The sequence below is a fragment of the Thamnophis elegans genome, chromosome Z (assembly GCF_009769535.1).
Source record: "Thamnophis elegans isolate rThaEle1 chromosome Z, rThaEle1.pri, whole genome shotgun sequence".
NCBI lineage: Eukaryota > Metazoa > Chordata > Lepidosauria > Squamata > Colubridae > Thamnophis > Thamnophis elegans.
In genome coordinates, this window is record NC_045558.1 from 114,255,996 (window position 1) to 114,327,256 (window position 71,261).

Sequence of the window (71,261 nt, forward strand, 5' to 3'; positions counted from 1 at the left end):
TAAGGTAATTATTATCAGGAACAATAATAGCCTCTCATGAATATCCAAGGTCAGTAACTTTATTGTATGTCTCACAGTACAAGAATTTTACCAGATTGCTTGTCTTCTCTTTGAGAATCATCAGATAAGTCTTCATAGATCTTAGGAACAGTCAAGCTTATGCTACTTGTGGCTGCCCAATGACTCCAAGTTAGATTCTTGCTTGACCCCATCAGCAATAAAAACACATATAAATAGAATGCATAGATATACTATATGCATGTGAATCAGTGGAGGTTGCTCATCCCGTTCCAACTGGTATGGTTGGAACAGGGCTGGCAGCGTCCTCGTGCACGCGCGCAGTTCATGCATGCATCTTAGCACCTGCGTGATGCTCCAGCTGCTTGCGGAGAATCGTGCAGGCGCTGTATGTGCCATGCGCCTGCGTGGAAGCGCAAAAGCCTTCAAAGACGTGTTCCCGAAAGTTACTTACTTCCGGGTTCACCGACCAACTGGTCCACGCGGACTGCCTTGGACTGGTTGAAACCCACCCCTGATGTGAATCTGTAAACACACATACAACTCTGTTCCCCCTTTCTATTCCATAACCTTTAAAAAAATTGAATAATGGGTGTTTGTCAATTAGTTGGGAACTTTTCTTATACAAATGTGTTTTGTTTTATTGCTAGGTGTGATGAAAGTATTATTTAATGATAAAATGTTCCTCACAACACAGAAAGAAATTGGAATTTTAAAAATACATATATTATCTGACTGGTAATTATTTAAAAAGACTGTGATTAATTCTGCTCCCATAAAAACTCTCCTGGAAGCTTGGTAAACATGAGCAAATCTAAGAACTGAGGCAAGATAAAATGCACACATGTTTACAATTTCATTGGAAAGTGGATCACTAAATGAAAATAGTGAAAGTTTAAATCAGATTTGAGCCATAGTAGATAAACTTCAGAGAAAACTAGATCATCACACATAACTGGGAGCTTAAATAACAATGGGACAATGGTTGCTTTTAATCTTGTTCTTACCATGCACAGTATGTATGACTGAAACAGCAAAATGTACTAGCAGTGAACCACTTGCTATTGTGCATGATTACTTTCAAGCCAGTGATTTTATCATTGGTGGTATCACATCTCTTATCACCATCCCTACAGTTCCTCCTAACTTTGATGAAGATCCTCACTATTCATTTAGTGATGAATTTCTGTGAGCAATCTTCTTCCTTTACCCCTTCCTTCTTTTTCTATTAGTATACATGTGTGAGAGTACTCATATACAGCACCTGATTATATTTATCACAATTATTGAAAGTGATTCATATTGAAATTATGTACATAAACTAAACATTATTTTTTGTGCTGCCTATGATATTTGATGGATGAACTGACAGTCTAGTAAATTAGTCAATGATTTAAGTAGTAATCAGGTACTGATTAGCTGGGATTAAATGGTTGGGGTTAAAGCAATTTATATTGAGACTTGTGTTTAGCAAATAACTAAGTGAAGTTAAACATTACAATGGCTGTTTTTATTTGATTGCAACAAACCATGCTTAGGAGAAAAGATTTTAGAAAGAAAATGTACACCTACCATTAGCTTGCTAGGTAACTTTAAAAAATGCATATTTTTTAGTTTACTTATGAAATTAAAAATATTATGTTATCCTAATAATAATGTGATTCTGTACTAAATTTTATTTGATGCTATATTCTTTTTATCATAGGAGTACAAGATAAAAGTATAATACATTTTCTATTTTTAAAAGGAACAAAGCATTTCCATTTAACAGAAAACCAGTCATGGACTCAAAAGGATTTTTATAAATTGTTTTCAAGGCAAATGAGAATGAGAGAGCAGTCTATTAAAGCATAACTTTCAAAATATAGTTAAGATTCTAAAAACCTCATTGCTTTTATTTCACTGAGAAATAAAGGTTCTCGTAGTCCTCGATTTACAACAGTTCATTTAGTAATTGTTCAAATTTACAGTGGCCCTGAAAAAAGTGACTTATGACCATTTTCACAATTATAATCTTACAGTCTCATGATCATGTAATCAAAATTCAGATGCTTGGCAAACTGGTTTATACTTATGACCATTGCTGATTTGCAAGGTCATGTGATCACTTTTGCAACCTTTTATCAAGCAAATCGATGGGAAATCCAAATTCAATTAACAATCATGTTACAAACTTATCAACTGCAGTTATTAACTTAACTGTAGCAAGAAAGATCGTAAAATGAGGCAAAACTCACTTAAAAATTGTCTTATTTAACAACATAAATTTTGGATTCAATTGTGGGCATAAATTAAGGACTACCTGTAAAGAGAGTCTAAGAAAAGCAAAGGATAATCCCACTGAAAAATTATTCCAAGGGTATCCAACATACTCCTTATGTGCATCATTTAAAGAATGCATGAAATAGAACTCTGAAATAGTTTTGATTCCAATAAAATGACATAATATGGCAAAGCAAGTGTTCAATTCTAAGAATTTCAATGAAGCATAAAAATGTTAAACTGACTTTCTTAGATGCAGAATTTCCCTTAATGATTATTTAATTCTAATAGCAGAATTCTTACCAAGTACTATCAACATATCTTGGCTCTGATATTTGCTGTAAAGGAGATCAATGAAACCCCTGATATCTTACCGAACATCACTCTAGGATTCAAAATCTATGATAACTATGCTGGAACATATACGTCATATGTCACAATGAAACTTTTCTCCGGACAGAAGAAATTCATCCCCAATTATAAGTGTGAAATCCAGAACAAACTCATTTCAGTCATCGGAGCACTTTATTCTGGAATCTCTTTCAAGATGGCACGTATTTTGAGCATCTACAAAGTTCCACAGGTAGGAAATTAAAGAAACTTACAGGATTACCTGAGTTTTGTAAACCTTGATGATTTTTTTTGTCATGAAGCACAATGAATAATATCAAATTGTTACAATAACTAATATATAAAGAATTTCATCCCCAATTATAAGTGTGACATCCAGAACATACTTATTTCAGTCATTGGAGAACTTCATTCTGGAATCTCTTTCACTATGGCATTTATTTTGTGTATCTACAAAGTTCCAAAAGAACTATAGGTATGTCACAGAATTTGAAGACATACTGTGTTTAAACTTATTAAATAATATACGTATTTAGAGTTTAACATAGTGACCAGGAACCAATAACGTTTTCTATTTCTCTAACCTCCACCTCTGTCTGTAAATGCCTATGATCCCAAGGTATGCAATTTTTATTTTTATCTCAATTTTTCAACTTTTGTTTGAAAGCTCACATATGGTTCACCTCTACATAAGAATGATAGCTCTGAAGAACATTCTTTCTATCAGATGGCTCCAAATGAAGCCGACCAATACAAAGCGATTATCCAGCTCCTTATGCACTTCAGGTGGACATGGATTGGAATACTATTTAAAGATGAAGATGGAGAAAGGTTTGTTCGTACTATTTCCTCCATGTTCTCTCTTCACAGAATCTGTGTTGCTTTTTTGAAAAGACTTAAGCCATTTTATCTAGGTACCATTCTTGATGACCTGGATTGGCTAGTGGAAATGTACCTTTTCTTGATGCGAAACAATGCCATTGTTGTGATAATTTATGAAAGAAATATGATTGTTTTGAGAGTGTTACTTCATCTGCCACAAATGGAATTAGTGCCTAAGGAACCTAAAGGGAAAGTGTGGATCATGGTGGCTCAGAGTGATCTTGCATCATATTTCTATCAAAGGAAATGGGATATCCAAGTATTTTATGGTGCTCTGTCCTTCACTGTTCATTCAAAGGAGATTCCAGGTTTCCAACAGTTTCTTCAGACTGTGAACCCTTTATCAAGAGATGATGGTTTTATCAGAAATGTGTGGGCACATGCATTTGATTGTGTGTTTCCAAAACTGCCTCCAACAGAGAAAACCAGTGACTCCTGTAGTGGGCAGGAGAAGCTGGGGACACTTCCTGGAGCTTTTTTTGAAATGACTACGAGTAGTTATAGCTATGGTGTATATAATGCAGTCTATGCAGTAGCACATGCTACACAGGCCATGTGGTCACGTCATTTCAGAGAGAGAAAAATTGTAAATAGAGAAAAAGCATTTCTTCAAGATCTGCAGCCATGGAAGGTAATGTAGTATATTCTCAACTATTTTAAATCTTTCAAGACTCATAACTGTTTCATTGAAGTTTCTTGATTAAGATATCTTCAACTTTCTAGACAGTTTGCTCACTGTGTCCTCTACATAACCATATTTTTTTTAATTCTTTAATTTCTTACATTAGCATTATAACATTTAATGAAATCCCATGGAGAAACTGTTGTTTACTTTTCTGACATCCATCCTTATGATTTATCAAAGGTTTCCTATTTCTATTTTTGACTTTGTTATTGCAATGGGGACTTACCTACTGATTTGTCCATATGGGAAGTATTGAATAGCTCATTTAAAATGACTTACATTCAATAAAATTCGACAAACATGAGCATCATTGATCAGTGATGCTTATTTTACCAATTTCCTCTTTTAAATTAAAATAGGTCTTTTTTTATTGTGAAATATTCTGTAATCCACTTCAAACAAATGAGGAAAAACAGAAATAATACATAATGGTGATAAGATCTGGGATTTAAGAATTATCTTTGAAACATTTTTATAAACTTTCATGCTCCTCTTTGACTTACAGCTACACTCTTTCTTGAAAAAAATCATATTTAACAATAGTGCAGGTGATCAGATTACTTTTGATTCGAATGGAGAATTGGCAAGTGGATTTGATATTGTAAACTGGGTCACATTCCCAAACCAATCTATACATCATGTCAAAATTGGAAAGCTAATGCCTTGGATTTTTTCAAGCAAGATCTTTACCATCCAGGATGATGACCTTACTTGGCACAGCAGCTTTAACCAAGGGGTTAACATGTTTTTAAATAATTATTTTCTATAAATGTGTTTTATTTATCTCTCACACTTTTTGTTTGCATGATTTAAATTCCAGTGAATATAAATGAATTTAACATTTCTCAAACATTATGTATCTTCACTATTACAGATATTTTAAATAATCAAATACATGTTAATGGGATTTAAAAATCCAAGTAAAATTAAAATGACAGATTTATATATACCTGAAAAAAAATTCAATTAAGATTTGTACACTTATGTTTGTGATAAGTTTATCTTTGCAAGAAGAGAGTGAGAATCTATTTTTTGAAACTATTCATAAGGATGAGTAAACCTAAATGCAATAGTTTTTAGATATGATTTTTTTAAAATTTATTTTGATGAAGAGAATTTTTAATGTACATTTTGCAACAAGATCACAGAAGCTGGCAGTTATTATCTCATAGCAATTGTACCATATATTTAAAAATCCTGGTGCATTTGGAGTATTACTATTGGAAAAGAGCTGATTTGGCTCCCATCTTCAAAAAAAAGGGAGAGAGGAACAGATCCAGAAAACCATTCATCATAACATAAATACCTGGGAAAATCCTGGAGAAAATAATTTTAAAAAAGATATTCACGCTTCTAGAAACAAATAAAGTTATAACTGGAAGCCAGCAAGGGTTTGTTAAAAACAGATCATGGCAAACCATTATTTATTATTTGACAAAGTGACTAAATTAGTAGACCAGTGAAATGCTGTGGACTTAGTATACTTAGACTTCAGCAAAGCATTTAACATAGTAGACCACAACTTATCTTTTGGTAAATTAGAAAAATATGGGATAGATAGCATCACCACACTAGATGAATTTGTAACTGGCTGACAAATCGTGCCCAACAAGTAGTCCTTTATGATACTACATATATATGGAGGGAAGCAAGCAATGGGGTTCAACAAGGTTTTGTCTTAGGTCCAGTACTCTTCAATATCTTCATAAATGACTTAGATGAGGGAATAGAAAGAGAACTCATCAAATTTGCAAATGACTTTTTAAGATGCAGCTGCAGTTGTCAGGAATAGCCAACATCCCAGAAGACAAGCTCAGGAACATCTTGACAGACTTGAACAATAGGCTCTATCCAACGACATGCAATTTAATATGAAGAATAACAAAGTTTTACACCTAGATGGAAGAAATGAAATGTATAAGTACAGATTAGGTGAAACTTTGTTCAAAAGCAGTAACTGTGAGAGGGATCATGGAGTCCTAGTGGATAATCACTTAAACATGAGCCAGCCGCATCAGTCAAAAAAGTTAATACAATCCTCAGTTGTATAAACAGAGGCATAGAATCAAAATCACATGAAGTATTAGTACTGCTTTATAAATCCTTAGTAAAATAACTCCTGGTATACTCCATAGAGTTTTGGTCACCACATTACAAAAAAGCTGTTGAAACTTTGGAAAAAGTGCAAAGAAGAGGAACTAAGATGATTAAAAAAACTGGAGACACAAACACATGGAGAATGGTTACATGATTTACATGCAGATGCTTGACAAGTGACTCACATTTATGACAGTTGCAATGTCATAATTTAACAACATAAATGCTGAGCTCAATTGCGGTCATAAATTGAGGACTATCTCTATTTCTGAACCCTAAATGGCAGTGGTTAACTCTCCTTCCTGTTCATTTACTAGACTCTGCCCATTTCGACATGTACAAAGAGCTGTCTCCCTGGCTATTTCAAACAAAAGCAAGAAGGAAAGCAGTTTTGCTGCTATGATTGTTTCCTGTGTCCTGAAGGGAAAATTTCAAGCCAGAATGGTAAGAATTTTAGGGGTGAATGACTGATTCAACTCAAGGTACTCAAGAGAATGATTGAGAAACACTGAGCAAATAAAATTAGCATTTCATATCTCTGTGATTTCAAAGGAAGCCTAATGAATAGACTATATCAATGTGTGTGTGTATATATGTATGTTTGTGTGTGTGTGTGTGTGTGTGTGTGTGTGTGTGTGTTTTCGTAGATTTTCACGGGTGTAGGTGTGCTGGTCTTGTTGAAGGCTATCTTGATATTGTGTTTCTGGAGAATTTTGCTGATTTTATCTGTGGTGCATTTGATGTAAGGGAGGGGGGCGATGTCATTTGTCCTGTTCATTCATATACATACATACATACATACATACATACATACATACATACATACATACATACAATTTATATTTATATTATTTATATTTATATTTATATTTATATTTATATTATATTTATATTTATATTTATATTATATTTATATTTATATTATATTTATATTTATATTTATATTTATATTTATATTTATATTTATATTTATATTTATATTTATATTTATATTTATATTTATATTATATTTATATTTATATTTATATTTATATTATTTATATTTATATTTATATTTATATTTATATTTATATTTATATTTATATTTATATTATTTATATTTATATTTATATTTATATTATTTATATTATTTATATTATTTATATTTATATTTATATTTATATTTATATTTATATTTATATTTATATTAATATTAATATTTATATTTATATTTATATTTATATTTATATTTATATTTATATTTATATTTATATTTATATTTATATTTATATTATTTATATTATTTATATTATTTATATTATTTATATTATTTATATTATTTATATTTATATTTATATTTATATTTATATTTATATTTATATTTATATTTATATTTATATTTATATTTATATTTATATTTATATTTATATTATTTATATTTATATTTATATTTATATTTATATTTATATTTATATTTATATTTATATTTATATTTATATTTATATTTATATTTATATTTATATTTATATTTATATTTATATTTATATTTATATTATTTATATTTATATTTATATTATTTATATTTATATTTATATTTATATTTATATTTATATTTATATTTATATTTATATTTATATTTATATTTATATTTATATTTATATTTATATTTATATTTATATTTATATTTATATTTATATTTATATTTATATTTATATTTATATTTATATTTATATTTATATTTATATTTATATTTATATTTATATTTATATTTATATTTATATAATTTAGGAAACATGTATTCAATATTTGTTGTGGCCCAGCAGGAGCCGTTGGAACCGCTGATGGACTCCGATAGCTAGGGACCCTATAAGTTGGCTCTGGAAGATGTGGAGGACCCTGGGCAGGGTTCAGACTCCAAGCAGGGACCAGAGAGTCTGGTTGGTCATTAGGAGGCGCTTGAGGCATGGAGCAGTGGTGAAAATCAAAGGGAGTTTTATCCCTGACGTCAGGCACTGGAGCAGTGGTGAAGATCAAAGGGAGTTTGTCCCTGACGCCAGGCAAAGGAGGGTGGAGAAATGGAAGCAGCAGTTAAGACAGACTCATAAGAGATAATCAAGCCCAGGTGGTTGTGGCTGGGCTCCTCCCAAGAGAGTATATATGAAGAGACTTTGGGAGGAGATCTTTTGCAGGACACAACCATTCATACCAAGCTGGAGAAGCTCTTGTGTATACTGTACCTCTTATCTGTGGGAGTCTGGGTTGCTGCCAACATCTTGCCTGTGAGTAATTACTGTGAATAAAATGTGGATAACAGTAAGATTGTGTCAGCATTAATCACCGGACGGAGGGGGGTCAGAACAGATTGTGTCCTGCCTCAAACAAACAAAGCTTCATTAAGCCACAGTGGAGCAATTACATGCTGAGAACGCCCAGTTGGCACAGCAAGTGGCTCTGCTGGCTGGTCAGATAGCTCAGCTGTAGGGGCCTGCTATTCCCCCCCAGCTTTGAAGGAAATGTCCGGTGGCTGTGCCGGACAAGTTCGATGGCAGCCAAGCCATGTTTCCAGCTTTCTTGGGACAATGCCAGATGTTTATCAGCTTGAGAGCGGAGAACTTTCCTACTGACTGGGCTAAGGTGGGATTTATTATTAGCTTGTTCTCAGGCACAGCAGCTTATTGGGCTACTCCTTTGTTATCCCAGGCTAGCCCTCTGCTGGACTATTTCAGGGGATTTTGTAAGCACCTCAGACTGATGTACGAGGACCCCATTAAGGAGGAAACAGCTACCAGACTGCTCAAGACACTGCAGCAGGGCCATGGATCCTTGCAGGATTATCCCAGTGAATTCCGGCTTCTTAGTCAAGATTCGGCCTGGAATGAGGCACCCCTCATGGACATCTTTCAAGGTGGGCTGTCAGATGACCTGCAGGATGAGCTGGTGCAGATGGACAGGCCATCGACATTCAAGGCATTGATCCACTTGTGCCTCCAAATAGACGCCTGGTTGCAGAGGCGGGGCTCTCGCTGCACAACCCAGGAGACCAGTAGCTTCTTGGGAGGAGCCCATGGAGTTGGGTGCCATCAAACCCCGCTTGTCGCAAATGAAGATGGACAAACGGCACACAGGGGATTGTGTTTCTACTGCGGGGATCCTGGACACCTGGCCTTGGTTTGTCCCAAAAAGAGTAGGGGAGCTGCAAGGTCAGAAGCCTCCCCTCGGCTATGGAACAATGTGTTGGGAAACGGGCGGAGCCCAATCTGAGGGAAACTTTAGGTAGGGTGCATACCAAAACAGAGATGAATGGCCCTCCCCAGCACATGATCTTGGCAGCATGCATCCTTTTGTCAGGTAATCCACAGGGAATTCCGCCCCATGCCTTGGTCGATTCCAGGGCTACCACGAACTTTATGGATGTGGCATTTGCTGCCAAGTATGACATCCCTCTGTGTCCTCTGGACCCACCGATGCAGGTCGAGACCATTGATGGCCAGGTACTTCTGTCTGAGCCTATCAAGGCTGCCATGCAGCTCTTGCATCTGGTCCTCAGGGAGCCTGAGGAGGCCATCCAATTTTACGTTGCTTCGAATCTGCATTTCCCTGTGGTCCTGCGCTTGGCTTGGCTGCAGGTGCATGACTCTCAGATTCATTGGTCTCAGAACCTGGTCACGTTCCCATCCCTGCAATATGTCGACCACACCTGTCATGTCTGCGCAGGCCAGGTGCTCAGCTTGCCCAGGGTGGCCATGCCGCTGGATTTAGCAGAGTTCACTTACGTCTTCAGTGAACAGGAGTTGGACCAACTGCTGCCACACCGGCCTCATGACTGACCCATTGACTTGGTACCAGACACGAAGCTCCCTGTGGGTCACCTGTACTCCATGTCCAAGCCAGAGTTGGCTGCATTGCGGGACTTTCTGGACAAGAACCTCACATGGGGTTTTATCCAGTTTCGTCTTTGCCACTGTCTGCCTCAGTCTTGTTCGCCAAAAAGAATACCGGGGATCCGAGACTCTGTTGTGATTACCGTCACATGAATGCCATCATGGTGCACAACTGTTACTCACTGTCCCTGATTTCTGAGTTGTTGGAGTGGCTTCAGGAGGCGACGGTGTTCACAAAGCTGGACTTGCATGGCGCTTATAATCTGGTCCAAGTCCAGGTGAGGGATGAATGGAAGATGGCCTTCAGCCCCCGGTACAGACATTTTGAGTACACGGTCATGCCATTTGGGTTGACCAATGCCCCGGCAGTCTTCCAACACTTCATGAACGATATCTTCCAGGATCTTTTGGATCAGTTTGTTGTCATTTACCTGGATGACATCTTGATCTACTCAACATCTTGGAAGGATCATCAGCAACATCTATGCCTGGTCCTGCAACAACTCTGGGAGCATTGTTTGTTCACAAAACTGGAGAAGTGTCAGTTCTGGCAGATTGCCATTGAGTTTCTGGGGCACTGTATTCCCCCTGAAGGAATTGCGATGGAGCCGGGCAAGGTAGAGGTGCTGAGCAGTTGGCAACCTCCTTGGCGTGTGAAAGACTTTTTGCAGGACACAACCATTCATACCAAGCTGGAGAAGCTCTTGTATGTATTGTATCTCTTATCTGTGGGAATCTGGGTTGCTGCCAACGTCTTGCCTGTGAGTAATTACTGTGAATAAAGCGTGGCTAACAGTAAGCTTGTGTCAACATTAATCACCAGACGGAGGGGGGTCAGAACAGATATTTATGCATAGTAGAAGAGAACAGTGGTAATATATTGAGCATTCCCTATCCCCATCCCTTCTATCTCTATCATCTCCATTTCTCCATTTCTCTATATAATCTATATCTATTTATTAATTACATGAAGGGATTGTGTTGTTGATAATTGCTAATTAAACTGGAATAAAACCTGAGATGGAAATAATAACTGAATCAACTTTTTTTCACTTTTAGACATGGATGCCTGCTCTGAATGTCCACAAGATCAATATTCAAGCAAGAAACGTGACTCATGCATTAGGAAGACAATCACCTTCCTGTCCTATGAAAATTATTTGGGAACAAGCTTAGCTGCATTGACCATTTCCTTTTCTCTCTTCACTCTTATAGTACTAGTAACATTTGTAAAACATCACAACACTCCCATTGTCAAAGCCAACAACCGGGATCTCACCTACATGCTCCTTGTATCTCTATTGCTCTGCTTCCTCTGTACATTTCAGTTCCTCCTTCCACCTGGGAACATCATTTGTCTCTTCCGACAAATCAGCTTTGCCATTGTCTTCTCTATGGCTGTATCTTGTGTGCTGGCCAAAACCATCATTGTGCTTTTAGCATTCATGGCCACCAAACCAGGATCCAGGGTACGGAAGTGGGTGGGGAGGAAACTGGCTATTTCTATTGTCCTTTCTTGTTCCCTTATTCAGGCAGCCATTTGTACAATTTGGTTGGCAACATTTCCTCCCTTCCCAGAAATGGACTTACACTCAGAAACTACAGAAATTATATTACAATGCAATGAAGGCTCAGTGACTATGTTTTACTCTGTTCTGGGTTATATGGGCTTCCTGGCAATTTCCAGTTTTACAGTGGCCTTTCTTTCTAGGAATCTCCCCAGCAGTTTCAATGAAGCAAAATTTATCACTTTCAGCATGTTGATCTTTTGTAGTGTTTGGGTATCTTTTGTTCCAAGCTATTTGAGCACCAAGGGGAAGTACATGGTAGCTGTGGAAATATTTTCTATCTTGGCATCAAGTGCTGCACTATTGGGTTGCATCTTTTTCCCAAAATGTTTCTTAATTTTTCTGAGGCCACACTTAAATGTCAGGGAAGAGTTAATAAGAAAAAAACTTTGAAAGAAGATATATCTTATAGTCAGAATTTCCAAATTATATACCACTTGTAGTTATTTCTGGCTGGAATAGCCTATAAAATCAATCAATCAATATGTGTTTCTAAATATTTTGAACTTTGAATATAGTCTATTTGAGTTATTTTGAGCTGTAAATTTTGGAATCATTCAAATTTTAAGAATATAAAGCAATATATGAAACAATCTTTGGTTACTTTTGATTTTAGAATTTTTAGGCTAATGCTATGTATTATTTACCAACATTTTAAATTATAGTCTTAGTTGTCACTTATTGGTGGATTTTGTATCATCGAGCCCTTGTTGAATCTTGACAACTTCAAAGATAGCTTTTTTGACAAGCTGTGCCTAGCCTGGCTTTTCATATGTTCCTTGTGCATCAATTCTGCCATTCTCTAGATTAGGAGGCCCCATTTAATCAGTCAGTCATTATTTAATTTATGGTTGTCTATTTAAATGTTTGCAATGTGTGACTGGGAAGAATTCTTTGATGTGAATGATTATGAGAACATTGGATCAGGTAGCCCAAAAACTGATCATAGTTCAGGGAGAGATGTATTACAAAATCAAAAGAGTCCTAGACTGTAAACTGTACAAAGAGAGATTACAATACCTGGTGCAATGGAAGAGATACCCATTGTCTTAGATAACCTGAGTAAAAGTTGGGACTCAAAATCCAAAAGCACTTCTGGGGGGAGAGGAGGTGGTTGATTAAAGACTAATGTATTTTCTCTTTGAATTTTTCTATGAGCTTCTTTCAAGTTAAGAGGGGAGGTCCAACTGTCAATTCTGAAGCGAATCTGGCTGAAGCCATCTTTTGCTGCCTCATAGATGCTACAAACCCTGAGAGGGGGGAGGGAGATAGATTGGCTAACAGTCAAAACAAGAAGTTTTTCTTGTGTGAACCAAGGTCATCTGAACAGGTGGTAGTTGAAGGAGGAGAGGAAGTAACCAAGCAAACTGCCAATTACTTTCATTGGACAATTTGCTCTTTTAATTAGATGAAAACTGTGGGAACTTTTAGAGCTGGTTTTCACCAGCTGTGCCGATATGATATATCCAATAAACATGTTCTTTGAGAAATCTATCAGCTCAGAATTCTGCTTTTGGCAACTGCGTTAGTCAGAACACTGACACTAAGAGCTGGAGGTTGTGACAAAAAAATTTCAAAACATAGCAGCAGATGCTCATTTCAGTCTTATTTGATGAAAAATTTCCAAGCCTTTCAAAACTAAGAATAGAAGCCTTTATGGAAATTCATCTTTGATACTCAGTTTAGTCATACTGACCATCATATACATCCATTTTTGCAAACAAATTACCCCAGAGATTCTATTTTGCTACCACACTTGATGAATACAATTGCATGTCTTTGATGAATTTCTCTTCCACCGACAAGGTGAGGATAATATGTTCTACTGGATAAGAAGCACAGCACAAAAACTAATATTTAAGAAGAACATGATCCTTAGCACCAGATCCTTTAAAATTTCCAGAACTGATGAAACTTCTTGGATGAGAAGCAAAACATTGTCTTCTTTTTCTTCTTCTTCAGGGGAAAAACAGTTCAATTGCCTTTTGAAGAGGCACCTTTGAAATTCTTTAAAATCGTGTCCAAAATATTACAAAGTATAGTTTATAGTTTATAGTTATAGTTTATAGTTTATTTATTTGTATGCCGCCCTTTTCCCTGGGGGGACTCAGGGCGGCTCACAAGTTAGGGGAAGGGGAGGACAAAACAAGTTATGAACATAAAACAATACATTGTTAAAAGAGAACACAACAATCATACCATTCGGGTGGGGTTAGGGTCTTTAGCCCCAGGCCTGCTGGGACAGCCAGATTTTAAGGGCAGTGCGGAAGGTCTGGAGGGTGGTGAGGGTACGAATCTCCACGGGGAGTTCGTTCCAGAGGGTCGGAGCAGCCACCGAGAAGGCTCTCCTCCGGGTAGTTGCCAGATGACTCGTTGATGGAATTCGGAGGAGGCCTAATCTATGCGATCGGATCGGTCTAGTGGAGGTAATTGGCAGTAGGCGGTCTCCCAAGTACCCAGACCCAATACCATGAAGGGCTTTGTAGGTGACAAGTAGCACCTTGAAGCGCACCCGGAGAGCAACAGGTAGCCAGTGCAGCTCGCGGAGGATAGGTGTTACGTGGGTGAAGCGAGGTGTACCCACGATCACTTGCGCGGCCGCATTCTGGACCAGCTGAAGTCGCCGGATATTCTTCAAGGGCAGCCCCATGTAGAGCACATTGCAGTACTCCAGCCTAGAGGTCACAAGGGCACGAGTGACTGTTGTGAGGGCCTCCCGGTTCAGGTAGGGACGCAACTGGCGCACCAGATGAATCTGGGCAAATGCCCCCCTGGTCACAGCTAACACGTGATGTTCAAAAGTCAGCTGTGGATCCAGGAGGACTCCCAAGTTGCGGACCCTATCTGAGGGGTGTATAATTTGACCCCGCAGCCTGAGAGATGGAACACTGGGCCAATTAGTGGGAGGGAAGCACAACAGCTACTCGGTCTTATCTGGATTGAGTACAAGCTTGTTAACCCCCATCCAGTCTCTAATGGCCTCAAGACCCTGGCACATCATGTCCATCGCTTCATTGAGTTGGCACGGGGCAGACAGATACAACTGCGTATCGTTCGCATATTGGTGGTATTTTATCCCATGCCGTCGGATGATCTCGCCCAGCGGTTTCATGTAGATATTAAAAAGAAGGGGGGACAGGACCGAACCCTGCGGCACCCCATACGTTAGGGGTCGATCTCTGCGCTCCGACTAACACCGACTGCGACCTGCCCGAGAGGTAAGAGGAGAACCACCGTAAAACAGTGCCTCCTACCCCCACCTCCCGCAGTCGTCGCAGAAGGATACCATGGTCGATGGTATCGAAAGCCGCTGAGAGGTCAAGGAGTACCAGGATGGAGGCATGGCCTCTATCCCTGGCTCTCCAGAGATCATCGGTCAATGCGACCAAAGTAACCTAGACACTGACTGGCATTAATCATTATATATCAGAGCCTGGATGATGGTGGTGGATGACTTCTGCAGATTCATAAATGCTTTCACCATCAGGCACACTTTATGAGAAAGGTAGCTACTTATCACACTTTAGAGCAGAGGTATCAAATTCAAGGCTTGTAGGCCAGATCTGGCCCAGGATGTTAGGGTTAGATACGACCCTTGGAACTACCTTGGAAACAGTGAAGGACTGACCTACAGCGCCCCAGCCAGACAAGACCAGACCTACCGGATGCTGATCTACAACCTGGTAGAGGCCATCCGGGGTGGAATATGGTAAGCCTTAGATCTGCAAGGCTGGCCTGGAACCAGCAAGAGCCTAGCCTAGGCCTCCCTCCCCCCCACTTGTGCAGGAGGTGGTGAGTGCATGCAGGGCTGGCATCCCTGGGAACCATCTTGCCCCCATAGGCTGACTGTATTCTGAGTGCTTCCCTTTCACTCAGAATGCCAGCACTCACCACCTCCTGTGCACATTCCCAGGTGGTAAGGCCAAAGTGGTGGGGCGGTCTCTCGCTGGTTTCAGAGCAGTTGCATGGATCAGATACAAGGATGATCACATTCAGGCCCAGATGACCACACTCAGGCCCACATTCAGGCTGACACAAGTTATAGATCAGCAACCAATCTGCAGGTAGAGGAAAGGCTGCCAGAGCCACACCCCACACCCTGCATTCTGAGACAGTGCCCATAGACAGGGATTGGCCAGGGTCATCCACAGACAAGGCTGTGAGCCATTACCTCTGGAGGTACGAGCTGGAGGAGCTGTCCCCTCACCCAGTGATTGAGTAGGTAGATCTGAGTGAGGCATATGATGATGGACCTCTGGACATGTGCAGAGCACCCCTTGCTTGCTTCTTTTGGGGCGGGGTCTGCAGCCGAGAAACCCAGGGTTGTAGACTCTGGCTTTCCACCCAGATATGATTCAAGTGAAAGGAAAGCCTCACAGACTATGATGCCAGACCAACAAGCAGGCCATGGGGGTTCTGGTGTGGGCATGGTGCTGCTATACATATTCTACACCCTGGCAGCAGCCATCCAGGCCAGAACAAAATCAGCCTTTGATCTGACCCCTGGGCAAGCTTACAGAAGGCAGTGAATATGTGTGGGGTCTGGTGTCCTTGGGGACTGTCTTGCACCACAGGCTGACTGCACTCTGAGTCCTTCCCCTTTCATTCAGGATGCTAGCACTCTCTGCCTCTGTATGCATGCCCAGGGGATAGGCGGAAGGTGGTGGTGTGGTCTCTCACTGGCTTGCTGGCAGTCACATGGGTTGGATCTAAGACTGACCATGTTTTGGCCTGGATGATTGCACCAAGTTATAGATCAGCACCGTGTCTGCATAAGTGCCTCCATGCCCTGCTTGCCAGCCCTCTTTCACTGGAATCCCCCCACCACTTGGGAAAGCCATGCCGGTGGTAGCACTGTCAATCTCTTACTCTGCCTTCATCCCTTTCTGAGCATGAAGGAAGATCAGGGTGGCATAAAAAGTGTTTGAAAGCCAAGAAGACTTTGGGGCAGTGAAATATCTTGCTTCAAGCCTCCCATTGGCTTGTGAATGCCTTCTGCACAGTTGCAGTCTCAGTGCAAAGAACATTTGAACGCTGGCAGGACTTTGGGGCAAAGAAATCTCCTTGCTTGAAACCTCCAATTGTCTTGTAAATGCTCTCTGTGCTGGAACAAAGTGAAAGGCATTTTCAAGCTGATGGGAGACTTCAAGCAAGGCAATTTCACTGTCCCAAAATCTCATCACAGAAATGTTCACAGAGAACAGAGGCCTAAACTACTATAGTGAGAGATCATTAGCACAAGTTCTGACACTACTGATTTAGTGTCATCGCACACTAGAATACTGCACAAACTACAGGGCATCGGTGCTTGTGTAAAGCTGTGGAGGATGCCTGGAGGGTATGTGTGTGTCAAGCTGTACTGTATGGACTGCAATGGGGAGGAGCGATGAAAAGGGTAAGCCATTGAGGGCAATGGGCAGGCGGCAGTGGGCAGGGACTTCCTATTTTGACCTCTCCCCACTGCCATTGCCTCTGCACCTGGACTCCAGCCTAAAACCAAATGGGCAATTGGATTCCTCTCCGCCACTCCCCAGCACCGTTTTTCCCCTCTGGTATCCTCCCCAGTGGCACACAAGCACCAATGTACTGCTGTCCCTCCCAGACTTTTGTGCTCACCCTGGATCACCCCTTCCAGCCTTGTCTGGCCCATCTCAGGTGCCCCTTGATGTGAGTGAGGTCGAGCAGGCCAGGTCAAGTTGGCCATGCCCTCCCAGTCATTTGACCACCCAGCCACACCCACCTGGCCCTCTGAGGGTGACCATGATGCTGATTCAGCCCACAATGAAATTGTGTTTGACACCTCTGCTTTAGAGTATGACTGATTAGGAGGGAAGGGATGAAAGAATTTCTAATTGTACCACAGTAACTATGCCCAAATGATTTTCTCAGTGGCCAAATAGGGAACATTGAAATTAAGGTGGGGAAGGTTATAAAATGAGGGGAAACATCCTTACAAAATAAAGTTGTTTTTCAGGACAAGGATAGCATGGATAGATTTGCCTTTTTCCTAAGGCTGAGGGAATGATGAACTCAAGATCTTTATGCTTTATGCAGACTTTATGCTTAAGGAATTACTAGAATTTATAATCCCTAGTCGGATGCCTCAACCACCACATCAAAGTGACTCAACAGATTTATTGTCTCTATCACCCTCCACAAAGTATACATCATAAAAAGTTCTCCGTTTTGTTCATAAAAATTGTCTCTATTATATTTTTACTACTAGGGGATTTCAAATTGGCATGTCTCTTGATAGTAAACCAGTTATAGGCAAAGTACCTTCCTCATGATACAAAATATACTAAAACAAAATATATAATTATTTTTCTTTCTCTGTAATTATCATGAATAGTAATAATTAATTCTTCTTCTTGACACAGCCATTCTGGAGAAATACTGATTAGTTTTAATGTGAATTGGGAATTGCTAGATAATATAAATATGCCTAGTAAATTAACATTTTGAGTTGGAAACAAAGGATAGGTAATGGTTCAGGATCTGCCTTACTGGATGTTGGCATAGAATGTGAAGATAATGAAGTGTGAATGGTCATCTAAGGGATGCTGCAAAGTTGAATAAGGCCAACTATTTCAGTGCTTATTATAATTTTAAGATGATATATATTCTTCTTTTGGTGTTGTTTCCTCACATGTCATGCCTCACAGAGATAATACAGTGTACTTTTAGTGATCTTCCTATTGCTCATCACAGGTACTTCCAAACTGAAGATGTCGTCATTGGTGCCATTACTTCACTTTTTGTTATGGCTACAGAGAAGCCTGATTTCAAAGAAAACCCCATTCTTGCATCTATTGATGAAGATGAACCTCTGTAAGTAATAAAGAATTTTTAAATGCATGCTTGTTAAAATTATTTTTGAGCAATTGATAAATTAAGTTCAGTAATGCAACTATTCCTTTATAAAATACCACTTCTAGGCGAGATGGGTGGCATGCAAGTCTAATAAATACATAAAAATGAGAAACATTTTAATGATTGTACAGCACTAAGTCCAAATACATTTATTGATAATATTCCAATTGACAAGATTGTTTATATTAAATCACATCCTAAAGATAGGCCCTGATTTTATACAATAAAGTGGGTGAACATTTGAGTTCTGCATTTCTAAATGAATGGATTTTGCTATTGTAGATAATACCGATGTTGTTATTGTCATTGTTCTTCCCTCTTATTTTAACTTTCAATGCTAGACTATTATTCCTAAGAGAGAAAGAATAAAAAATATTTTGCTAACATAAGAGAAAGGGTTGCACATTGGGTGTAGAATTTTGTTAGGGGTGGGATAGGGAATCCAATGTAATTATTTTAAATATAAAAGTGCATTTTTAAATTATTCATTTTTCTATGAAAATACCATTTGCAGGTGCACTGGAAAAGAATAGAACCCAAATTCACTTCAAATAATTGTTGCATTGTAAAAAAAAATGCTGAGAGTTATTTTTTTTTAAATTGTAAATCAATGGTTGAGTTCCAAAAAAAGAATGTATTTATGAATCACATCTTCTTTGCAATGTATTTTAAAAATGTCTGTTTATAATACACTATATAATTCTTACAGGGTCCACACTAAGCATTACCAACATGTATTGGCATTCATATTTGCTGTAAAAGACATTAATGAAAATCTCCAGGTTTTGCCCAATATCACTTTGGGTTTCAAAATCCATGACAAATATAGTGGTAAATGGACCTATCATACCACCATGGAACTTTTTTCCCCTGTAAACAGATTGGTTCCCAATTATAAGTGTGGTACCAAGAACAACCTTATTTCTGTCATTGGGGCTCTGTATCCTGAAATCTCTCTTGATATGTCTCATATTTTGGCAATGTACAAAGTTCCACAGGTAGGATATTTTCATCAGTTATGAAACTTCAGGGTTACTTATATTCTTCAACATTTTTTTATTTTATTAAAAAAAGTACAGAAGTTTCTATTGATATTTTCTTTGGAATAATTTCTCAGTAGATAAATGCAGTTTCTTATAAACTAAAGTTCTTTAAGTGAATTTTTGTTGTTGGGATAATAACATTTGAATGTCAGTTTTTATTATTCAAACAGATTAAGCATCAGCTTTTGTGATTCAAATGGTTTTGAGTATCAGTTTTTGAGATCAGGTTTCGTAATTCAAACAATTCCTTTTTTAAGCCTTTCTTCAGAGGCAACTGTCCAAAATAGCCCTAGAACTCTTGATATAGGCTGAATCTTCAAATGACATAAGCCATCTCTTGTGACTTAAACTATCATTTTTCAAAAAGGTAACAAAGGGATTGCTCTACATATATCCAGGTTTTTAAAATATTTTTAAAATTCTCTCTCCCTCCCTCTCTCTCTCTCCCTCTCCCCCTCTCCCCCCCTCTCTCTTTTTCTTGGTGGTTCATACTATTTTCAAGAATTCCCCAACTCCAAAGTTCAAAGTCATCTTTTCATTATGGATTCTTCAAAATCCAACTTGCACTTCCATAGAATGTCCCAGAGAAAATCTTTAGATATAGCATTCTAATTCTTGTAAATATAAGTGCAACATGATATTTGAATCTTTTCAAAGGTCTTCATTATGCCTAATTAATGTTATTTATAGTATATTTTGAGTGGTGTTTTTTTACCGATCCTAAAATGCAGAAGTTTATCTGCCATTTCAATAGCTTCATTGTCACTTCTAAATTTCTTCTTATGAATCATGAATTCTATCTCAACAATCACAAATTAAGAGAAGGTACCCCAAACTCTTTAATAGATTAAAAATACCAATTCCTTTTCATACAATTCATCTTAGATAAGTTTATAGATGGAGCAATCTATTTTTTTAACTCCACAATGTTTTAATTACATTCATCATTCTTTCTGTCCCTCATTTTTAACCTCCTCTCTAATTGCTATATTTCTAGTTTGTGTATAGCTCCCTTCCAAAAATGGAGAAGAAAATCCAGATCACCTCTCTCTATGAAATGGTCCCAAATCAGGAATATCAGAACAAAGGGATTCTTCTGCTATTATTGTATTTCAAATGGACCTGGATCGGGGTTCTGGTTAAAGAAGATGAGAGAGAAGGATTTCAGCAAAACATACTCTCCAAGTTTTCTGACTCTGAAATTTGTGTTGAATTCTTAGAAAAACTTAAGCCTTTTCACATCAGCGCTATTTTTAATGGAATGAAACACTTTTGTGAATTGTATGATATTATCATGAACAGCAAAGCCAATACAGTGATAGTCTATGAACAAAATGTTTTACTTTTGAGGGTGTTGTTATATTTACCTCATATGGAAGAAGTACTTACAAAACCTAAAGCTAAAGTATGGATTCTGGTCTCTGAACTGGATCTTGCTTCCTTCACATTTCAAAAGGGATGGGATATGCAAGGCCTCCATGGTGCTCTATCCTTTGTTGCTTACTCCAATGAAGTTCCAGGATTTCAAACTTTCCTTCAAAATAGGGATCATTTATTCATAAAAGAAGATTTATTTGTGAGAGAAGTGTGGGAACAAGCATTTGGTTGTGATTATCCCTCATCTAGGATTGAAGAAGGTACTTGCACTGGGAAAGAGAGATTGGAGAGCCTTCCAGCAACTCTTTTTGAAATGAGCATGACTGGCCATAGTTACAGTATATACAATTCAGTCTCTGCTGTTGGATATGCTCTACATGACATGCAGTTAAGTCTACAAAAATATAGAATGCTAAAGAAGGGAGGAAAATTGCAAAATCAGCAACCATGGCAGGTAAAGTAGTTCATTAACAAATTAAAAGTATTATGTTTAGTCAATTTAAATGTTTAATTATATGTAGAATGCATATATATTTTACCAAGTGTTATGAATTCATTTTTCTCTCCATTGGGTTATAGAATCTAAACATTAAACAGTTAAGTAGTGCATCTATTTCTACATCCATCCATTTTTCCATCCATCCATCCATTCATCCATCCATCTATCTATTTTTGGAACTTTATTTTATTTATTTGTTAAATTTATTGGCTTTCTATCTGCTTCTGGGGTTACTCAGGGTACCTTACAACAGTAAAATGAAAAAAAATGATACAAAATGTAAACATAACAATAGAAAAGCAATAAAACAAAAATACCGAATCAAAGTACAAGAATATGAATTAAGGAATAATTGTCTTTTGGTGTTTTTTCTACAAATAAATATTCATTCATTCATATATTTGAATGGCTACCTTTTCTCCAGGAGTTCAAACAGACATGATTAAGAATCTATTTCTGTTTCCATCACAAGATACTAGTGAAATACTGACTGGTTCTTGGACAGTTCTTTAAATATAATTCAGGCAATGAAATTGAGAATCAGTTTGATGTAGAATCAGGTTATGGTATTATCCAAGACATTGGAAGACAGTGAGTTCCAATTCTGCTTTAGGCACAAAGCCTAAATGTGTTAATGGAGTTGAGAACCAGTTTGATATAGTGATTATCTTGCTTTAGGTACAAAACCAATAGGGTGACCCTGATTCTCTCATTCTCTCTTTCAGCCTTAGTAAGCAGGCAATGACAAACCACTGCTGAGACTTAGCAAAGAAAACCTCGCAGTTGCAAGGAGTCAACACTGATTTGAAGATATACACATAGATATTAAAAGGGTTATCCTACTCACATGGGAAAAATTCACATAACATAAATTAGTTCCTCCAACATCTATTTTGTGGTGTCCAGAAACTCACAGAAGGTCTTACAGTCAATTGAATGGACATTCAGTAGCTTAGTAGCTGGTTTATAATTGTAATTAATATTGAAGACACTGATGAAGACTATTGGAAAAATGTGGGATTTACTATATTTAGAATGAAATAATTCAATGTTTTCCATAACTGATCCCATTATATGTGCTTATTTATTTTTTCTTTCATGTCCAGCTCCACTATTATCTGAAAAGAGTCTCATTTAATAACAGCGCTGGAGATGTAATTTCTTTTGATATGAATGGCCAATTGTTACTTGGATTTGATATTATAAACTGGATAATATTCCCAAACCAATCCCTTCATCGAAAGAAAGTTGGGGAACTCAATCCTTGGGCTCCTCAAGAGAATATGCTTATGATTAATGATAAGGCCATCACTTGGCATAGTAGCATTAACCCGGTAGTCTCAAATTTTTATCTTCCATGATTTTCAGTTGACAGTATTAAATCCCTTGTCATACAATTGTGTTCAGCAATAAACATACAAAGATGGCTGGCAAGGACTATACACAAACTTTAAAATAATGCATTATTCTTTAAAAGTACAGTTGTATTTTTGTATAAAATAAGACCTGTCAGATGGCATCTTTGCCTACTGGTTGTAATGAACTCAGTTTAAATTGCATTCAAGATTGTCACACGTATGTGTTTGTGTTTGTGTTTGTGTGTCTGTGTCTGTGTCTCTCTCTCTCTGTGTGTGTGTGTAAGATGGCTTGTCTAATATAGAGTGAATGGTTCAAAGCAACCCAGCTGGAAACTCACAGTCTTCTGGTTTATAGACCAATACCTTAGCCACTGCAAGATAGATGATAGATGATAGATGATAGATGATAGATGATATGTGATAGGTGATAGGTGATAGATGATAGATGATAGATGATAGATGATAGATGATAGATGATAGATGATAGATGATAGATGATAGATGATAGATGATAGATGATTGATAGATGATAGATGATAGATGATAGATGATAGATGATAGATGATAGATGATAGATGATAGATGATAGATGATAGATGATAGATGATAGATGATAGATGATAGATGATAGATGATAGATGATAGATGGGATGATTTGATAGATAGATGATTAGATAGATAGATAGATAGATAGATAGATAGATAGATAGATATAGACATTACATATTCTATATAATGTACTACTGTATGTATACTATATATTAAAATTAAATTAACATTAACGTTACTAAATTATAAAATATTACATATAAAATTATATACAGATCAAGATCTACATTTGTTTGTTTGTTTGATTGTTTGTTACATTTATATATCATCCATCTCATTGTCAGGTAACTAGGCAGTTTAGAATATGATAAAAGCAAAAAATTAAACAATAAAACATTAAATTCTAAAATATTAAAATTAACAGAAATCAGGTAAGTTAGGAACCAGAGTACAGAATACAATGAGGTGGCAGGAGATATATAAATATTTGCATGAACAAGTAGATCAATACCTATATCTATAATTTCTATAGCTGTCTGTCTGTCTGTCTGTCTGTCTGTCTGTCTGTCTGTCTATCTATCTATCTATCTATCTATCTATCTATCTATCTATCTATCTATCTATCTATCTATCTATCTATTATCTATCTGTGGAAAGAGATTTTTTTCCAGAGAATCCATTCCGTCAGAATAGAATAGAATAGAATAGAATAAAATACTTTGGTTGACCAAGAATACTTAGAACATGTTCATAGACATTAGACAGAATTGTGAGAATTAGATGTTCAGCAGAGTGAGGGCACGAGGGAAGTATCTACTGTGTCTAGTTGTTTTGGCATGTAGTGACCTATAGCAGTGTCCTGAGGGGATGAGTTAAAACCGTTTCAAGATGTGCGGGGGTCTGTAAAAATTTTCTCAGCCTTCCTTTTGACCCATGCAATATACAGATAATTTATGGAAGGCTGGATGGTTCTTTTTGCAATTCTAAAAATCTGTTTGATTCTGCACCAGTCCTATTTGCTGTACCAAACCAGATAGTTATAAAAATACAAATGACAGACTAAATAATTCCTCTGTAAAACTGTATCAACATCTCATGGGACAGTCTGAACTTCCTGAGTTAATGCAGGAAGAACATTCTTTTTTGTGTTTTCTTAAGGATGGTTCTAATTTTAAGTGTCAAATCCTGCAAGATTATAGAACCCCCAAACTTGAAGAATTCTACTGCTGAAACTGCTGTCAAATAACAGGTGGTAGAATAAAAGAGCTCCTACTAAAATCCATTCTCTCTCTACAATTTTAAGCATGTTCAGATCCAAATTGTTCTGGCTATACTCTAGGGCCAGTTGTTCAACCTCTGGCCTATCCTCAGACTCATTGTGATCTTGAATGAGATCAATATCTTTTGTATCATCTGCAAACTTTAGTACTTTAACATAGGGAATCCTATAGATGCAGTCATTGGTATACAGAAAGAATATGAATGGACAGAGCACTGAAGGGTGTTTGTGTTAATTGCCAAAGTTTTAGATGTATTAGATATAATTTTCCCTAGCTTCCTGTCTGTCAGAAAATTAATACTTCACCTACAAGTTTGGACAAACACAGTTAGCTGAATCCATGTAGAGTGAAGGATTTCTGGGTGGTCTTCAAAAGAGAGCAATATCAAGCAAGACAGACATTTCATTTCATAAAGCATATTTAAGGGATACTTTATATCAACTTTGAAGTTCATACGAGCAAAATATCCCTACAGTCCTAAGAAGCAGTCCTAAGATGCTAAGGAAATGCATGCTACAGAAACTCAACATGAACTCAGTGTAAATGTCATAAATATATCTATATCATATGCCAACTTATATCCAGATGGACAATTCAGAAATTTCTGTAGCCTTAGCAGTCTTTAAAAATCCAAATTTATGCTTTGAATGTATTCAAATATTTTTCCTGAATGGTAAAGCTTTACTTTTTTCATTTATGGATTAGACTATACCCACTTCTATTTGTTCTGAGAGGTGCCATCCTGGTTATTTCAAGCAAAAGCAAGAGGAGAAGCCACCTTGCTGCTATGACTGTATCTTATGTCCTGAAGGGAAACTGTCAAACAAGATTAGTAAGAGCTACCACTCAAAAAAGGGTTACTTTGCTTTCCTTCTGTATGGTGGTAATAACCATGCACATAAATTGATGGCAGAAAAAGAGTGCAAGAATTATTTAAACTTATTATTTTAATTTAACTCATCTTCATCAAAAACATGTAATATTTTTTCATCAGAGAGTTTTGTTGTAACAGTATAGCAATATTAATTATGTATAATGTGTCAGAGTTTGTTGCAGAAAAATCAAATTCAGAAAGCACACACAGATAACTGATTCAGCTGGATTCATTAATGTCTTTATATACATAATAACAAATGAATAAATGTACAAAACAAATAGTAGATTCTTTCAACATAGTAAAAGTTACAAGCAGAACACAAGCAGGAGAGAACAGTTTCATTCAGAGTTCAGAGCAGACAGAGTCTTAAGCTTCTATTTTAATTCTTTGCACAGACTCTGAAAGTTGCAGGCGAAACCACGCCCTGGCTCCTAGCTGTTTCAGCTCTCATTGGCTGACCTTGTTGCTATGCCTATTCCTTGGCTAACCTTGTTATCATGTCTCTCCCAGTCATGAATATTCTAACATAATGCAACTATTATAGTTAATAATCTAAAACACCTTTGTTCAGATTTCACAGGTGAAATTCCAAGTTATAAATTCCAATTTATAATCTGTACATGTTCAGTGAATAACGCTTTTCTTCATGTTGTTTTGAATGCTAGTGCAACCTTCTAGTGATTTAGAGATGTGATATTCTTATTTAAATTTTCTAAAGCCTAGATCAAATAAAAAGAAGAAGGGTTTAGATTGCTTGACATTTTTCTCATTATCAAAGTTTTAAATTTTTTAGTATGTCATAGATAATTGATTCATGATTGCATGCAATCAAGGAAGAGTCAGCTTTAGTGATCACATAGCTAGGTCTTCTCCAGAATGAGCAGTAATAAACTGAATTTAAAACTAAAATATAATTATAAACACAACAATCATAATAATTTTGTACTACTGAAGATAGAGATATCTAAAAAAGCAATAAGAGAATGAAACTTTTCATTTTTTTTTTTTTTTAGATGCTAAATACTGTTCAGGATGCCCAGAAGATCAATATGCAAGCAAAGACAAAATTTCATGTATTCCTAAGATAGTAACTTCCTTGACTTATGAAGAACCTTTGGGCCTTGCTTTAACTATTGTGGCCATCTCCTTTTGTTTATTCACAGCTGTGATTTTTGGAATTTTTTTGAAAAATCACCACACCCCAATCGTCAAAGCAAACAACCGAGATCTCACCTACACTCTTCTCATTTCTCTTCAGCTCTGCTTCCTTTGTGCATTGCAGTTCCTTTTTAGACCTGGGGCTATAATATGCCTCTTTCGACAAATCACTTTTGGACTCATCTTCTCAGTGGCTGTATCATGTGTCTTGGCCAAAACCATCATTGTGGTTTTAGCTTTCCTTGCCACCAAGCCAGGATCCAGGATGAAAAAATGGGTAGGGAAACAATTAGCAACCACCATTGTACTTTCTTGCTCTCTTGTCCAAGCAGTCATTTGTATATTGTGGCTGGCAAAAGCTCCCCCCTTTCCAGAAGCTGATATGATTACAGTCACTGAAGAAATTATATTAGAATGCAATGAAGGATCAGTCTGCATGTTTTATTGCATCCTGGGCTATATGGGTTTCCTGGCGGTGGCCAGTTTTATAGTGGCTTTTCTGGCTAGGAACCTCCCCAGCACTTTCAATGAAGCCAAACTAATCACTTTCAGCATGTTGGTCTTTTGCAGTGTGTGGTTAGCTTTCATTCCAGCCTATTTGAGCACAAAAGGAAAATATGTGGTAGCTGTGGAGATTTTTTCTATCCTAGCCTCTAGTGCTGGGTTACTCAGTTGCATATTTTTCCCGAAATGCTACATAATTCTCTTGAAACCTGAGTTAAACCACAAGGAACTCCTCACACAGAAAAAAACATTAACAAACCATGTATTTCATTTAAGTTAAAAGGTAAATGTTCCCCTCATACATATGTCCTAGTCATTCTCAACTCTAGGGGGAGGTACTCATCTCTGTTTCAAAGCTGAAGGGGCAGCACTGTCTGAAAACATCTCTGTGGTCATGTGGCCGGCATGACTAAATGCTGAAGGTGCACAGAACGCTGTTACCTTTCCACCAAAGATGGTTCCTATTTTTCTACTTGCATTTTTACATGCTTTCGAACTGCTAGGTTGGCAGAAGTTGGGACAAGTAACAGGAGCTCACTCCATTACATGGCACTAGGGATTTGGACCACCAAATTACAGAAGACTTTTCTGATCGACAAGTTCAGAGTCTTAGCCACTGAGCCACTGCATCACTTATTCATTTACATTACTGACTATTATTATTTAAGCTATGCCCTGTTAATATGTTAGCAATTATGAAATGTAGATATGATTGTTTAAAAAGAATTTCTAGAAATGTTTACTTCCACTAGAGTTATGGCATTAAATGATGTCAATTATCATAATAATATAATGAAAAATAGGGTTTTTAATCCCATGGTATTATACATATTAGTTGAGTATAATTTTGAGGATAGATTTATTTGAATATACATTGCATGGTTACTTTATGCAGCCTTTCTCTATGCATCAGGTCTTGCTTTTCAAATGAGCTCCAGGAGATGAAGTGGCAGAAGACGCATTTGGAATATGGTTGGATGAAGAAAGGAGTGAATCTCACTAAACACAATTAAAGTCTGAATTCATGGATACATTATGGTGATACGAGTGCTAAAATATCACACTATTTCTCTGTGATGATTATGCCCTCTGATAAACAACTGGTGGCCTTGTTTAGGGTGACCCCTTCTTTGCTCTGGATTGCAGGCCACAAGATTTGATCTTTTTAGGGTTACAGGGAAAAGTATACATGCTACAATTGCTCAGATTGGATGGACCCTGTGATAACCTTATGGTGTTATCTTGACTGACCTTAATGAAGTGAAATATATTGTGAGGTACATCAGGAATCAATGCCATCATCCTGCCTTATCTACATTGAAGTTTAGATCATCCTAAGTCCAGGGTTTGTGCCATTAGTATATGAATGATACCCATAACTGTACTTCTCTACCCCAAGCTATGCAGCTGATTCTGTCAATACATTGACCCAGTGTCAGGTGACTGTTCAGGCCTGAGTGAGTATGGGAAAAACTTTGACCCAATCTTGAGAAAAATATTTGATCCAACACACATACAGGGCAGGATAAAGGACATTTTTATATTTTGCAACCTGATTTATTGGAGTTTCCCATTTGAAACTAGTGTGCAAGTTGGGGAATGTCCTAAAGCTACAACTACTCCTTGAAAATCAGGTGGCAGATAAAGAACTTTAGCATGAGTAGATCATATAAACCAATTGCACTCTATTGTAGAACAAGATGCACTTCAGATGGTGCAATTCAAAGTTCTAGTCACAACTTATAAAGATTGTATACAACCTGTTTATTTCAGAGTTTTCCCTATTTTTGCCAGTCTAATGTGTTCAGAGTCAGTACACTCCAATTACTTTCAATTAAATGTCATCTGGTGAGAATGAGGAAAAGAAGCTTTCTTTTTCAATCTCTGTTCTCTGATACAGCATCCCCCTCTTCCAGAGATATCACTCATTCCCATACTCCTTATTTTCTGGAAATTGCTTAAGACAATGTTCTGTTCTGAGATCTAGAGTTATACTGTTTGTTTCATCAGGCTGGGAAAATATTGTTTGGGTTCAATCAATTATGTGATTTTAATCTGTTTTTAATCTATGTATTAGATTTATTGGTAGCCTCCCCAACAATCTTAATATTGAATGACTTTACTAAATCAAATGAATCAGATTAATCAATAAAATAAATAAAATTGAGTTGGCAAAATATTGTTATTATCATTCAAAGAATTATGTACCCATTGTCAGCTAAAAATACACAAATGACCTCCAAACAAGTTTTAAATTTTTCAGCAACTTAATGTCATCAGAATCAAATATAACACATTCTTAATGAAAAGACAACTTAGAATGTAAAAGTATTTCAGAATGTCATTTATAAAGATTAGTATTGCAATATCTTGTCTTCAGATCACAGTTTGAAGGATTATGTTTTAGGGAGATTCTCAACCATCCAGGTCATGGCTGTCCCAAAGGTGCTTTTTCCAAAAGGTATCTGGACTTCCTTGTTTTTTTCTTTCCTTTGAAAATATTTAAATTCTCATTGAAGAAGATGAAGAACTAAACTGAAGAAACTTATTGAATGAGAAGCAAAATGCTTTCAAAAGAAAGGAAAGCAAGAAAATACAACTGCTTTTTGGATTGGAAACACATCTGACTCTGCAAATGATTTTTAAACAAAGGATTATTTGAAGAGCAGTATAAAAGTGCTATGTCATGATACAAGAAGTTTTAGGTCTGAAACTAAAGGTTTATAATTTTAGGGATTTCTTCTTGTTAATTGTTCCCTTGTGTTTAGTTTAGGTTTCAGCAAAATAATATAACATTTGGGGAAAAAGATACAGCCCAACAGCCCTGCACCGGAGGCTAAAATTGAAAAGATCTCCACAGCCACCATGTACTTCCCTTTGGTGCTCAGATAGGTTGGAACAAAGGAGAGCCAAACACTGCAGAAAACCAGCATGCTGAAAGTGATGAACTTGGCTTCATTGAAACTATCAGGTAATTTCCTGGCAAGGAAAGCTACAGTGAAACTTGCACAGGCCAAGAAACCCAAGTAACCAAAAACATAGTAAAACATTCCATCTGAACCTTCACTACATTGCAAGATAATTTCATTTGGTGCTGAATGTGTATCAGCAGAAGGAAATGGGGGAGAGGTTGTCATCCACGTAGCACAAATACTTGCTTGAATAAGGGAACAGCAAAGAACAATGGAAGTGGCTAGTTTTCTCCCTACCCATTTTTTGATCTTTGATGCTGGATTGGTGGCCATAAAAGCCAAAACAACAGTCATGGTTTTGGCCAACAGACAAGAAACAGCCACTGAAAATGTAATGGCAAAAATAATTTGTCGGAGATGACAGGTCACCTGAGTAGGTTTGCCAATAAAGAGTAATGCACAAAGAAAGCAGAGTAAGAGTGAGACAAGGAGAATGTATGTGAGATTCCGGTTGTTGGCTTTGACAATAGGGGTATTGTGGTGCTTCAGAAATATTCCAAGAACCAGAATGGTTATCAAGGAACATGAAAGAATCCCAAGAATTAAACCAATTCCCAGGAGCTCTTCATAGGACAAAAAGTCTATGCCCTTGGGAATGCATAAATTATTATCTTTATTTGGGTAATGATTTTCTTGGCAATGAAAGCATTCAGCTGCATCTAGAGGAAAAAAGAAGAAAAACTGTGATTTCTCTCAAGTCCTCTTCAACTGAATGCTGAAATGGGAATAATAACTAACTAAGATTATACCTCATACAGATTATAGAAAAACATATATCTGCTATTAAATTCATGGTTATTCTGCAAAAATTTCACAGTTGCTGGTAGTGAAACTGCTTAGATTATCTTCAGGATTCCATTAGCATGATCCCTGTGCTCCACTTTGAATTGCAAAGTGCTTGGAGAATAGCAATAACAATAGTACTTAGACTTATATACCACTTCATAGTGCTTTTACAGCCCTCTCTAAGCAGTTTACAGAGTCCCCAAAAATATGGGTCCTCATTTTACCCACCTCGGAAGGATAGAAGGCTGAGTCAACCTTGAACCAGTGCCAAACTGCAGCTAGTTAATTATAGTTATAGTTATAGTTTTATTGATTTGTATGCCACACACTCCCGAAGGACTCTGGGCGGCTTACAATAAAAAAGGGAGGGGGAATAATACACAAACAACATTAAAATATACAACAGTCACAATCTCCGGGGGGCTGGATATTTTGAGAGCCCCCCGGCCTGCTGGAGCAGCCAGGACTTAACAGCTTTGCAGAAGGCCGGGAGGGTAGTAAGGGTCCGGATCTCCACGGGGAGATCATTCCAGAGGGCTGGCGCTGCAACAGAGAAGGCTCTCCCCCAGGGAGTCGCCAGCCGACATTGGCTGGCAGATGGAATCTGGAGGAGACCTAACCTGTGTGATCGAATCGGTCTATGGGAGGTGATCGGCAGGAGGCGGTCTCTCAGGTACCCAGGTCCGATGCCATGAAGGGCTTTATAGGTAACGACCAGCACCTTGAAGTGGATCTGGAGACTAATGGGTAACCAGTGCAGCTCACGGAGGATAGGTGTAACGTGGGTGTACCTGGGTGCACCCACAATCGCTTGCACGGCTGCGTTCTGGACCAGCTGGAGTCTTTGAACACTCTTCAAGGGCAGCTCCATGTATAGAGTGCATTACAATAATCCAGTCTTGAGGTCACAAGGGCGTGAGTGACTGTCTGAAGGGCCTCCCGATCCAGGTAGGGTCGCAATTGGTGCACCAGGCGAACCTGGGCAAAGGTCACAGCTGACAAATGGTGTTCAAAAGTCAGCTGAGGATCCAGGAGGACTCCCAAATTACGAACGCTCTCTGAGGGGCGTATAATTTCACCCCCCAGCCTGAGAGATGGAATAATTGGCCAATCTTTGGGAGGGAATATCAGTAGCCACTCGGTCTTGTCTGGATTGAGTACCAACTTCTTTACTCCCATCCAGACCCTAACAGCCTCCAGGCACTGGCACATCACTTCTACTGCTTCACTGAGTTGGCACGGGGCGGACAGATACAGCTGCGTATCGTCCGCATATTGGTGGTACTTAATCCCGTGCCGGCATATGATTTCACCCAGCGGCTTCATGTAGATGTTAAATAGGAGAGGGGACAGGACCGAGCCCTGTGGCACCCCATAATTGAGGGACCTTGCGGTCAACCTCTGCCCTCCAACCAACACCGACTGCGACCTGTCCGAGAGGTAGGAGGAGAACCACCGGAGAACGGTGCCTCCCACTCCCACCTCTTGCAACCGTCGCAGAAGGATACCATGGTTGATGGTATTGAAGGCCGCTGAGAGGTCAAGGAGCACAAGGATAGAGGGGTGACCCCTATCCCTGGCTCGCCAGAGATCATCGATCAGCGCGACCAAAGCAGTTTCCGTGCTGTAACCAGGCCTGAAACCCGACTAAAAGGAGTCGCTAGCTGTCAGTTGAAGTAGCCCGCAGTACTGCACTCTAACCACTGTGCCACTTGGCTCAATCAAGAAAATATCTAAATTTATCATTCTCAGAAATGAGATATGAGGAAGAAATTATTTTGAGGTCTCACTCAAAAATGAATATAAAATTCTGTTAGGGAAATGTATGAACAAATGAGCATTACTGTTCAGGAACATCGTGGGCTAAAATAATGTACTATAGAAGCAGTAAATACAAAATGTCCTATAAATGTTCTGGATGATTTCTGATAATTTCAATTTATGATGATGATGAAGAAGAAGATGATGATTTTGAGGGTGGTGGTGATTTAAAATTTAAAGCAAACATTTAAAGATTTTAATAAAGTTAAAGAAGTTAAATTTTAACCTTAAAGAAGTATGGTTTGTCTTTCATTATAAAACAAGGGAGAAAATACAAACGACAAAGAAAAAAGAATATATATATATATATATATATATATATATATATATATATATATATATATATATATATATATATGTGTGTGTGTGTGTGTGTGTGTGTGTGTGTGTGTGTGTGTGTGTGTGTGTGTGTGTGTGTGTGTGTGTATATGTATATGTATATGTATATATACATATATACTTTAAAGATGTAAAATAAAGAAAAATAAAAATAAAAAAGGAAAGTGACTAAAATCTCATGTGATCATTACATTTTGTCCACATGCCAGAGACAAGCATATATTTTTCTTTAAAAATGTAATCCTCCACTTTGATAACTAGTGTACAACTCTCACCCTTTATTGTAGAGATCTTCCCTTCTGAACATGGAATGCAATCATAACAACAGAATGGCTTCCCTTCCTTCTTTTGCTTGCTATATCCAGAATGACAATTGTCATTACAAACAGAAAGAGGCTGTGTCTAACGCATGAATAAATGTAATAAAAAATGGTTAGATTCATTACTACTATGGACAAAAGAATTTTTTTCTTTTTATGGCAAAAAACCTGCAGGAGGAATGTAAAAAATTAAATTAAATTAAATTATTAAATTCAAAGTTGGGTAATATTAGAGGCCATTATGAAATCATTCCAGGGTGAAAATAAGCTGTCAGAGCTCTAGAGAAGAATTCTTTTTTTTAATTTTATACACATAAACACATCAATAGAACACATAAACACATTAACAAAAATAACCACATAACTTAAAAACAACATAGGAACAATAAGTTCCATCGTATATCATACAGCAATTCCAAATTGGTTTCTTTGCAGTTAGTGTTTTTCCTTCTATACATTTCTATCTTGCGTTCATAATCTTGTTATTCATTATCCATTTTTATATCCATTTCTTTATTTATTTATACTTAGCTACTTATGATCAAGTTATGATCAAGTTACCTATATTGTGCTTTATATTTTTACTGTCATTCATTCTCTTACATACAGTTATAGGTATACATTCACAGTTATTCTTTTTCTTTGCCATTCTTATATTATTATTATTCCATTTAAAAGGTTATAAGGTATAATTTGGAATGTATTGTTTACCATTCTTCACCCCTGCTATGACACCACCTTATTTTCTCTTTCTTTTCTTTTCTCCCTCCCTTCCTTCTCTACTTCCTTCCTTCCTCTTCTCCTTCCCCTTCTTCCTTCCCTTACTTCTTCCCTACTCCTACCCTCTGTCTTCTCCTTCCTACCCTCTCTTTCTAGAGAAGAATTCTTGTATGTTTCTCAAAATTAAAAAACACTGAAAATATTTGGATTCTGTTCTTTAAAGTTTCAATTTCTTTACGTTATTTAAAAATGTGAGTACTGCCCTACAGATGCATTTAAGTCATACCTGATTAAACCAGCTGTGCCACACAATAGCATCATGGTTGATGGTAAATGTTTGGTTTAGATTAGGGTTTGGGGGATCCATTCTTCCAATCTTTACTCTAGCAAAGGACTGATTTGGGAATGTAATCCAATTTATGACATCAAATCCTGCAACTACCATTCCATTCTGATCAAAAAATATTTCATCTCCTGCACTATTGTTGAACGAGACTTGCCTCAGAAAGGAGTGAAGCTAGGATGAAAAGACCCATATTCAGTTTTGTCTATATCATCTCTAAAATATATAAATCTATATATAGTATTATCAAATAAAATAATCTGCAGTTTAAGTTTAATAGTGTGAGTTGGTGGCTACAGATAGAACACAGTTTGAAATAATACTTAACAGATATCAGTGTTTAATGCAAGAGAAAAAAAAATTCTTTACAACTGGCACTAAGGGAGAGAAATCTTATCTCCATTCTTTGGCAAAGTGGTGAATCGTGTGACCTCCACAGACCAGAAGTAACAGATTGTCTGTGGAATGAAGAGCTGATATAAATGGTAAAGTAATATGGCCCTATAATGTTCAAATCTTTTATACTTATGGACATTCCTGTATCTGGCTTGGTAACAGATTGGCTTTTTATACAGAACTTTTAGCATTCATGGAAATAAATGCAGGGTAAAACTGAGTAGTCAGCAATTTAGCCTTCTCAATTTTCACCTTCCAAATAGAAGTGACCATCTAGAAAGTAGCTGCAGTAATCCAGGATTGACATACCTAGTACATAACTCAGAAAGGCTAACTGTTCCACACAGAGCAAATTTACCAAACTGATAATGTGCATCGTTAGCCACTGAAGTCAGTGGCAGGGATGGAACTAGTCGTTCCTCAGGTTACACATCTGATTCTTGGGATGAATTTAATCTAGTCCAAAAACAATCTGTTTTTAATTTCAAAAACTGGAAATACCATAACTGATCTGTAGTGTCTATCTTTCTTGGTCAATCTTTCTCTAGGAAGTTAAACACCTGCCTTTTGGGGATATAACATTAACATTTCCTAGGCATAGTAATACTTTTCCTTATACCAATTAATTTCAATCATGTTAAAAAAATCTAAAATTTTCAATCTGTTTTATGATGACAGATGAGCACACTTAGGAAACTATCCCCTCCTCCCTTTCACAATGATGTGAGGTCTAATTAGGGAGGTGTTAGGTATTGTTGGCAGTGTTGCTAAACCACTAATCTTTGTGTGTATTTATTAAAAACAATTCAATTTTGTTTCAGTTCCCATTACTTGTCCCAGCTTCTGCCAACCTAACAGTTTGAAAGCATGTAAAAATGCAAGTAGAAAAATAAGAACCACCATTAGTGGGAAGGTAACAGCATTCTATGCATGTTCAGCATTTGGTCATGCCGGCCATATGACCACGGAGACGTCTTCGGACAGTGCTGGCCCTTTGGCTTTGAAACAGAGATGAGCACTGCTCCCTAGAGTCATGAATGACTAGCACACATGTGTGAGGGGAACCTTTACCTTTTTGTTTTTCATGACATGGACATTTACTATTGGTATATGCTTATAGCTGTAGATTATGTGGTAGCAGTTCTCATAGGACTTACCTGCCATGGTTGATAATTCAGTTTTATTATCTTCTCTTCTTTCATCATTGTTCTAGGTTTGGAGGTTGATACAAACAATGCATCCAATGCATGGGCCACTGCATAGACAGCATTATAGATGCTGTAGCTGTGACCAGTCATGCTTAGTTCAAAAAAGGGCCCCAAAAGACTTTCAAGTCTCTCTTCTCCACTACAGATATCACCTTCAATTTGACCTGAAAAAGTATTGGGGAAAACACAGCGAAAGGCCTGTTCCCAGAAATCTGTGATTAAACCATCTCCTCTTGCACTGGAAGGTTTCCTTTCCTGAATAAACAGTTTAAATTGCTGCAGGTCTTTAGAATGGATTGCAAAAGACAAAGCACCATGGAGGACCTGAATATCCCAAACCCATTGATAAACAAGTGATTTTATCTCCATTTGGGCAGTAAAAATCCAGACTTTGCCTTTGGGTTTGCATAAACTGACTTCTATTTCTGGAAAGTACAGCACCCATCTCAAAAATACGATTGAATCAGCTTCTCCGTAGAAGATCAAAGCAGTGGCTACACTGTTCATGATTTTATTATACATTTCAGACCCTTTCCTTATTATATCTTCCTTATAATCCTCAAAACTTACATTCTCAGGGCATGTTTCTGTAAAAGCTAAACAGATTCCTCTCTCAGAAAATAATGGAAGCATGAGCTTCAGAAACATTTCTCCATTATCTTTGTCATCAGCGATGAATCCAATCCATATCCATTTGAAATGGAGGAGTAACTGCAGAATTCCTAGATACTGAATGGTGTCATCTGGAACCATCCGATAAGGGGAAAGGAATTCAGTTTTATTTGTCCTCTTCAGAGTAGAACCATACAGGAGCTACAAACAAATTTAGAAATGGGGTTACGTGATATATAGAAATGTCAAATACAGTGTTCATTTCTGTGTAGTATTGTGGATCAGTGCACAATGCTGATGATGATTTGCCCTAATCTAAAATTATTAACTTAAATATTCTAGTGATTTACTATGGGAACTAATATCCATGGTTCATTGCCTGATACATCAAGATAATTAGGAGGGCAATGGTAATTTCTTTGTATTTTGCTATAGCAATAAATGTTTTTAGGGGGGAAATCTGCTTTCTTTTCTACATTTTTGATTAATTCCATTGATGTGGCACTTAAAAGAGAATCATCAGTTGATGAGACCAAAAGTTTAATTCTGCTTTATATAATTATAGAAAAGATGGATATTTATTAATTGTGCTATTGAAGGACATTTTTATATACAGCAACAATAATATTGAGAATAAATGACAACCCAACAGTGGAGTAGGGATATCAATGGGTGATAATAGCTATTGAGATAAAAATGTAATTATTAAGCCCATTACTCCAAATAAATGCCAAAGCAAAGCAACATTTCAGATAAGTAAAAAATCTTGGTGTAAATCTTTAATTGTAAACATTCTAAAAGTAATAATTCTTATACATAATTTCCTATGTTGGTTCCAGTTTCCCCATTCAAATATTCTTTTTAACTTAATTATTCCATGTTTTGCATACATGTTTCTCAAACATTACTTTTGTGTCTCTGTCACAACTTAAAAGTACACAATTTTGTATACAGTTTGTAAGCTGAGAAATTATTTTAGGATGGCAGTAACCTCTCATTTACCTTTTCATGAAGATCACATATATGATTTGAACTGAGTTGAAACAATTTCATAAAACCACATATGAGATTAATTACAAGATACAGCATCTCTGCCTGCATAAAATGCATTGATATTGGGCTATTAAATATAAACATAAACCTGGAACACCCCATTTTGTTTTATATCCACACACTGTACATGCCTCCTACCTGTGGAGTCTTATAGATACCTAAAATGTTTGATATCAGGTGGGATGTATCTGAGCGAAGTCCCCCTATGATTGCACTTAATTTATCCTTGAGGCCACACTCATAATTGGGAATAAATTTGTTTTTTGTACAAATAAGTTGCATTGTGGCTTGGTAGGTCAATCTGGCATCAGAATAGATATCATATATGTGGAATCCCAAGGTGACATTGGGTAAAATGAAGGGATTTTCATTGATCTTTTTTACTGCAAATTCCAAAGCCAAGACATGCTGATAGTTCTTAGTCACCACACTACAAAAAAAATGTCCATGGCTTATAAGAATATATCTTGCTTCATAAATTAGGGCATTTACTTTTTGATTCACATATTACATTATTTTAAAAAATGCTACATTTCCTAAAGCATGATGCTCTCTTACAGCAATTTTAAAGAGAGGTGTAAATACATGTATTGCTCTTTTTAATAAAATAATAAAATTCTTTAAAATGTTTAAAATGTAGCAATATTTTCTGATTTAAAATGCATTGTTTGGCTGAGGTTTCTTTCTTCCATTTAATTATATTGCAAAGCAGAATATTTCAAAGAATTTTTCAAAAAAGAACATGAATGGCATAATATGAAATGGCATTTATTTGGACACCTTGGAAAACAAATGAAAAGGCATAAGCAATGGAAAAAAGTTAAAATGAAAAATTAAGTGAAAATGATGGAACAAAGACACTTATAAATGTAATGTATTCCGAAGTGGGTTTTCTTCCCTCAAGGAAAGAAAATTATTTCTTGAATTTCCACTTCGTAATACAATATATAAATGGCATTTTTAAAAGATAAATAAAAACATCTTCAATGATGTTATGCCTTTTGATCTCAAACAAAATAGTATTTACTCCATTTTTATAATTCAAATAATTATGTTCCCTTCTTGGGCACTTAGGGTAAATTAACAATGTTGATTCTAGGTTAGAGTAATGCTGTCTTCTCTTTGGAAAGTGTTCTAAACACATGGAATGGATATGTAGCAATAAAATGATCTGAACCTTTAACAATCACAACTCCTGCTTTAGTTCCTGCATTATTCTTCTGGACACACAACTGTACATTTCAAATGTATAGATCTGCTGAAAACTGTATTGTGGGGAAAATCTTACATAATTTCATCAGATGATATTGGAAGAGGTTGATGGCTGAAATCTGCTGGAATAGACAAGATGAAGCTTTGTGAAACAATGCCACCAATTATAATGTCTCCTGGCTGATAATATTGATGAGTAATGGGAGGAAGGTTTTGGAATTCACATTTAGCAGCTTTACATGATATCCAGGAAAGTAGAATCATTAGTAATATCTCTGATAATCCATACTCAGTGCAAATTTTCATTTTCAGTGAAAATGCCTTTATTTGAAGACAGAGTTCAGTAATGAACATTTGCTAATACTAAAGTATCATCATTCCTAATATCTCATTTTCTATATCTGAAAAACAACTCATATTAGCAGTCAAACTAATATACAGTAGAATTTCTCCATGTCTAATTTTTGAATGAAAGGCATTTATACCACCATTTATAATGGATGTTTTGTTATTCTCTATTTTACACCCAGAACCAATTTAGAAAGTAGACACACTAATTGCAATAATTACATTGTGCCTTTAGGTTGTGTTAAAATATTTCCTCTTGGGATAGAAATATTTTCTCTCTACTTTGGGGAAAACAAAAAGTTAAAAAAATAAATAAGTTAAAAAGATCAAATCTTTTGTGTATTCCTGACCAAGGAATCATGAGCTGAGATGAGAGGCAAGTCAACCAGAAGTGTTTATGGACAACAAGAAGTAACAGAACAAAATAACTTCAGTTTGACAGCTTTTCATATAGCAGCTGTCAAACCGGCAACCAATTAGAACTCATAATTCTCCCACCAAAACAGTCCATGTGTTTAACCAATGAGAGCCCAGATACTGCGCTGATTGATACCTGAGACACAACACTACTTTCCCCCCAGATTGCACATGCGTAGTCTGAAAGGTGTGCTGGCTGGCGCCGGATCCTTCCCGAGCGTCATAGACCAAGGCCTGGCATCAGCCCCAAAGTAGGAGAAGTTGGGTTCGTAGTCAGGGATAACCGGTGGTACTCCCATGGCCTTCTGGAAGAGTCCAATGGGAGTGTGGATGTTGGAAGTGAATATTCCATTGCAGTGTCGGCTGTAGTGGTTGGCCTAGTGATAAGCAATGGTGATGAACTTGGCTGGTAGGTGGTGCACAGCGAGTCGTTGATTCCTCAGTGTTCTGTGACAGTAGGGCCTGCGAGTGTCAATTCATTGAAGCCTGGTTTTCAGCGGCATCCATGCCCATTGAAGCTTCTTGGTGGCGTAGCTGATCTACATGCCGCTGCCATACCCAACCATCATTCAGTAGAACCCTATAAGAGCAGGGTCCTGTTATCTCCATTATTTCCCACGGCACCTATTTTGTGAACCCTCCAAAATTTTGGACGAAAACCCAGTCCCCGATATTGAACCTCCAGGTGTTGTACTCTTTTAACGGGCTTTGACTGGTGACATAATTGGGATGTATGCGATCCAGAGTGGTGTGGAGTCTCCTACCCATTAGTGATTGTATGTGATCCAGAGTTGTGGGCAGTCTCCTACCGGAGCTGTTAATGGGGCAATAGGTGCCTCAAGTCCATTAGGTAGTCTGTGGGCTAAGACAGCACTGACGCCATAGGGTGACATGTCACAAGCGAGGGTCAACGGCAGTCGTTCATTATACTGTATGAGGACTGCCGATGATATGACAAGGGTCTTTACTTCTGCGAAAGCTTCCGCTTCCCTAGTCGCCCAATGCCAACTCGCTGATCCATCCAGCAGACAGTGAAGCAGCTCTGCCACTGAAGCCTTATGTGGAAGGAAAACCGTGTAAACGTTGAGCAAGCCTAAGAATGCTTGGAGTTCACTCTTAGATTTAGGGGTAGGAGCATTGTGGATGATGTCCATCTTGGACTTGGTGGGGTGGATCCCCTCAGCATCTATCTGGAACCCTAAGAACTCTATGGAGGGCACCCCCAGGTGACATTTACTCTTTTTTAAATGTAGCATTCCTAAAACACTGTAACACAGCCCGCAACTTGCAGATGAAGTCAGCCCCATCCTTTGCAGCCAGTAATATATCATCAAAATATGGGACTACCCCATCTAGCCCCTGGAGCAGCCTTTCCATTAAACATTGGAAAATACCAGAGGCAATGCAGAGTCCGAATTGGAGCCTGCGGCAACGGAATGCCCCCTTGTGTGTCATAATCATTTGGGCATTGGCTGTAGCCTCGTCCACAGGCAGCTGTTAACAAGCCTGTGCCATGTCCAATTTAGCAAAGATCAGTCCCTGTCCCAGAGAGTGTAGTAAGTGTTGCACCACTGGCATAGGGTACAGATTGGATTGCAAGACTATTCAAAGTATTTTTGTAATCCGCACAGATCCTAATGGACCCATCAGCCTCACAGAGGTGACTATGGGTGTCTCCCACTGCACATGATCGACGGGTTCCATGATTCCTTGGCGGATTAACTTATCCAATTCAGTTTCAACTTTGGCCCTGAGTGCGAATGGCACTCTCTGCGCTTTCAACCTGATTGGGGAAACCTGTGTGTCTAAATTGAGGGTAATAGGGGTGCCCTTATAATTATCCAGGCTCTCATCAAAAACACCTGCGAATTCATTTGCGAGCTCCTCAAAGTCATTAGAAACGATAGATGTGTGAATGCCGGCAACATTCAGGCCCAAGGGTTCAAGCCAATCAATACCTAACAGGCTAGCCAATGGATTGGCAACTACAATGAGCGGTAATCAGCCTTTAAACCCTAGGCATTAGACCAATACAGCACCGGAATAGAGTTCCCCTGGTAATCTCATAAACGGCAACTGCAATGAGAAAGAGAATCTTTAGAGAAATTAGGCATTATGTGTTTCAGGGTTTGCCAGGAGACGATTGATTTCGCCGATCTTGTACCAATCTCCATTTTGCATGGGGATCCTTCCATCAGCACTGTGAGGAATTTTTTTTCCTCTCAAGGCACGCTCTCCTGTGGATTGCACATCCCACACTTCTTGTGGCAGGTTGTCATCAATAGGGGAGCAGGATGTCTTTCACCTCCCAGTTTGCCTAGCATACTTCTTCTCCCCGTAGCTGTCCCCTGCCTGGCTGGGTGTAGGCATGGAAGCATGGCAAACACTGGCCAAATGCCCCTTCCTGCAGCAGCATCTGCATACGGCAATTTTAAAATGGCAATTTGATCTGTAATGGTTGCCTTCACAACTGAGGCAACCCTCCTGTGGCCATTTGGCAGATTGTGTCTTGAGGCAGTCGATCCCCTCAGAGCCTTCATCTACCTCTTCCTCAGGGATTCCCTGGTGGTTGACAGCAGCCAATTTCAGTCCTGAGGAGGCTGCTGCCAAGTAGCGCTGAATTTGGACTGTCGATCTCTCAGCCATTTCATCAGCTTTGGCCTCATTGACTGCTATTGGGACGGTGATTTCAGAACGAGCCAACAACCTCCACTGTAGGTGCAAGTCCCTAATCCCACACACAAACTGCTCCAGTAGTGTGTCATCTAACACAGGGAATTCACAATTGATAACTTCTCTGTGAAGTGTGGCCATATATTGACTGATCGATACTCCCTCACTTTGGAGTCACTGTCTAAAAGCATGTATTCTGGCAATCTTTGACGGGGCCGGAGCGTAGTGCTTTTCTAATTTAGTCAAAAGAAACTCCCATGGCACTATATTGACTGACATTGGTGCTGACAGGGCTTGCACTGTCTCAAACATTTCCAGCCCACAGGGACTAAGGAAGTATCATTTCTTCCTATCACTAGTCACTTCAGCCAGATCATTTGCCATCAGGAAGCATTCAAAGCATTCTATGAAAGTCTCCCATGATTTTTTATCTGCGCTAAATGGAGCGAACGTAGGCATAGTCGCCATTCTGTGGCAGTAATTCACTCATTAGCTTGGGAACTGAGGGAACTTAGCATCCCATCCTCTTCGCCAGTTTTGTGTATTCCTGACCAAGGAATTACAAGCTGAGGTGGGAGGCAAGTCAACCAGAAGTGTTTATTGACAACCAGAAGTAACAGGACAGAACAATTCTGGTTTGACAGCTTTTTATATGGCAGCTGTCAAACCAGCAACCAATCATCATTCTCCCACAAGAACGCTCCATGTGTTTTAACCAATGAGAGCCCAGATAATGTGCTGATTGTCACCTGAGACACAACAAAATCTTTCTCTGATTCCAGAGAGAAACATGCAAATGTTTCATTACATAACTGTCTGAATGACAGGAAGAAAATTATAGAAAAAGTAATATCAAGGTCTTGCATTTCCCTTATGTGATGTATTTTATATTAATTGTATTTTTATTCTGTAAGAAAAATGATTACCATCCTGGTATGGGGGGCGGTGGGAGGAATAGAAAAAAAATACATTCTAGAAATTGGTCCCAACATCTTTGAAACTGAAGTCTCTCAATACAAAGAACTTCTGGAGTTTCTCTACCCCCAAATCAAAGACCAATTCCAGCTGCCCAGGAAATGTTTTTGGTGGCCAGAAGTAGGCAGGACACACAAGCAGAATCTCAAACTTGTTGCTGCAATCTAATTTAATATAAGAAACTCACAAACTAGTATTTCAGGAATGGAGTCCATAGCCACAGACCAGACATATTTTATGACTTCTATCAGCATCCCTTCTCAGCCTTGACTTCAAAGTTTTTGAAAATCTGAAACACAACTGCTCAAATTTCAAGGACAGCAAGATTGCTGATCTTGCTCAGCCAACGTTTTGGTAATACATATCACCTGGTCATATACAAAAAGGTCTCATAATCAACTAGCCAGTCATATACCAGCAGTAAATTGCAGCCTGGGAGCAGACAGGGCCAGATTCTCACCAGGAATGAGCAATCATATTAGACGTCAAGACTACCCTCATATAGTTTTAGGATTAAAGTTAACCATTTTTAGTCATCCTGTTCTCATCATCTAAAGCGACATTCCAGAATATATTTCTTTTTCATTTTAAAAGTAGTGATTTTGCTCATGTTAGATATTATACTGCCCTCTGTTTCCCAGCTTGACTTCACTTTCTTCTAGGTTAATGCCTTGAGTTTGATGTGGCAAATGTGAGTCTCACTTCATTTTCTCAGCTTTTCCTGAATAAAATAACTTGAACTCCTCTTACAAAAGTTCTTGTTGAAATAATGAGAGTGTCATTTGTCCATTGTATAGAACACCACTAGTTTAGAATCAAGCTGGACAAAGCCAAGAACCAGAATAAAAATCTGGTTAATAGACCATGTCTTTGAAACATCTCAGGACAAAGAGAGGACTTGAAAAAATACACAAATGCTCTAAACCACTGTTTTTGGAAGGAGACCACAATATAAAAGTCTTTGGCAGGCTTGGAGCTCTTGGAGGTAAGAGAACAACCACCTTGCTCAAACCAAAGGCATTACCTTAGAAAAGATATTTAGTTCTCATATTTCTTTTTCTAATAAATTTCAGAAATTTCTTGTCAATTAGCTCACAGTTAGGAAATGTTTCTTTTTAAAAGAAACCTTTGGATTCATACATGTGGCAGCACTGGGTAAATTTCATTAATCTTTAGCAAAATAAAGTTGTTGTTTTTTTTAGAACATAAAATGCACTTCCCAATCTGGAGTTCCTTCTGGATCTTAAGCCTCCTCCTTAAAGAATAGATGGCAGCTGTGGTTTGGAGGGCTCAACTTCATATTGTAATCAATTATATTCTTTCCTGGATAGAAAGGCTCTCTTCTCAGTCACTCATGCCTCATCATTTTCCTATTTGGACTATTGCAATTCATCATCCTGTAGATCCCCAGAGGTTTCATGAGCTTCTCTTCTGGCCTTTCAGCTAGCCATGAAAACATGGTTCTGCAGCCCTGCTTTGAATGCACAAAGAAACATTCAGCTGTGAGGAGGGTTGAGCTGCTATGGGTTTGCCCATAACTAACATTATGGCCAATTAGGAGAACCTCAAAATTCCACCCCTCCCTTGCACTTCCAGGAGTCTCCACATGGCCCATTTTGGATGCGAGTTAAGTGTAGGGCCTGCACAAAGGATCAGGGAGGGGAAAACAGGCCTCCCAGAAGTTCCAGAAGACTGAGAACACCCCAGAGCACCTCCAGAGCCTGAGGGAACTAGTTTTTGCCCTCTCAGAGGCTTGATGGCCACACTCACCCAGCAACTGGGCACAGAACTCGTTGCTGTTTTTGAAGCCCATCCCTGGTTGTGAGGAAGGTTAGTGTCCTAGGAGCTTCCCCCACCTTTTGATTAATTTTTAATATTGCTTGCCACTTTTAAAATTTGATACATATTTTTAATGTTTTATTTGTACACCAGCCAGATTTCCTTTGTGGGGGAGAAGAGCAGTATTAAAAATATGATAGAATAAACATATTGTTTGCCTAAGCAACTAAAGGAAGATTAAAACTTTGATCTTAGAAATTACAAATAGACCCAGATAATCAGCTCAAAATAAAATTATGGAATTCATTGTAAAGAATACTTCCTAAGAAAAAATACTTTTGAATTATTTTTTTAAAAAAAACATAATAAGATTTTTAAAAAACTGAACACTGTATCGAAGCAGAGAGGAGTAAATATTGCAATTAAAAGGGAAGAACATAGAACCTTGATTTACAATTACAAAATAAAAGGAAAAAATAATTTTGAATATATTGGAGGATAGTTTTCAACAAGAGACTTAGAAATTATTTTTCAGTGTCAACAGAGACATCTGTCTCTATAGAGACACTACATCAAAAAAGGGTTATGGAAGAGGACTGAGTGGAAACCGGATTAGGCTACAAAAGTCACATGGAAAAAGTTGGGAGATAAAAACGAAATCTGATATTTTAATAACTAAAATGGATACACAAGAATAAATCGAGAGAATGATCTAGATTATTTCCCTGAAATTGATTTACAAGAGACTAGCTCAATTTTTAAATAATCTTATGAGAAGAGATAAAGAAAAAACAAAAAGAAATAAAATTCTTGATTTTATTTAAATGCACTGTTAAAAAGAAAAGAAGGGAATACACAACTGATTTATTTGACCAAGATTAAAGTAGATATGTTATTAGCCCTGCTAACCATTAATGGATTTGGTTGTATTAAGCCCGGAATGATGATACTTCTGATGATGGGGGAAAGTAACTTCTTTATATATTTCTATTCAAATTTTTACTATATTCTTAGTTTCCTTTTTTATTTTTATTTCTTTTTACATTCTATCTTTTTATGTACCTTCTACTTCTTTCTTTTTATTCTTTAATTTTTTTCAGTTGATATTAGTTTTTATTATTGTAATCATAACTTTCTGTTTTTGGCATACTACCTTTACCAAACCCACCACCATCAGTCAGTCAATATTATTTCAAATGGTGCTACAGTAGCCTTTTTTTTAAAGCATTGTGTCATTTTCTTCCTGTATGTAATAGACGTGACTTGCTGAGACAGTTGCCTTGCTTCTTCAATGCTTTCTCCACTTAAGCTGATCCCGGTTGTTCAGTTCAGGCCTCACAACAATGATGTACCATTTGGGGAAAAATATAAAACTCAGCAATCCAGCACCAGAAGCTAAAATAGAGAAAATCTCCACAGCAACCATGTATTTTCCTTTAGTGCTCAGGTAACTTGGAACAAATGACAACCACACACTGCAGAACACTAGCATGCTGAATGTAATAGATTTGGCTTCGTTGAAACTGTCAGGTAAATTCCTGGCAAAGTAAGCCACAATAAAGCTGGCAGTGGCTAAAAAGCCTATGTACCCAATCACACTGTAAAACATGGCAGGAGATGCCTCATTACACTGCAAGGTAGTTTCACCCATTCCTGAGTGCATATCAGCATCCGGGAATGGGGGACTGGTTGACAGCCACACAGTACAAATGCCTACTTGAATAAGAGAACAACAAATAACAATGGAATTGGCCAATCCTTTCCCCATCCTTCTAGTCCTCTTTGTTCCTGGTTGGGTGGCCATGAATGCCAGAACCACAGTGATAGTTTTGGCTAATACTGAAGAAATAGCTATTGAGAAGACTATGCCAAAAACAGATTGTTGCAGGACACATGTGATCTTTTGAGGCTGCCCAATAAAAAGCAGTGTAGAAAGGAAGCAGAGCAGAAGAGAGATGAGAAGGGTGTAAGTGAGGTCTCGGTTATTGGCTTTCACAATGGGAGTGTTGTGATGCATTATAAATGTTCTTAATAAAGCAACTGTTATCAGTGAAAGGAAAAGTGCACCGATGGCTAAACCCATTCCTATAGTTTCATTATAGGATAAAAATGTTACAATTTTAGGAACGCAGATATTATGCTGCTTGTTTGGATAATGGCCTTCTTTGCATTCAACACAGTCAGGCATATCTGGAAAACAGAAGTTTATCCTTAGATACACAATGTTTGATACTTATGTAGTTCATATACAAGTTAATTTTAAAGTGTTAAAAGCAATTTTTTACAAGAAAAACTTTTCACTTTTTACAAATGAGTGATTGAAGAATGACTCATTTTTACAAAAACTCAATTTTGGATGCCTTATCTGGATTCTACCAAAATTCATTCACTCTTATGGTTTCTTCTACTGACTTCTCTAGTTCTGTCTAGCATAACTAGCATTTCAGCTATCTACCTACTCAGCTGTTTAGCTAGCTATCATTTATCTAAGACAAACTATACACCACCTATCTAACATATTTTTAGGTTAACAAAAACACTGCCACCCAAAACAAATGCCAAATAATTCCAACAGTCTGATTTGTTTTTTTCCTGAGTAAATAACAAAATTAAAAATAAAAATGAAATTTACTGAGAAATATAGGCTAAAAGATAGAATTTTCCTTAAGCTGAAAATTCTCATATTTAAGAAAATAACAGTCAATTATATTTTCCTATTTTCCATAAGAATCAGTAAATTAAAAATGGAATGATTGAGTACTAACAACTTCATTGTAAATCTGAGAAACTTTAATTTATTCATTCAGTACTTTTCTCAATGACATGAGCCATTACTGATTAATAGTGACTAAAGTCATTGAGAAAAGCACTTTCTCGCTTACCTGCCCATTCAGAAATCTTGCCTTCTGGACAAGGAATGCAATCATAGCAGCAAAATGGCTCCCCTTCTTTCTTTTGTTTTCTGTAACCAGGTTGGCACTTTTCATTACAAACCGAGAAAGGTTGCACCTAATTCATCAGTGAGAGTAGACAACATAAACCAAGATAAACCTTCACAAGGATAACTTTAGATTCCTTACATTCAAAGGACCCATATTACTATATAGGTTTTTTGGGTAAAAATATTAACCAAAAGTTTTCCTCTTCTGATTTGGAGGCAGCTTATCCAAGCTCACTGGAAAAATCTGAAACTAGAAACAGGCTAATCCAACCTTCTATATTTGGAAATTCACTTACATTAAAAGAGTTATTTAACATTGGCTCTAATTTATGCCTCCAATTATTCCATGAATTGCTTTTAGAATGAGTTGCTTGTAAATAAACATTATGTATTAAATCTTAAAACTGAAGATGGTTATCTTTTATTGCAGCCAATATAATATAATGCTATGTATTTCATGAAAACTTTTATGCATGTGTGTATTTATTATATGAGTGTGTGTTTGTGTGTGTGTATGTGTGTGTGTGTGTGTGGTTGTGCAAATTGTAAGTAATCCTCAAATTACAACTGTAATGGAGTCTGTCCATTATGCTTGTCACCCAGGAAGATATTAAACAAATCATGTTAAGTGAACATGCCCCCATCCCTCTTCTCTTTCATATATTTGTTAATCAAATGCACAGGTCGTTGAATGTGCACAGAGTAACTCAGGTGTGAGGAAGACAAAGGGGTTGACTAGTGAATGAACAAGATCACCTGCCTCCCTCCCAGGCCTCTCCCCACCCACTAAGATACCTTATGTTCTGCTTCACAACCCTTGGGGTCCCCACTGCTGCTTTGGCCTTCTCCATACCAATTCTATCACTAATCACTCATTTATCTTTGGAACATCTCCAAAGCTCAAGATGTCGGGATAGGAAAAAAGAGCAGGCAGGGCCACATTGAACAAAATTGACTGTCTTTTCCTCAGATGCTGGTGAAGCTGTTTTCCTTTCGTCGCTAGATGCTTCTCTCCCCTCCACTATTAGCTTTGTTAATCTTACATTAGAGGAGTTAATGATTGAGGAGAGAAGGCAATAGCAAACCTCTTTTTCTTGTAGGCTTCTTGCATATACAAGAATGCTAGATCTAATACGTTCCTGCAGGCCTCTGTTCTCGTCACAAAAGTACTTTTGAGTCTAATGATTTAGAAATCATTAGAATTTTTAATTCTGCCTTGAATCTAAGCATATTTTTTAAAAATCCATTTTTAAAATTATTAAATATTTCTACATCACTAATATTGTCACTTTATAAAATGGGTCACCTCTATTTATTCATTTATGTAAACAAGCCTCTTTATGTATCTAAAAGAAGCTAATTATTATAACATCAAAATGGACAAATGGACAAAATTAAAAAAATATGCATAACTATCTTTTTCCAACTATTAAACTTTTTAAATAAATAAATAATAAAATCTCTCAAGTAAGTGAAACCCATTAAATGAATTTCACAAAAAGGTTGGAAGATGGGATATTGAGAATGTTAGTGATGGGTATTATATTTACCATTACTAGGTGACAATGCACAATCTTCTTAACAGCAATAAAGCATTTTTCATATAAACTGTCTGGAAAAGTATTCACAAACAGAAATGTCTTTATGAATGTTTGCATACCATTCACTTAATTTAAAGGTATCTAAGAATAGGATAAATAATAGGAGAGTACAATATAGAAAGTTCAGGAAGAAAGAAAATAGTGTCTTAGTTCTGAGTTATGCCATGAGAAAAAGGGAAGTTTGAAAAAAGTGTCTGTTCATATACTTCAGTTTCAACAACTGAAACCCAAGTTGAAATTAATTTATCCTTCTATATTAGTATAATGGTAAAATAATATGTTAACGTTTTAATACAAATTATGTGTGTCACACTGTAAATAAGATTTGAACAAATGTGCATTTTAGAGAAGTACAATGTCTATATATTTAGAAACATCCAGATGACAATGTTTTTATATGTACACCAAATCTAAATTGTTATACAATTTAAAGAAATAAGGGGGGGGGAATATGTGGCAGATTCATTCTGAGCAATGACACATTTTAGCACACTTTATTAATAATAACCCAAAATGTGAAGGTTATGTCTTACGTGATTAAACCAAGTGTTCCAGACAATAAGATTTTCATTCATAGTCAGTTTTGGATCTCTTGATTCTTGGATGTTAATCATTCCAACCTTTATTCCAACAAAAGACTTGTTTGGAACCAAAACCCAATTTATAACATCAAATGCTGTTAGAAGCACACCATTCTGGTCAAAGGAAACTTTGTCCCCCATGGTATTGTTAAATGACACTTGTTTCAGGAAATAGAGGAGCTGGGGATGAAATGAAAAGCAAATACTTTGAAAAAGAGCTATAGAAATCCCCACCAAAAAATGGACATTAAAATAAAAATGGACATAAATAAGCACAAAAGGAGGAAAAGGAGGAATTAGCACAAAAAATTAGAGGTGCTAAATAGAATTACTTTGAAAATGCCAATAAACCAGGTAGATGGTTGGTGTATAAATTGAAAAAAGAGAGTGAATCAAAGAAAATATTGCATTTAAGAGATGACCAAGGGCAAATTTGTCTTGGAAATGCAGAGAAGAAGAAAATTATACAAGATTACTATGGTAAGCTGTATGAACAAGACAATATGTAAGAGGGAGGAGTTAAACAATACCTACAAGAAACCAACCTTCCCCAGATACCTAAAGAAATTGAGACAATATTAGAAAGCAGAATAACTATGATGGAGCTAACCAAAGCACTTAAAAAACAAAATAACGGAAAGACCCCAAGTCCAGACGGGCTGCCAGAGGAATTCTACAAGACACTTCAGGAATTGTTGTCCCTCCCACCATTAGAAGTTATGAACAAGGTGATATCAGAGAGCAGGATACCTTAATATCATATATTACACTTCTGTCAAAAGAGGAGGCTGATTTATCACAAATTAAGAACTATAGACCTATCTCTTTGTTAAACTCAGACTATAAGTTATTTGCTTCAATATTAGCAGAAAGACTTAAAAAATACTTAAATAGTTTTATCCACCCTGACCAAAATGGATTTTTACCAAAAAGACAATTTAAAGGTAATATGAGAATAATTCTGTACACTTTGGAGTATTATGAGGCGCACCCCGAAAAACAAATGGCTTTGATTTTTTCAGATGCTCAGAAAACATTTGATAATGTGAATTGGTGATTTATGTTCTTACAACTGGAACAGATGAATTTTGGTAAGAAATTTACCCAAGCCATTCAAACCATATACTACAAACAAACAGCAAAGATAATGATAAATGGAGAATTGACAGATTCTATTGAAATAAAGAAAGATATGACACAAGGCTGCCCATTATCATTTCCACTTTTTGTTTTAACATTAGAAGTCTTAAATATAAAGATCAGAGAAGAAAAAGAAATAAAAGGAATGAAAATTAAAAAAGAAGAATATAAACTACAAGCATTTGCAGATGTCTTGGTTTGTTATTCTTGAGGACCCATTAGAAACGGCACCCAAATTGATAGAGAAAATAGAGGAATATGGAAGAGTACCAGGTTTGAAAATAAATAAAGATAAAATGAAGATTTTGACAAAATATACCATCAAGACAAAAAGAAGAATTGGCAGAAGCCTTGGAGATTCAAGTCACAAACAAGGTCAAATATTTGGGGATATACTTAACTGCAAGATGCGGCACACCTAAAGAGAATAAATATCATAAATTTAAGCAGCACATTGCAACTGACTTGATGAAATGGGAAAACCTACAACTATCAATGTTAGGGAGAATATCTACAATCAAAATGAACATGTTACCCAGAATTCTATATCTATTCCAGACAATTCCAATTAGATTAGGAAAAGACTATTTTGAGGAATTAAATAAAATAGTACTGAAGTTTATTTGGCAGGGGGGGAAAGCAAGAATAAAATTAAAATTGTTACAAGATGCTAGAATAAGAGGAGGACTGGGCTTATCTAACTGGGAATTATATTACCAGGCAAGAAGTTTGATGTGGGTTAAGGAGTGGATAACATTATGGAATTCTAGATTATTGACTGTAGAAGGACATGACTTACTGTTGGATGGCATGCTTTTCTATAGTATAAGGGAACTAAAACACAGGGTTATTTTAGAAAACACTGTTCATGGAAAGCTTCGTTACTGAATTGGGAGAAGATCAAAAGGCAATATTATTTAAAAATCCCAGTCTGACTATCAACTATTGAAGCTTTTTCATATCCAATAATATACACAAAGGAACAAACAGTTAGATATGGTGAAATATTGAATAAAGAGGGTGAACTTAAATCTATGCAAGAGTTGAAACAGGAAGGAATATGAATGAATTGGTTTTCATATGTGCAAATACAATCTAGATATGATAAAGATAGCAAAACGGAAGGTTTCTATAATAAAATGACTGATTTAGACAAAATTTTGACAGGTACTCATGAAACAGTAATTAAAAAACTATATGGACACATACTAGAGGTTAAGTTAAAGGAAGAACAAGTTAAAGAACCTAAGATAGCTTGGGAGGGGATTTTTGGATATGGGATTGAACTAGAGAAATGGCAGAAATTGTGGTCTCAAAATTATAAAATGACAATGTCAACAGCATACAAGGAAAATTTTTATAAGAAGTTTTACATTTGGCACCTACTCCCAACAAGAATAGCAAGAATGTCCAAGAATAAGTCAGAAAAGTGTGGGAAATGTCATCAGACACCGGGTTCATATTACTATATCTAGTGGACTTGCATAGAAGCTAAAAGGTACTGGACTAAAAATCCACATGTGGTTGGAGAAAATGATACAAAAACACATATACTTTAAACCAGAGTTTTTTTATTGGGAATCATACCAGAAACATATAATAAAGATCTGAAATATTTGATTGTAAATGTTTTAACGGCGGCTAGAATTGTATTTGCAAAAAATTGGAAAAATGAGAAAATACCAATGCAGGAGGAAGTTATTCAAAAAACAATGGAATGTGCTGAAATGAGTAAATTGACATTCGAAATTAGAGAACAAGAAGATGAACAATTTTATAAGGTATGGGATTTGTTCTACCAGTGGTTAGATAAAAAAAATATGGAAATGAAAAATCTTGGAGAAGTTTTTCATATTGTAATAATAGAATGAGATAGGTGATACCATAAAGGCATATTATTATTAACTAGATTTATAATGATGCAATGGAATATATATATATATATATATATATATATATATATATATATATGTATGTATGTATGTATGTATGTATGTATGTATGTATGTATGTATATGTATATGTATATGTATATGTATATGTATATGTATATGTATATGTATATGTATATGTATATGTATATGTATATGTATATGTATATGTATATGTATATGTATATACATATATATGAATCTAATATCTAGAATATTTTGTTTAAAATGAAGGAATAACAATTGTAGTTGAATATATGATGTACAATGATATCAACATATCTATGTATATTTAATGGACAATTCGTGACTTTATATACAATTGAAAATGGTTATGGTTATGAAAATGTTGGAGATTTTTTTCATATGGTAAGAATAATAGAATGAGATAGGTGATACTATAAAGAAATATTATTACTAAATAGATTAATAATGATGTAATGGAATGTTGATATATACATGAATCTAATCTTTAGAATATTTGTTTAAAATGAAGGAATAACAATTGTAAGCTGAACATATGATCTACAATGAAAAAATGTACCTATGTATACTTGATGGACAATCTGTGATTTTATATATAATTGAAAGCAGTGATGCACAAATGTTTTTAACCAAACGACATGCTATATGTATATGTAATTGATGATGGTTTTATGTTTCATGTGTTGTTCATCTTTGTCTAAAAATAAAAAACTCTTTTAAAAAAGAAAAAAAGAAAAACAAATACTTTAGAAAGTGTTCCAACTCAGGGAACTGAAGAAAGATGTGAATATTTGTTTCACCTATCCACTTCCAGACACAACATGCATACCGTAAGTCATTGGAGGTTGGAATAATTTCATTTAAAAGTCAGCTCCAAATGTGTCTCACACTAGGAAATTCTATTGCCTTTGAACTGATTTTAAGTCAATAATTCAGATTGTCTTAATGAGCAATGGTGCAGCAGTAGCTAGATAGTGTAACTTGTTACTTTCTGACTGATTTTCTCCTTGTAAGCTTACTATAACAAAATAAAAGAGGAACCCAGGACAGAAGGAAGGAAAGGAGGAAGGAAGAGCAAGTAAGAAGGAAGGGGAGGTAAGGAGGGAGGAAGGAAGGAAGGAAAAAAGGAAGGAAGATTTCTGATGCTCCCAGCTCCCTATAAGGAAACTTAATGGGAAATCAGCAGGTAATCAGAATTGCGTTCTGTTCTGAGACTGTGAGTTCTAATTCTGCCTTAGGCATGAAGTGAACTGGGTTCGCTTCCAGACGTATGAAGAAGGCAAGGTTAAACCACTTCCAAAAATCTGGCCATGATTTTTTTGTGTAAATGATTAGAAGTCATTTACACAAAGAAACCTACGTGCACACAAACCCTAAATATTTAAGTGCATTTTTGTAGGAATATGTTTCCTGAATACCAATTAATTATTGTGCAACAAATTTTAAATTTCAAATTAACTGAGCAGGAACTTTCCTTGAACTAACTAAATGGAATTGAACTACTTACTTAGGATTAAGCTCTATTTAACTAAATAGGAAATAATTGTGAGTAAACAATTTAATATTATATCAAGCATGAAAAGAGGAGAGAAGATACCCCATATTCTGTTTTTTTAAACAAAAGAGAATTACATCTTATATAACATTAGTCATGTAACAACTTTTTACATAGGGCATTAAAGAATTTTATGTCAAAAAATGGATTGTGATCTTAATAAAAAAAATTGTATACAAAATTTTCTAGAATTGTTTGTTACACAATAATAAGAGTAATAAATTTAATAAATATTGATAAAATTCATATGCCCCCCACCCATGTTATAGAAAGCATTATACTAATACAAGGATTCCTATTAACGGGTTTGCTCCCTGCAGTTTACTTAAATAATTACTTGTATGCTTTTATGGTATTAGTTCCACTACTGAGAATAAAGAACCAATGGGCCTTTCGAAATATTACCTTCCATGATTGCTGAGTAAGAGATGTCCATTTCCTCTTCTCCATCATTTTTTTGTACTTGAATCTGGAGGAATACATGGCATGCAAAGCATGAGCCACAGCAAAGGCAGCATTATAGATGCTGTAGCTATGCCCAGTAATGGTTTTCTCTAAAATGTTTTCAGAAATGTTCTCCAAGTCCTCCAGTCTACTGCAGAGGTTTCGATATTTACGGTTCAGAATCCAATTGGGGAAATTGCAGCCAAAAGCAGAAGACCAAAAGTCCCTCATTAAAAAATCTTCTTTCACATTGGAAGGCTTTCTGTCCCAAATAAATTCCTTAAATCCTTGTAGTTCACTTGAATGGATAGCCAAGGATAAAGCACCATGATAGATTAGTTCAGCAGTTTTTTGACCCCGTTTATTACTATAGTATTTAAGTTCTAGCTGAGCAGTCAAAATCCACACTTTACCATTGATCTTGTTTGTTCTTTCATTATCCCTTCCTAGACGTAACAACATGTCCAAAAATACTGGAGTGCGAATATCACCAAAGAGGAGAAATATATTAGCTGTGCTGGTCATGATTCTATTCCATAATTTATATTTCCATTTTTTAATATTCCCATATTCACTTTTCATTCCTATATTGTAGATTGTATCTATAAAAGCAAAGCAAAGTCCACAAGTAACAAATTCTGGAACCATAATTTGAAATATCCATTCAGAATTTATTCCATTTGCAATGAAAAATCCAACCCAGGTCCACCTGAAATAGAGAAGTAATTTGAGAATTTCCTTATACTGATGGGCTTCATTTGGAACCATTTGGTAGAAGTAAGTGGTTTGGGTGTGATTCATTGTCAATGGAGCAGAGCCATAGGAGAGCTAAAAAGATTGGTAATTGGAGACGAGGCAAAGAATGAAATGGAATGAAGCAAAATTAATGTGTATATCCACTTATTCTTTTTTATTGTTTAATATTTCATATGCAAATTCATCAGTATTTAAAACAGAATAATTTATCTTTATGTTGGAACCAACTTTGTTAATATGCTAAAGAGATAAATTCTATATTTTCTAAAAAAAATGAAAATTCTTCTGGATAAAAAGTACCTTGTGATAAAAATTTATCCTTCACAAGAAAAGTATTTCATAAAATATCATTTTTAACGTTATGAAGAGAACATTATAACGTTCTCTTCTTTAACTTCTAATTTTTCAGCTACACTAACAGCACTGAAAAACTTTTTAATGCTGGAATAATCTGGGATGATAATTCTCAGATGAGCTATATTGCCACACCAATAAATTTGATATGATTAGAGGAAATAAATCCAAATCTGTCTAAAGAATGTGTCAATATCTGATTAAAAAAAGATAATTGGATCACTTCTAAATGCATATAATCTATACATATATCCTACCTGAGGAATTTTGTAGATGCTAAAAATATTTGGGATCTGAGAGGAAGATTCAATGCCAAGTCCTTCAATGATTGCAAGAAGATTGTCTTTACTATCACAATGGTAATTTGGGAGAAATTGCTCCTTTGGAGAAATAAGTTGCATTGCAGAACGAAAGGCCCACCTGGTATTGAAATGGCTATCATAGATATGGAATCCAAGAGTGATGTTGGGTAAGACCTGTGGGTCTTCATTGATTTTCTTTATTGCAAAGTCCAAGGCCAGAATATGCTGGTAGTTCTGAGTCATAACCCTACAGTGGGAGTTTAATTATGTGTCAGACTAATTCAGTAATATATAGATATATATTCCATATTTTAAGAGGCATACTTGGTACAAAAACGTGACCCAGAAGTTGATCTATCAATTAGAGGAAGACAGGAATGGACCTCATCTATGTAGTTTCCAACAAACTTACATAAAATGTATGTGAAATTTCTAGAGTAAAAACAAATTAACTATTTATCTTTTTTGAAAGCAATAAGATTCTCTGCAATAAAGTTGAGTTCTACATAGTAGTTTAGGAGTCATGCTTGGTATAAAATTTTTAAAAGTTACCTCAGCATGAGGGCCCACAGCAATCTAAAGGGTGATATTTACTCTGCAAGGTTACTATTTACAGCAGACTATTTTTAAAACAAAGCAACATTTGCACATTAAAGAGATGATTTAACATTTTATAATATACAAGCTTCTGTTCTTTCACTCCCAGGATGATTTTCGAATTCATAAATGTATCTGTTGATATACACTATATTGCCAAAAGTATTCGCTCACCGATCCAAATAATCAGAATCAGGTGTTCCAATCACTTCCATGGCCACAGGTGTATAAAATCAAGTACCTAGGCATGCAGACTGTTTTTACAAACATTTGTGAAAGAATGGGTTGCTCTCAGGAGCTCAGTGAATGGAACTGTGATAGGATGCCACCTGTGCAACAAATTCAGTCGTGAAATTTCCTCACTCCTCAATATTCCCCAGTCTACTGTCAGCTGTATTATATGAATGTGGAAGTGTTTGGGAATGACAGCAACTCAGCCACGAAGTGGTAGGCCACGTAAACTTGTCCAACATCAGTGTGTGACCTCACAAATGCGCTTCTGGAAGAATGGTCAAAAATTCCCATAAACACACTCCTGAACCTTGTGGACAGCCTTCCCAGAAGAGTTGAAGCTGTTATAGCTGCAAAGGGTGGACCGACGTCATATTGAACCCTATGGATTAGGAATGGAATGTCACTTACTGTAAATTCATATGCGAGTAAAGGCAGGTGAGCAAATACTTTTGGCAATATAGTGTATCTCTACTGAGAACACCAGCTGATTTTGTCCCATCACCCCAAATACTACTTTCAGAGAATACAAAGATTATAGGTAGATAAAGGCTAAGGTGACCTCTTCTATACATAACTTTTTACCAAGAAAGTTATATCAAACATTTAAAATCTCTGGAAGTTGAACTTGATTTTCGTAAAATTTGCATTGCCTTTTTACCTTATGCATATTTGTTTATAAAGACTTTTTCTGATTGATTTAAGATTGTTACATATTTCAGGTTCCTATAGAGGGATAAATTCAAAAACAATTGTACAAAGTAGAATTTTAATTTGAAACAACGGCTGAATTAAGAGAATATTGGTATAAATGAATGAAAATGTATTCCTTAGTAAGAAGTTAAATGTACATGTTACTCTTTTATGTATCTTCCTAGTTATCTTTAGTAATCTTACTAAATTGTCTTCAAATGTAACTAAACATTAATCAATCTATAATATTTTGACTTCATTAAAATATCTTAAACACTGACTATATAATTAATATTTCCTTGGAGAAGCAGGGCAGCATGATCAGATTTGCAATCTTATTGGATTTCTAGGAAAAGAATGTATTACATCCCTTGCTACAATAAATCATACCAATAAAATTGATCTTCTCCATATAATCTGTGCAAAGGTATCTAATTCCTTACTGGTACTTTTCAGAGTATGTTGGAGGTGGTGATTTATCAAAAGATTTTGGGCTGGAGACAAAGAAGGTATGACGAACAAGGCCACCAAGAAGAAGATCCCCTGGCTTAAGGTACATGTGAAAAATGTGATGGTGATCCACAATTCGACACTTTATGTTCATCTGGTATGTCACACGAGGCAGCAGCAGAACAAACAATCCTACTACAATCAACATACTAAGTACAAATTGACCTTCTAAACTGAAACACAAATGCATGTACAGCTACATCTATGAAAAGAATAGCTGGATTTAAATGAAAATTGAAATGTAATGACTAAACCACAAGGAGCATATGTTTAGATCAATCTAACTCAAAACCTATCTGTAAATCATTTTTATCCCTGTACTTATATATACTCGCTACAAACATTCATGCATACACCCACACACAAACACATAAGGATATGCTGTTATACTTGTCAACAAGTTGTAATAAAATCAACAGAGACATTGGAAAGTAATAGAAATAATTACAGTTATTTGATAGTTGCCTGGGGCTTCTAATTAGAATAGAATAGAATAGAATAGAATAACAGAGCTGGAAGGCAAATTGTAGGTCATCTAGTCCAACCACCTGCCCAAGCAGAAGACTAGGCTTGTCAAACTCTAGGCTCGCGGGCTGAATCTTGGAAATAGAAAAGGATTGGCCTGCAGTGTATCTGGCAGCCAAAATGGGGGATGGGAGCTATATGTGCCCCTCTAGGTATTCAGCCTAGATAGCCTCCTCCAGAACTCTTCCAGCCAAAATGGGACATAGGGGTCCACATATGGCCCCCTCACAGCCTGTGTTTCACCTGGGTGGCCTCCTGTAGCACACTGCTGGCCAAAATTGGGCATAGGGGAGAATGCACAGTCCTCATGCCCCAATTTGGCTGGCAAAGTGCTGCAGGAGTCCACCCAGACCAAAAATGGTCTGTTTGGCCCCACACCCCATTTTGGTCAGTAGGGTGCTAAAGGAGGTATCTGTCCCATCTCTCCCCCCCTTGCTGGCCCACAGAGGAGAACTACAATGCTGATCCAGTCCTCAAAGAAATCCAGTTTGACACCCCTGCCCTACACCATTTCTAACAGATCCAAGTTTCTTCTTGAAAACCCAATCTCTTCTTGAAAGCTTTCAATGATGAAGCTCCCACAACTGCTAGATTCTAGAAAAAAATTAACAGAAAACTTTTTCTTGTGAAATGGAGAGAAAAAAGGGGGAGGAAAATTAGCTTCTGAAATGTATTTAAAATTATATACACCTATTTTTTTCCTAAAGTCAACCCATATTCAAATTATGGTCAGTTAAAACAAATTTCAGATTGTGATTAATTTTTGAAGCACAATTTACCTAATCTAAAAATTTTGAATAAAAAGTCAGAATTTATCTAATTTTTGTAAGGGTCATTGTTGTGTGTTGAAGAAAGTCCTCGCTGTTACGAATGACAGCTCGGAAGCAGCCAGGCGCGTCTTAGCCAATCAGACGCGCCTGTCAGTTGCCGAGCTGTCATCCGCGCGAGCTGTAACACGAGCCAGGTGCTTGCAGTATAAAAGGCAAGCCGTTTAAACAGTTAACTGTCTTGTTAGAGCAACAACCTTGCTGATTGCTATATTGTTTCAGCTGTTCCTGCAGCCGCCTAGCCGGCTTTCATTTAATACATTGTTGCGAGTTTTGTTACACTCCTTCAGCTACTGAATAAAGGTTACAGTGTTTTAAAGGACCTGCTTGGTTTTTTCAGTTATAATACTGGCGACGAAGACTGGGGACCTGTAACCTGAAGAAAATCAACTGCAATTTTCTTCTCTCAGTTGTTTAGAGTTCTCCTCACCGTCATGGCTGGTATGCCTACTTTTGCACCTTTTGGAGTCGGAGGTGAGACTTGGGAAGCATTCCTGGAAAGGTTTGAGTGCTTTCTGATCGCAAATAACCGCCAGGGTTATTCTCAAGCGCGAAAGTGCGGATTTTTTCTTACAGCTTGCGGTCCGGAAATGTTTGCCACCGCAAGGTCTTTTGCCGCCCCAAGAGCGGTTTATGACCTCTCCTGGCAAGAGCTCACAAATGGGCTTCAGGCTTACTATGCCCCTACCCCCTCCAAAATAGCAAGACGTTTTGCTTACCGCAGGCGCGTCCAAAAGCCTGCAGAGAATGTCAACCAGTTTTTGCAAGCTTTAAGAGTTGCTGCAGCACAGTGCGATTTTCCTGACTTAGAGGCTAATCTTGCAGAACAATTTGTCTGTGGATTAAAAGACATTTTCCTCAGACGCCGGCTTTTGGGCAAGCCTAAAGTCACGTTAGTTTATGCCATAGATGAGGCTCGCGCTGCGGAGTTGGCAGATTCGTCATCCAGCGAGATAGAACGTTACCTCGCGCAGATGACAGTTACTGGCAGTTTACCAACGGGTCAAGCCTCAACTGCCTTGGTTCCTCCTCCACTACAACAGCCAACGTACATCACCAATTTAATTGATGAGCTTGCCCCTCTTCCAGACTATTTACTTAATTTACAGGTGGACAGGATTGGGGCACAGCCCCGCAGACAGCAACCGCGTCAGCAGCAGTCTATCAGCCGTCCACTTTCTAATTCAAATGCCTGATTTAGCTGCGGTGGTCCGCATGCCAGGGCTTCCTGCCCCTTTAAGGCTGCAGAGTGCCGCCGTTGCGGAAAAAAAGGACATTTGGCCAAAGTTTGTAGAGCTGCTCAGCCTGCTACAGCTGCATCGTCTGCTCCTCCACCTCCTTATGGGACAGCTGCTTCAAACAGAAGTCCTCAGCCCCGCGCGTCTGCTCAGCGACAGGATAATTGCTTCAACGTCAAGCAAGCTGGCCTGCTGCTTCCTGATGTCTCCATCAATTCTTCCTCAGAGGGTACGAACAAGATAATTGTCACTCCATTGATCGAAGGTCAACCTTGCAACATGGAAGTAGACTCTGGAGCTTCCAAATCCTTGTTATCGTGGGACAAATTTTCTCTTTTGTGCCCCCATGTTAAACGCTGTCACCTTTCTCCTCCTGACTCTATCTTAAAGGACTATCAGGGGTCTAGCATTTCTATTGTTGGTTCCTATAATGTCAGAGTTTCTTATGGGCAGCATTGTACAACTTTGCCTGTTTTAATTGTGCTTAAGCCCTTGCCATCCATTCTAGGTTTGGATTGGTTCAGCCCACTGGGTCTCTCAATACATGGAATTCATTCCATGACAAACACTTCTGCTGATGTGGCATTAGTTTTGTCAGATTACGCTGACATTTTTGATGGCCAGCTGGGCCGGTACAAGGGTAACCCTATCTCTCTCAACTTGGATCCCCAGGTTGCTCCCATCAGACTGAAGGCCCGCAGGGTGCCTTTTGCTTTAAGGCCCAAGGTTGAAGCCGAGCTCGACAAGCTCGTGGCACAAGGCATACTGGAGCCAGTCGACCATTCACCGTGGGAGACCCCAATTGTCATTCCAGTGAAGCCCGACGGCTCCATTAGGGTCTGTGCCGACTACAAATCCACCATCAACCTCGCCTTGCAAGCAAACCCATATCCAGTCCCTGTTGTACAACATCTGCTCCATTCCCTGGGGCAGGGTTGTATTTTTGCCAAACTGGATATGGCGCAAGCCTACCAGCAGCTTCCTGTGGATGACGATGCGGCGGCTGCCCAAACCATCGTCACCCACCGGGGGGCTTTCCGTTGTCGCCCCCTACAATTTGGCGTATCCTTTGCCCTGGGGATTTTCCAGAGTCTCATGGAGCGGTTGCTCCATGGGCTTCCAGGAGTGGTACCATATTTTGATGACGTCCTGATCGCTGCAAACAGCCGATCAGACCTCATCAAAGTTCTAAGGAAAGTCCTCGACCGTTTCAGGGGCGCGGGACTTAAATTGAAACGCAGCAAGTGTTTCTTTGCTGTTCCCCAAGTGGAATTTCTGGGCTTCACAATTGACGCCCAGGGAATTCACCCTACCCCTTCAAAATTGGCAGCTATCAGGGACGCACCTGCTCCAACTTCCAAGGCGCAGCTACAATCGTTCCTGGGGCTTTTAAATTTTTATGCACCTTTCATTCCACATAAGGCATCACTGGCCGAGCCCCTGCATCGGTTGCTGGACCGATCAGTGCCTTGGCAATGGGGCAGCCGCGAAGCACAAGCGTTCGCAGCTGTCAAATCCCTGCTGACGTCAGATGCAGTCTTAGTCCAATACAGTGACAAGATGCCTCTGACTCTAGCATGTGATGCCTCGCCCGTGGGTTTGGGAGCCGTTCTGAGCCATGTCCTGCCCAATGGTTCAGAAGCTCCCATAGCTTTTTACTCCCGGACACTGTCATCAGCAGAAAGGAATTACAGCCAAATTGACAAGGAGGCTCTAGCTGCAGTGTCAGGAATTTAAAAATTCCACGATTACTTATACGGGCGGCATTTCACCTTGTTTACAGACCATAAGCCACTCCTTGGGCTTTTGGCAGGTGATAAGCCGACCCCTCCTATTCTATCCCCAAGAATGACACGATGGACGGAATTCTTAGCGGCGTACTCCTACGCCTTACGATACCGTCCAGGCAAGCAGATAGGGCATGCAGATGCCCTGAGTCGCTGCCCACTTCCATTTAAGGAAGTTAAACCAGTTCCTTGCCTTTCAGTTTTGGCAATTGCAGAGCTAGAATTGCCTTTGTCTGCTACAGACATAGCAGCCCACTCTCGGTCTGACCCTACTTTGGCAAAACTTCTTAATTGGGTCCTGAGAGGTTGGCCTTCTGGTACATTACCACCTCAATTCAAACATTTTAAAAACAGACAAGCAGAGCTTTCAATTCATTCCGGCTGCCTGTTGTGGGGCGACCGTGTGGTCATCCCAACAGTCCTACAACAACAGATTTTGCAACGCCTTCATGAAAGTCATCCTGGGGTCAGTAGAATGAAAGCTCTTGCTCGCAGTTTTGTTTGGTGGCCAGGGTTAGATGCCGACATTGAAGCCTGGGTTGCCAAATGTGAGACATGCCAACAGTCCCGGCCTTCTCCTCCTTCCTCTCCCTCCCGGGAATGGGAGATGCCTCGAGGGCCTTGGTCTAGGTTACATATTGATTTCGCTGGTCCATTCCATGGGCAGGTTTTCCTTATAGTTGTGGATGCGTACTCTCGATGGGTGGAAGTATTGCTAATGCACTCCACCACATCTGACAGCACGGTGCGAGCTTTGCGACGGTTGTTCGCAACCCATGGGTTGCCAGACACAGTGGTGTCTGACAACGGCCCGCAATTTACAGCCACAACTTTTCAAACTTTCCTGGCCGAACTAGGGGTACGACATGCGCTGGTTGCCCCTTACCACCCGGCAAGCAATGGCCGAGCGGAAAGGGCAGTTAGATCGGCCAAGGAGGCTTTGGGCCGGCTAAACCGTGGTGACTGGCAGGCTAGGGTGGATGCTTACTTATTGGCACAGCATTCCACACCTTGCCCTCTGACACAGAAGAGCCCTGCGGAGATGTTGATGGGCAGGCGCCTGCGGACCACCCTGGATAGATTGCATCCCGTCTATTCAGGAATTCAGTCTGGCAACCTGGGGCCTCCAACCCCATCCCGTTCTTTCCAACTGGGGGATCTAGTTTGGGCTAGAAATTATGGAGGGGACTTGAGATGGGTTCCAGCATTTATATCACAAATAACAGGACCCGTTTCCTATAGGGTTGACTTATCCGATGGATCCTCATGGCGAAGACACCTGGATCAATTGAGGAAACGGAAGACAGCAGCCGTAGCTTCTCAAGCGGATGTTCAAGGGTTTCAACTGCAAGTTCAACAAAATCTAGCCGGTGTAAATGCTCCTCCCATTCCAAGGGTTCCAGATCCTTATATACATAGCCCAAACCCCTCAGAGGCAGACTACCAGCCTCATGCCCCTCCAGCATCATCTGCCACCATGTCTCATCCACACACTTCACCTTTTAGTTATGCAATTCCTCCACAATTACCACAAGGACATCGTTGCCAGGATCCGCCTGCAATAGAATTAAGGCGGTCTGAGCGAATCCGTCGTTCCCCTGCTTATTTAAAAGACTACGCGTGCTTGCGCACAGCTGGGGGGGAAGATGTGTTGTGTATTGAAGAAAGTCCTCGCTGTTACGAATGACAGCTCGGAAGCAGCCAGGCGCGTCTTAGCCAATCAGACGCGCCTGTCAGTTGCCGAGCTGTCATCCGCGCGAGCTGTAACACGAGCCAGGTGCTTGCAGTATAAAAGGCAAGCCGTTTAAACAGTTAACTGTCTTGTTAGAGCAACAACCTTGCTGATTGCTATATTGTTTCAGCTGTTCCTGCAGCCGCCTAGCCGGCTTTCATTTAATACATTGTTGCGAGTTTTTTACACTCCTTCAGCTACTGAATAAAGGTTACAGTGTTTTAAAGGACCTGCTTGGTTTTTTCAGTTATAATAGTCATGAGAGCTTTCTAAGTTTGATAAATAAATAGACTTGTACAACAATCCTAAATAAACATTGTTAAAATAGATTGGATTCCAAAAATACATGTCGAGTAAATTTTACTGGAAGGCAATTAATTTCTAGAAATATACTTTTGGAAGATAGTATGATAAGGCTAGTGTCAGGCCTGGAAGCCATCTTTACATTGACCTTTAAAGCCTGCCACATTTTTCTTGAGGAACTTCAAGCCTACAAGTCTTCTTTTGTTAGGAGTGTTACGTGGAAGCTTGTTTCCCAGATTTTGAGTACAGGTCCTTTGTTTTGTTTATTTAATATTTTCAGTTAATGTTTATAAACTCATAAGGAAGAAAAATTAGAGAAAGAAAAATACATATTTTCAGGTTTCTAGTGAGTTTTGAATTAAGTGCCATCTGCATGTCAGTTCAGTTATAATCACTATACCAGTGAGAAAGACCTTCTGTAAAAGTAACTTTAACACACTTAATTGAGAAACAATCTGAGGAAATGCAGGAAATGGTTTTGGTTTATTTGTTTTATTCTAAAGTTATTTTTTTAATTTGCATTTATTTAGTTTATTGCTTTCTGATTTATAGCAAAAAAGGAAAAGAATAAAACACAAAGATAATAATGGTGCAAATACAATGCAAATATTATTCAAGTATGCATGTTTTGTAATACATTTATATGACTATCATTTTTATTTTTGTTTGTTTTTAATTTGCAGTATATTGTATAAATTCCATATTTCATTATATGTTTCATACAGCGTTTACATCTAAAGGTATTCCACTCATAAGTGTCAAGGGCAATCAGATTTTTAATCTATTGAAGAAATGAAGCCATATATTTATCTTTCCAATGCTGGAACATCAATCTTTTGTCCATACTAAACTTACAGAGAAAGCATTTACATTATCTGGTTATCATATTCCATGTATTATATAGTTCCAAATAATATTATCCTATGAAAACTTTAGTTTTTGTCTAAATTTTCAGTCATAATTACATAATCCAAACCATTATCATTACACATAAAAAGAATGAATATAAAGTTGGTTTATTTGATCAAAGTTAAAATAGATATGTTTCATCCCAGGTAACCTTTAATGGAAGTTACTGACAACAACACCATAACAAGAGCATTTTGCCTACTTATTTCTACATAATAAATAGGACATGGGAAGGTCATTTGACATAGGTCACTTGTTGTATTTTAAGAGAGGCTGATAAATTTCTAAAATTATATTTGCAATGAAAATGGGAAGTAAATTTATATATTTATCTTCATTTTTAGTATATTATTACTTTTCTTTTTTATCTCTCTTTTTTTCTTTTTTTAACTTCTACTCTTTTTTCTTCTTTTTTCAGTTTGAATTAGCTTGTATTGTTATGGATATAATTTTTAATATAAACTACCATACCAAAAGCAAACATACAAATCCCATCAGAATCAGCCAAGATAGTTTCAAATAGTTCATCAGTAGAATTTTTTTTTAAAAAAATGCCATATTATCTTCTATCTGTAAGGGATGTTGTAGATTCTTTTCTTCTTCAGCGCTTTCTCCACTTAAGATGATCTTTGTTGTTCAGTTCAGGCCTCACAACAATGATGTACCATTTGGGGAAAAATATGAAACTCAGCAATCCAACACTGGAAGCTAAAATAGAGAAAATCTCCACAGCAACCATGTATTTTCCTTTAGTGCTCAAGTAAGTTGGAACAAATGACAACCACACACTGCAGAACACTAGCATGCTGAATGTAATAGATTTGGCTTCGTTGAAACTATCAGGTAAATTCCTGGCAAAGAAAGCCACAATAAAGCTGGCAATGGCTAAAAAGCCCATGTACCCAATCACACTGTAAAACATGACAGGTGATGCCTCATTACATTGGAGGGTAATTTCACCCATTCCTGAGTGCATATCAGCATCCAGGAACGGGGGACTGGTTGACAGCCACACAATACAAATGCCTACCTGAATAAGAGAACAAAAAATAACAATGGAATTGGCTAATCCTTTCCCCATCCCCTTAGATCTCTTTGTCCCTGGTGGGGTACCCCTGAATGCCAGAACCACAGTAATGGTTTTGGCCAATACTGAAGAGACAGCCACTGAAAAGACAATGCCAAAAAATGATTGCTGCAGAAAACATGTCTCCTTCCGAGGCTGCCCAATAAAAAGCAAAGTACAGAGGAAGCAGAGAAGAAGGGAGGTAAGAAGAATATAAGTGAGATCCCTGTTATTAGCTTTGATGATGGGAGTATTGTGATGCATTCTAAATGTTTTTAACAAGGCAATAGTTATTAGTGAAAGGAAAAGAGCTCCAGTGGTTGAACCCATTCCCATAGGTTCGTTATAGGATAAAAAGGTTACAATTTTTGGAATGCAGACATTCTGATGCTTGTTTGGGTAAAGATCTTGCTTGCACTCTATGCAGTCAGGCATATCTGTAAAACAGAAGCTTAGTCTTAGATACACACATATATTATATTGAGATAGCTCATATAAGTGTTAATGAGGAAGAACAGTGTTTTTCTATAATAGACACTTTTCTCTTGGGAGATGGAACTTGTTTTCTTTATGCACATCCCACTGAAAGGCATTCAGTTCAATATTGGGTCTACTAACTTATCTTGCTCTTTTTTATCCCCCCTCCCATAGAAAGTGCTGTAGGATGGAGTAACCTGCATGTTCATTAATAGAAAGCATTATATCCTGTTATCAGATTTTTTTCCACTTAGGTACGTATTTTTTTTTTCCAGTGAAAAAAGGTGCTAAGGTCCTGAAGAGCACTGAGACCAGAAATGGTATTCAGCTTATTCTTTCTGGTTTGGATGAACCGATAGCAGAAGCAGCTGGAGGATCTGCCCACCCATCCAACATAATGCACAAGCACTGAGCATGCACAGAAGGCAGTGTGTGCAGAGATATGGCACATATGAGCAAAGCGAGCACACACTCATACATGCTCACTAACGCTCACATTTGCAAAATGGTAGGGAAAGTAAATGAATCTCACCACTTACTGAGACCATCTATTTCTCCTTTTACTGCCCAGAAATTTCAGAAAAAAACTGTATACTGTTGAAAAAGAATTAAGGAATAAAGGTTACCTATTTAGGATGCTAAACTAACTTACCTACTGGGGACACTGCCTATATGCATAGCCACCTACCTCTTTTATTATGTATTAATATATTTTATTAGAGAGCAATTAAAATATTTGTCTCTATAATATTTTATTTCTATAATATTTGTTCTTCTAGTGTCTAACTTTTTTCTGTTTAGGCTAAGAAAATGACTGCAACTTAAAACCAATGTGAAATAATTCAAACAACGAACTCTGTTTTTCCCTCTAGGTAATAACACAATTAAAACAGTAAATTAAATTTAGTGGGACAAGTAGATAGGCACAATTTTGTTTAAGTTCATAAGATAAAGGTCCAATATCTAAACAATAGAAGAAGAAATTAGAGAAAAATATATAACTCTAGTGTAATCTTTATGATAGTTCATGTTCTTTGAGAAAGCACTTTATCCCTTACCTTCCCACTCAGAAATCTTGCTTTCTGGACAGGGAATGCAATCATAGCAGCAAAATGGTTCCCCTTCTTTCTTTTGTTTGCTATAACCAGGTTGGCACTTTTCATTACAAGCAGAGATAGGTTGCACCTTCATCAGTGAGAGTAGACAACAAAAACCAACATAAACATTCACACGCTTAATTATAGAATATTTAAGTTCAGAGGAGAATGTGGCAAACAATGGCATTTCACAGGTTATTGTCTTCATAATCCTTCAGGCTAAAATATTCTTATACAAAATTATCATCTTCTGACTTTGGAACAGTTATTCTAAGCTCACTGGAAGGATACCAAATTTGAAATTGGTTATTTCTATATTTTCTATGAGGAAATTTACTCATTGCTAAAAGACTTAATCTTAAACATTGGTTCAAATTCATAGTGCCAATTATTCCATGGATTGCATTTAGGTACAGCTGCTTGCAGATATAGATTCTGTATTAATTATTAAAATTAAATGCAAGCTATTTTTAAAAGTCTAATACTTTTAATATTCTGTTTACAATGTTAGGAAATGATAATATTTAGAATCCTCATCAGAATTATGCATTAAATGTAGTATTTGCATATTGTTGATTTAATTTTAAGGTAAGTAAGCCTAGGGGTAGAAAAACAAACGAAATGTACAAAAGAAATGTACAGTATAGAAAGTTGAGAAAGAAAGGCAATAATGCCTTAGTACTGAGTTATGTCATAAAAAAGGGAAGCTTGAAAAAATCATATTTTCCCCAAAATATATCAATAACCAAAATTGAAATATGAACAAAAATAATTCATCCTCCAATATTAGAAGAGCAGTAAAAAGAGAGATAAAGAGAGATATCACAAGTAAGATAAAGTTATATTTAATATTCATATAAATGCATGCCCAGTTGAATTGTGTAAATGTGCATGTTAGAGGAGGAGCATAATGTTTGTATGCTTGAAGACATTCAGATGAAATTTATGTTTATTCATACATTAAAATCAGTAGCTAAACCCAAAATTTTACTAAGGTTGAAGAAAGAAGAAACAGAGTAAAACAAAGTATTTGACAAATCCACCGTGAACAAGAAATATATCCTGAGTCATATTTTTAGACAATTATGTCCTACCTGGTTAAACCAGCCATGCCAAACAATGGGATTTTTGTTCATCATCAATTTGTGATCTCTTGTTACTTGTGAGTTGATCATGCCAACTTTTACTCCAATTAAAGACTCATTTGGAAATAAAACCCAGTTTATAACATCAAATGTTGTTAGAAGTATACCATTCTGGTCAAAGGAAATCTTTTCCCCTACAGTATTATTAAAAGACACTTGCTTCAGAAAATAGAGCAGCTGAGGATAAAAGGAAAATAAATGCTTAAGAAAATGTTCCAACACATAAAACTAAACAAAGATGTGAACAATTATGTTATTCCCCCAAACTAGGAAAGATATCTGATAATTTATTTGAAGCACTGTTCTTTATTGTAGCAAACCTATAGTACTCTACTATATTCTTGAGAACTGTTAGGGAGGGGCTCTCTTCACCATTACTCCCTCACACAAAATATCTGGACTAACCTGATTCTTATTCCTTTTAAATGCACTCCCCACACACTGGAAATCCAGTACTCTCACAGTACTGAGTTCTGTAACTTCTAAAACAATCTAACTATGTTTTAAAAATCAGGTTGTCTTAATGACCAATGATGAACATTTATCCTGCATGGCAATAATAATTTAAATCCAAGCTCCTATCTTCACACACACACACACACACACACACACATTTGGCAATATATTATTCGCAGTGTTGAGAAATCCAGTAAATTGATATAAGTAAATGGAGATAATATGAACATTGTGACAGAGAACTTTATGAAATTAGCCTTCATTCAAGAAGATTTATTCCAACTGAAACCTAAATAGTTTGTGTAAGAGCCAGTCTGGTGTAATGGCTAAGATAACAGGCTAAAAATCAGAGCATGAGTTCTGATTCTGCCTTAGGCGCGAAGCCAACTAGGTGAACATTGGCCAGTCCCTCAACCTTTTTTTGGGGGGGGACACAGTGCTGTACCATATTTAAACGTAAAGTCAAGAAAAGTGCAGGAACTAGTTGCCAGGAATCACCTACATGTACATAAATATCATGAATGTCTTTGTAATATGAATGTGTTTCTTGAACACCAGTTAATCTTTGTGGTATTAAATGTAACATTAATTAATTGAGTAGGTAAAGTTATAGCTATTATAACTCACTTTGTAGTAACTATAACTGTAACTATGCTAAACTGAGCTCAACTATAGTATATCTAGAATTAAGCTCTATTTAAATTAGTTGTAAGTAAACCTTTTTAGTATTAGGTTGGAAATGAAAAGAAGAGAAGCCTTCCCAAATTCTACATTAAACATTAAAGAGGAAAAGGATATCTTGCAAAATATAAATAATAGTTAACATAGGATTCTTAAGAACGTTATGTTAAAGGATGTAGTGT

General features: G+C 37.3%; 5 protein-coding genes across 5 annotated transcripts in view; 2 read left to right on the top strand and 3 right to left on the bottom strand.

Moving 5' to 3' along the window:
• Positions 1-1,039: 1,039 nt before the first annotated feature.
• Positions 1,040-12,116, top strand: LOC116521553 (vomeronasal type-2 receptor 26-like). The gene is made up of 5 exons (XM_032236211.1): positions 1,040-1,206; positions 2,572-2,863; positions 3,299-4,144; positions 6,613-6,739; positions 11,215-12,116. Exons 1-5 carry the CDS (start codon positions 1,040-1,042, stop codon positions 12,114-12,116), a joined length of 2,334 nt encoding a protein of 777 aa, XP_032092102.1.
• A 4,934-nt stretch (positions 12,117-17,050) lies between these two features.
• On the top strand, positions 17,051-27,521 carry LOC116521554 (vomeronasal type-2 receptor 26-like). The gene is made up of 6 exons (XM_032236213.1): positions 17,051-17,061; positions 18,435-18,554; positions 19,306-19,594; positions 20,637-21,470; positions 25,408-25,534; positions 26,593-27,521. The coding sequence occupies exons 1-6, from the start codon at positions 17,051-17,053 to the stop codon at positions 27,519-27,521; spliced, it is 2,310 nt and encodes a 769-aa protein (XP_032092104.1).
• A 2,449-nt stretch (positions 27,522-29,970) lies between these two features.
• Positions 29,971-40,942, bottom strand: LOC116521555 (vomeronasal type-2 receptor 26-like). Its single transcript, XM_032236214.1, has 7 exons — positions 40,598-40,942; positions 39,100-39,344; positions 37,950-38,241; positions 36,096-36,959; positions 34,486-34,716; positions 33,435-33,561; positions 29,971-30,872 (listed from the first exon to the last, which is right to left on the bottom strand). Exons 1-7 carry the CDS (start codon positions 40,940-40,942, stop codon positions 29,971-29,973), a joined length of 3,006 nt encoding a protein of 1,001 aa, XP_032092105.1.
• A 5,561-nt stretch (positions 40,943-46,503) lies between these two features.
• LOC116521556 (vomeronasal type-2 receptor 26-like) lies at positions 46,504-58,984 on the bottom strand. Its single transcript, XM_032236215.1, has 6 exons — positions 58,770-58,984; positions 56,761-57,052; positions 55,355-56,221; positions 50,291-50,518; positions 48,098-48,224; positions 46,504-47,405 (listed from the first exon to the last, which is right to left on the bottom strand). Exons 1-6 carry the CDS (start codon positions 58,982-58,984, stop codon positions 46,504-46,506), a joined length of 2,631 nt encoding a protein of 876 aa, XP_032092106.1.
• Positions 58,985-66,758: 7,774 nt separating this feature from the next.
• The window catches only part of LOC116521557 (vomeronasal type-2 receptor 26-like), a 15,492-nt gene continuing 10,989 nt past the window's right edge, over positions 66,759-71,261 (bottom strand). Inside the window, exons 3-5 of the mRNA XM_032236216.1 lie at positions 69,892-70,119; positions 68,759-68,885; positions 66,759-67,660 (exon numbers count right to left, since the gene is read on the bottom strand). Of these exons, the coding sequence (XP_032092107.1) occupies positions 66,759-67,660; positions 68,759-68,885; positions 69,892-70,119 (1,257 nt within the window). The remainder of the gene's footprint in view (positions 67,661-68,758; positions 68,886-69,891; positions 70,120-71,261) is intronic.

What these genes read in the sequence shown, in the direction of transcription:
- LOC116521553 (XM_032236211.1), top strand. Translation starts at nt 1,040, where the DNA reads ATGACTGAAACAGCAAAATGTACTAGCAGTGAACCACTTGCTATTGTG. An exon ending in GCATCTACAAAGTTCCACAG is followed by an intron (nt 2,864 to 3,298) that starts GTAGGAAATTAA and finishes TTTGTTTGAAAG; the next exon opens with CTCACATATGGTTCACCTCT. An exon ending in AAGATCTGCAGCCATGGAAG is followed by an intron (nt 4,145 to 6,612) that starts GTAATGTAGTAT and finishes TTCATTTACTAG; the next exon opens with ACTCTGCCCATTTCGACATG.
- LOC116521556 (XM_032236215.1), bottom strand. Translation starts at nt 58,984, where the DNA reads ATGTTGATTGTAGTAGGATTGTTTGTTCTGCTGCTGCCTCGTGTGACA. An exon ending in ACATACTCTGAAAAGTACCA is followed by an intron (nt 57,053 to 58,769) that starts GTAAGGAATTAG and finishes CTCCCACTGTAG; the next exon opens with GGTTATGACTCAGAACTACC. An exon ending in GCATCTACAAAATTCCTCAG is followed by an intron (nt 56,222 to 56,760) that starts GTAGGATATATG and finishes CAATCTTTTTAG; the next exon opens with CTCTCCTATGGCTCTGCTCC.
- LOC116521555 (XM_032236214.1), bottom strand. Translation starts at nt 40,942, where the DNA reads ATGGACATCATCCACAATGCTCCTACCCCTAAATCTAAGAGTGAACTC. An exon ending in GTATCTATAAGACTCCACAG is followed by an intron (nt 36,960 to 37,949) that starts GTAGGAGGCATG and finishes ATTTGTTTGTAG; the next exon opens with CTCCTGTATGGTTCTACTCT. An exon ending in GGCACAGCTGGTTTAATCAG is followed by an intron (nt 33,562 to 34,485) that starts GTATGACTTAAA and finishes TTCATGCGTTAG; the next exon opens with ACACAGCCTCTTTCTGTTTG.
- LOC116521554 (XM_032236213.1), top strand. An exon ending in ATTGATGAAGATGAACCTCT is followed by an intron (nt 18,555 to 19,305) that starts GTAAGTAATAAA and finishes TAATTCTTACAG; the next exon opens with GGTCCACACTAAGCATTACC. An exon ending in GAAACTGTCAAACAAGATTA is followed by an intron (nt 25,535 to 26,592) that starts GTAAGAGCTACC and finishes TTTTTTTTTTAG; the next exon opens with ATGCTAAATACTGTTCAGGA.